Source organism: Schistocerca americana, chromosome 5, assembly GCF_021461395.2.
Source record: "Schistocerca americana isolate TAMUIC-IGC-003095 chromosome 5, iqSchAmer2.1, whole genome shotgun sequence".
In the NCBI taxonomy this organism is placed as follows: domain Eukaryota; kingdom Metazoa; phylum Arthropoda; class Insecta; order Orthoptera; family Acrididae; genus Schistocerca; species Schistocerca americana.
This window is the reverse complement of record NC_060123.1, coordinates 332,487,895-332,548,228: the sequence shown is the minus strand read 5'-3', so window position 1 is coordinate 332,548,228 and position 60,334 is coordinate 332,487,895. Positions and strand designations below refer to the sequence as shown.

The 60,334-nt window shown below is 43.4% G+C and overlaps 1 protein-coding gene across 1 annotated transcript; it reads right to left on the bottom strand.

Moving 5' to 3' along the window:
- Positions 1-20,555: 20,555 nt before the first annotated feature.
- Positions 20,556-51,941, bottom strand: LOC124615499 (cytochrome P450 6k1-like). Its single transcript, XM_047143449.1, has 4 exons — positions 51,046-51,941; positions 36,629-36,865; positions 34,916-35,167; positions 20,556-21,214 (listed from the first exon to the last, which is right to left on the bottom strand). The coding sequence occupies exons 1-4, from the start codon at positions 51,935-51,937 to the stop codon at positions 21,036-21,038; spliced, it is 1,560 nt and encodes a 519-aa protein (XP_046999405.1). The 5' UTR covers positions 51,938-51,941; the 3' UTR covers positions 20,556-21,035.
- Between the last annotated feature and the right edge of the window lie 8,393 nt (positions 51,942-60,334).

The window sequence follows — 60,334 nt, the reverse complement described above, 5'->3', positions numbered from 1 at the left end:
AAAAGATTCAAATACACGCCCGTAAGCTAGCGCCAAAGTGGAACTTTGTAGTCTTTAAGGTTGAACTTTGTTGGTGCTACAGGTTTATGAAGCGTCATGGATTTCGCATGTAAACCAAAACCAAAGTTCTTCGGAAAACTCCAGAAGAGTATAAAGAGAAAATAATATCTTTCCACCGCTTTGCTATTCAGCATCGAAAGAAAACCAGAGTGGAACCAAACCAAATAGCTAATATGGACTAAACTCCTCTGACATTTGATGTGACAAGTAACAGAACTGTTGCCATGATAAATTCTAAAACCGTGACTATAAAAACATGTGGACATGGAAAAATGTAGTACCTTATTGTCCTTTCACGTTGTACTGACAGTACTAAATTTAAAATAATGATCATCTTCAAGCGGAAACTAATGTCAGGTGTTGGTGTTCGTCGCACGACAAAGGTTGATTGCACGAGGCTGGTAGGAAACTATGGATTAACAGAGTTTGAGAGAGAAGGTAAGATGATTTATTGAAGAAGAGTTCTTTTCTTGTCCTGAATCAGTTTAGTCATCATTTGAAAATTTCTGTGAAAGAGAAACTGAGACAGGAAAATACAGAGCTTGCTGTTGTTCCGGGAGGACTTACTTCACGTTTGCAATCTCTTGACGCTCGGTAAATAAGCCATTTAAAGTGTACAGTGAGAGGAATGGAACACATGTGTGGTGGATGAAAGTCAACATGAATTCACGCTGAAGGGAGCCTTAAAACCATCTACAATCAAACAGGTGTGTCAGTGGATAAAACATTCATGGTCTGGAGTGAGAGAACACATTCTTCTTAAATCTTACAAGAAGTGTGGCGTAAGTAATGGTCTCAACGGCAGTGGAGACCATCTTATATATCAAGAGGACAACGATGAGGATGAAGAGAAAGAAGAAGAAGGAGAAGAAGTAGAAGAAGAAGAAAGTTCAGATAACGATATTCAAGGATTTTAAAGATAAATTCGGTTTTATAAACTAAGAATGTTTTTAGTTTATCTTTGCAATCTAACAAAAAAATGGTAAAAATGTTATTTTTTAAAAAATTACTTAAAAATAAAGTTGTGTCTTGTAGTCCATATGTGACGGTACGTCTTATAAATGGACATTTGGGAAAAAGGGGACAGGAAATTTTTGTTATGACACATGAACTATGTGTGACTTATATAATTGTATATACACTCCTCGAAATGGAAAAAAGAACACATTGACACCGGTGTGGCAGACCCACCATACTTGCTCCGGACACTGCGAGAGGGCTGTACAAGCAATGATCACACGCACGGCACAGCGGACACACCAGGAACCGCGGTGTTGGCCGTCGAATGGCGCTAGCTGCGCAGCATTTGTGCACCGCCGCCGTCAGTGTCAGCCAGTTTGCCGTGGCATACGGAGCTCCATCGCAGTCTTTAACACTGGTAGCATGCCGCGACAGCGTGGACGTGAAGCGTATGTGCAGTTGACGGACTTTGAGCGAGGGCGTATAGTGGGCATGCGGGAGGCCGGGTGGACGTACCGCCGAATTGCTCAACACGTGGGGCGTGAGGTCTCCACAGTACATCGATGTTGTCGCCAGTGGTCGGCGGGAGGTGCACGTGCCCGTCGACCTGGGACCGGACCGCAGCGACGCACGGATGCACGCCAAGACCGTAGGATCCTACGCAGTGCCGTAGGGGACCGCACCGCCACTTCCCAGCAAATTAGGGACACTGTTGCTCCTGGGGTATCGGCGAGGACCATTCGCAGCCGTCTCCATGAAGCTGGGCTACGGTCCCGCACACCGTTAGGCCGTCTTCCGCTCACGCCCCAACATCGTGCAGCCCGCCTCCAGTGGTGTCGCGACAGGCGTGAATGGAGGGCCGAATGGAGACGTGTCGTCTTCAGCGATGAGAGTCGCTTCTGCCTTGGTGCCAATGATGGTCGTATGCGTGTTTGGGGCCGTGCAGGTGAGCGCCACAATCAGGACTGCATACGACCGAGGCACACAGGGCCAACACCCGGCATCATGGTGTGGGGAGCGATCTCCTACACTGGCCGTACACCACTGGTGATCGTCGAGCGGACACTGAATAGTGCACGGTACATCCAAACCGTCATCGAACCCATCGTTCTACCATTCCTAGACTGGCAAGGGAACTTGCTGTTCCAACAGGACAATGCACGTCCGCATGTATCCCGTGCCACCCAACGTGCTCTAGAAGGTGTAAGTCAACTACCCTGGCCAGCAAGATCGCCGGATCTGTCCCCCATTGAGCATGTTTAGAACTGGATGAAGCGTCGTCTCACGCGGTCTGCACGTCCAGCACGAACGCTGGTCCAACTGAGGCGCCAGGTGGAAATGGCATGGCAAGCCGTTCCACAGGACTACATCCAGCATCTCTACGATCGTCTCCATGGGAGAATAGCAGCCTGCATTGCTGCGAAAGGTGGATATACACTGTACTAGTGCCGACATTGTGCATGCTCTGTTGCCTGTGTCTATGTGCCTGTGGTTCTGTCAGTGTGATCATGTAATGTATCTGACCCCAGGAATGTGTCAATAAAGTTTCCCCTTCCTGGGACAATGAATTCACGGTGTTCTTATTTCAATTTCCAGGAGTGTATAACTGTGTATTGAATTGAATGTACCTATCTTAAACATGTAAACATGAACACTTAAAATGATGTAAGACAGTAGTGAGTCTGTGCATAAAGTAGTAAACCACGCTCACTAGGGGGCCCATGTGACGGTACGTCACATAAATGGACATTTGCAGAAAGGGAAAGGAACTTTTTGTTATGTGAATTATAAATTATTTCAAGACTGTGTACGTGTGAGCAATGTGTAACAAATAGTACAGACCGTAAGCTATTATTATCAAAACACAAATATCGATGTAATCAACAAAACACAGTTCTTTTGGTATAATCTCTGGGTAACATAGGCCATGAAGATCAGAGACAATGCTTTGACTGAACTATCTCTCCTGTTTTGTTTCGTCTAGCGGTAGGCCGCCATTGTAGTGCTGTCTGATAACTAACGTAAGTTTTATCTATATTTTTGAAAAATATAATAGAAATTGTTATTAGAGAGTGTGTATTATTGACTTAGTCGTCACCTCTCATGATCGAAACCGTTAATTATAATTAACAAAGTTTTTACAGGACTTCGTAGTGCAGGGAGCTCATCTCCCGTAGCAGGATTTAGTCAGCCATTACGCTGTCGATTCATGTTATTAAATTTAAATGCGAGAGACTTCTCAATTTTGATCTTTCATTAATTTCGAAGTTAAAATTAATTTCACTTACCAAAATTCACACCACTGAATGAGTTCAGTATGTTTCATTTTGGTCGCCTAACGGCAGACGAGATTCCCTCCAGTTTTACCTTGCAAATAAGGAACAATAAATATTGAAAATCACTACATTCCGAAAATATCTCAGTTAAACTTTGTGTAGTTTGGTACATAAATAACCAGTAGCTCCTGAGACCTATATTAATAATTAATAAAATGGTTCAAATGGCTCTGAGCACTATGGGACTTAACATCTGTGGTCATCAGTCCTATAGAACTTAGAACTAGTTAAACCTAACTAACCTAAGGACATCACACACATCCATGCCCGAGGCAGGATTCGAACCTTCGACCGTAGCGGTCAGCGGTTCCAGACTGAAACGCCTAGAACCGCACGGCCACACCGGCCGGCTAATAATTACAGTTTGCGTACGTATACGCAAATTTTCTTTTCTAAATAGCAGCGCTCACGCAAACTATTTATTAGAAGGCGGTGAGTCGCGTGTTGTGTTTAAAAAATATATCGTACGTACTTCGGGGCAACCGATGTCTGTACGAGTGTTACCGCGGTATAAGTTAACAAAAAGTCTCATGCTAGCCCACAATATTTAAAGCCACCCCATCCAAAATCATAAAATATATAATTATAAAAATAAAAAATATACACGTATACCGTGATACGTAGCGTCTTATATTCCGTGAAAAACGGTATTTAATACGTATGGCCTGTAACATGCAGAGTCCTAGCCGATAGGAAAAGCACTTAGTTTCGTAAGCTCGAGGTCGTTGGATCGAACCTCGCCGCCGTTATACTTTTTTCGTGAGCTATGTGCACCAATATTCGATGATATGCTTTGAAATGTGTGCTACGTCTCTAACCTGTTTGACGACCGAGAGCCGTTTGTAAATATCAACAAAGTTCACTTTGCAATAGGCATGTTGAAAAAACACCATGCACATGAAAAATTCGGCGGTCATTGCATTTTCTGTGTGTCGCAATAATTGTTGTTTTGCATGTTTCTACTATCGGTATCATCCTGTATCCTCCTTAGGTTACACGCTATAGTTGTCAAAAATGTAGACACATTTCCAGCCTCCTTTTTTCATGATAAAGCTTAGGAAAATAATGGAGTGTACAACCGGAGCGCAGCATTGTGGCGAAGAGAATCATGGACTACGAGAAAAACAGAAAAGAAAAGAATCGAAGCGTTCGAGATGTAGTGTCATGGAACGATGTTGAAAGATAATTTGACAGATAAGGTAAGAAATGCGGAGTCCTTCGCAGAACTGGTGACTAATCGAATGTGTGGGAAACACACCCGTGAAGGACAGAATGACTGCACCTATGTTCATAGTTCTACAAACAGCTGGAGAAGCGTAAGTGTCAAAGAATGTATGTGAAGACAGAGAGTGGAATACATCCAACAAATAATCGAGGAAGTTGAATGCAAGTGCTACTCTGAGATGAAGAGGTGGGCACCGTACACAACGTCTTGGCGGGCCACATAAAACCAGTCAAAAACCAATTAAAAAAAAAAGGATCACAAGGCTGATCACAACACCCCACGCCATAATTTGCAGCCCTACTCTTTGGATGATAATATCGATTAATGTTTTCAGCTATGCACTGATTCTCATTTGATGTACAGATTGGTATGTGGTTTGTGTATACGTGTGTGTTCGCTACAAGACACAGAAAACTGGCAGGTTTAGAGGGGAGGCGGTTACAGAATGAAAAATGCGTGCTGTGAAGACCGGACAGCGCAGTACTTGCCTGCTGATGACGCATCTGGTGTGTGGAATACTGCGTGATATGTTCTGCAAGCCGCTTAAATACGCAACGTGAGTTCGGAATTTCTGCAACTCACCCGTCCGCACGTGGCTGCAAATGATATATGGAAGCAGCACACGCAGTGGGCGCCTAGCCACTGGAGATAAACAAAACCGTTCTTGAAACTTCCTGGCAGATTAAAACTGTGTGTCCAACCGAGACTCGAACTCGGGACCTTTGCCTATCGCGGGCAAGTGCTCTACCATCTGAGCTACCGAAGCACGACTCACGCCTGGTCCTCACAGCTTTACTTCTGCCAGTATCTCGTCTCCTACCTTCCAAACTTTACAGAAGCTCTCCTGCGAACCTTGCAGAACTAGCACTCCTGAAAGAAAGGATACTGCGGAAACATGGCTTAGCCACAGCCTGGGGGACGTTTCCAGAATGAGATTTTCACTCTGCAGCGGAGTGTGCGCTGATATGAAACTTCCTGGCAGATTAAAACTGTGTGCCCGACCGAGACACCCCCTGCGGGTTCGGGGGTAGGAATAGGCCCGCGGTATTCCTGCCTGTCGTAAGAGGCGACTAAAAGGAGTCTCAAACGTTTTGGCCTTCTGTGATGGTCCCCTCTTGGGTTTGACCTCCTTTTTTCCAAATTTCCGTTGTTAGTGCGTGCCATTTGGGGAAGGACACCTTACATGGTGTTTTTCTATTGGTCCATCATGCACCACCATCTTGTATGTTACCTATTGTCGTGTGGGGGGGACTACACCCAACATCTTCTGGGTTGTCTCCTTCTCGTCTTGTGTGCAATCCTCTTCTTAGCGCCCACGACAACTGTGGACCCTTTCAACACCTAAAATCCAGCACAGTAGCCAGTCCGTTGTGGTGGGGTCGTCATGTACCCTCTTGGTGGTAGCCCCCTGACTACGCAGGGATCGCACTGCAGATGCCAGAGCTGTTTCCTCCCCATGCATGCCAAGGAGTATGTGCCCATCTTGTCTGGGGCACGGGGACTCCGGGCAACGGGATATCGGCCAGGTACCCGTTGCTTTGGCTGGGTGGCGCCCTTGGGGAGAGCCCTCGTTCGGAGTAGGTGGCATCTGGGCGGATGTGGCGCAATGAAGCGCAATAAATCACACCAAGCTGGTGGTCACACGGCCACCAGCGTCTCTAAGCGAGGTAGAGTAGACTTTGATGCTGCGCAATATGACCCTCAGTCGTTCCCCTCGTTGGCTGCGCCATGGGAGGGACGCCGATCTAGTGCCAAGCGGGAGCCTTACGTACCGCAATACCTTGTCTGCAGCAGGACTGATGGTGACTCCTTTCTTATGACGAAGCCTCTGTTTTTTGTGGAACACCTGGAGGATAAGTTTGGGGAAGTGGCGGGGTTGTCTAAAATGAGGAATGGGTCCATCCTCCTCAAGACGTCCTCCCCAGCCCAGTCACGAGCGTTGCTCTTGTGTGATAAGCTGGGTGACGTCCCTGTTATGGTCACTCCCCATAGTAGCTTAAATATGGTCCAGGGGATTATTTGCCATTCTGACCTCTTGTTACAATCCGATGACGAGCTGAGAGCCGACTTGGAACGACGTGGTGTACATTTTGTCCGTCGTTTACATAGAGGACCCAAGACTAACAGGGTGACCACCGGTGCCTTTATCTTGGCCTTCGAGGGTGATGTCTTGCCCGAGAAGGTCAAGGTGATGGTTTACCGTTGCGACGTCAAGCCATACGTCCCTCCCCCGACGCCGTGCTTCCAGTGCTGGAAGTTTGGCATATGTCCTCCCGTTGCCCGTCCAGCGCTACATGTCGAGATTGCAGACGCCCCTCTCATCCCAATTCTCCATGTGCGCCTCCGCCTGTATGTGTCGACTGTGGAGAGTACCACTCTCCATGCTCGCCGGATTGCCCCGTTCTTCATAAGGAGCGGAAGATCATGGAGTTTAAGACCCTGGACCGGCTTACTTATCGAGAGGCAAAACTGAAATATGAAAGGTTGTATCCTGCTTCCATTCGAACATCTTATGCTGCAGCCACGTTATCGTCGCCCACGCGAGCGACGGTGGTCGCCTCATCTGTGCCGCCTTCAGTGGGCCCTCGGGGCCATGCATCTCTGTCTGCCCCGCTCGTGCCTGGGGGCAAGCCTTCCTCTGTTGCCCCCTTAGCAGTGGGGGGCAAACCCTCTTCTGTCGCTCCCCCCACGCTTACTTCGGGAGTGATATCTCCTCCAAAACCGGGGGGCTCGATCCCTCCCCCTCCTTCTCCGCCGGCGTTGCCTCTGCCAGTTCCTCTCTCGCGGAAGGGGTCCCTCGGGGCTCTCCCTTCCTCCGCTACTTCTCCTACCCAGCCGGATGTCAGCCAGTGGCTGAAGGTTCCGCCACCTGCTGGTCGTAGGGCTTCTGCGTCGTCGTCAGCCTCTGACGCTCCTTCAGAGAAGCTCTCCCAGCCCTCTCACCCTAAGAGCCGACGTGAGAAGAAGGAACGGAATGTGTCCAAGAAGAAGGACGTTCTGGCGGTTTCAGTACCGCCTGCTGTACATAGTCCTGGCTCCGGGGATGAGGTGGAGATCCTCGCCTCTGCCGCGGATCTCGCCCTCATGGAGCCCTTGTGGGCCTTTCCTATGGACTCAGCTGACTCTCCCCCGGTGGCGGCAGTTGGCTCTGAGGCGCCGTCTGCCTCTTAGTCGCATTCACGCCCTCCCAGTCCCTTCCTGGTTCCATTCTCCAGTGGAACTGTGGCGGTTATTTCCGCCACCTGCCTGAGCTCCAGCTGCTTCTGAGTGTTTCCCCTGTTCTCTGCATTGCTCTGCAGGAAACTTGGTTTCCGGCAATGCGGACCCCCGCCCTTCGTGGTTATTGGGGATACTATCAGAACCCCGCTGCCTGTCAACGAGCGTCAGGTGGGGTTTGCCTTTTTTGTTCACCACTCTGTCTGTAGCTCGCCAGTACCCCTTCTGACGCCTTTAGAGGCAGTGAGGCAGTCGCTGCCAGGGTTGAGCTCTCGCTGGCTATTACTGTTTGCTCTGTTTACGTTCCTCCAGATGGGGAGCTCCCCCAACATGTCTTGGCTGCGCTGCTGGCTCAACTCCCGCCACCTTTGCTGCTTCTGGGCGATTTCAATGCCCACAACCCTCTATGGGGTGGGACTGTCTCCGATGACCGCGGTGGGGCCGTGGAGCATGTGTTGGCTCAGCTCGACCTTAGCCTCTTGAATACCGGTGCTCCCACGCATTTCAGTGTGGCCCATGGCTCTTTCTCGGCCATCGATCTCTCTCTTTGCAACCCCGGGCTTGTCCCATCCCCCACTGGAGAGTGCATCCTGATCTGTGTGGTAGTGACCATTTTCCCATCTATTTATCACTGCCCCAGTGTCATTCTTCTGGGCGCTTGCCCCGCTGGGCTCTCCACAGGGCTGACTGTCTGGTTTTTACTTCTGCTGCAGCAATTGAGTCTCCCCCACAGCGTGACATTGACGAGGTGGTCCGTGTCTTAACCACATCCATCATTTCGGCGGCCGAGGCTTCCATCCCCCGCTCTTCTGGACTCCCTCCCTGGTGGTCGCCAGAGATTGCTGAGGCTATTCGCGACCGTAGGTGGGCTCTCCAGGGTCATAGGCGGCACCCGTCTCTGGAGACCCTCATCACCTTTAAGAGGCTCCGTGCCTTGGCCCGTCGTCTTATTGCCCGGCGTAAGCAGGAGTGCTGGGAGAGGTATGTCTCATCCTTGGGCTCCCGTGTCTCCCCCTCGCTGGTGTGGTCCCGGATCCGGCGGATTTATGGATACCAGACCCCTATGGGTGTACCTGGGCTCTCCTTGGACGGGGCTGTCTGCACGGACGCTGCCGCCATTGCTGAACTGCTTGCCGCGCACTTTGCTAAGAGCTCTGCGACTGCATCTTATCCCCCCGCCTTTCGCTCTCTAAAGGAGCGAGCCGAGCGGACGCCCTTCTCATTCCACATGCGTCGTTCTGCAAATACAATACTCCTTTCAGCGAGAGGGAATTCCTCGCTGCCCTCGCCGATTGCCCTAATACAGCACCAGGACCAGACTGCATCCACGGGCAGATGCGAAGCATCTCTCCAGGGACTGCCAGAGACGCATTCTCGCGATATTTAACCGCATTTGGAGCGAAGGCGTGCTCCCGTCGCCATGGCGAGAGGATGTTATTGTCCCCATCTTGAAGCCCAGTGCGGACCCACTGGCGGTGGACAGCTATCGTCCCATTACCCTCACCAACGTTTTGTGCAAATTGCTCGAACGTATGGTGGGGCGGCGTTTGTGTTGGGTCCTTGAGTCGCGCGGTCTCCTCGCTCCATCCCAGGGTGGCTTCCGTCGGGGCCGGTCTGCAGCGGACAATTTGGTGCAGCTGGAATCTGCTGCCCGTACGGCCTTTGCCCGACGTCAGCATCTCTTTGCTGTATTTTTTGATCTGCGGAAGGCGATGACACCACATGGAAGCATCACATCCTTGCTAAGTTACATGACTGGGGTCTTCGTGGTCAGCTCCCGGCTTTTGTTCAAACCTTTTTATTGCGTCACTCTTTCCGGGTGCAAGTGGGTGCCACCTCTACTTCATCTTATATGCAGGAAAATGGGGTCCCGCAGGGCTCGGTGTTGAGCGTCTCCTTATTTCTCGTGGCCATTAATGGTCTGGCTGCAGCCATGGGGTCGTCGGTGTCTCCTTCTTTGTATGCCGACGACTTCTGCGTCTCCTTTACCTCCACGACTACAGGAGTCGCCGAACGCAGGCTGCAAGTAGCCGTTCGCAAGGCAGCATCATGGGCTCTGACTCACGGTTTTCAGTTCTCTGCAGCCAAGACTCGAGTTATGCACTTCTGCAGGCGTCGGATGGTCCAACCTCATTCTGAACTTTACCTCGACGGCCACCTGCTTGAAGTGGTGGAGACTTGCCGCTTCTTAGGACTCGTGTTTGATGCCCGGCTCACGTGGGTTCCTCATCTTACTCAGCTGAAGCAAAAATGCTGGCGGCACCTCAACGCCCTCCACTGCCTTAGCCACACGTCTTGGGGTGCAGATCGCTGCACGCTGCTGCGATTGTATGGAGCCCTTGTGCAGTGCCGGCTTGATTATGGGAGCCTGGCCTATGGGTCTGCACCACCCTCAGTGTTGAAGTTGTTAGACCCCATACACCACTGTGGTGTTCGGCTTGCACCTGGCGCTTTCCGTATGAGCCCCATGGATAGTCTACTGGTGGAGGCCGGGGTTCCCCCACTGCGGATTCGCCACCATCGACTGCTCGCCGACTATGCTGTCCACGTGCATTGCTCGCCCGGCCATCCCAATCATCGCCTGCTTTTCCCTGCCGTGGTCCTCCATCTGCCCGAACGGCGACCTAGGTCTGGGCTTTCCATAGCTGTCTGCATCCAGTCCCTGCTGTCCGAGCCGGCCGAAGTGGCCGTGCGGTTAAAGGCGCTGCAGTCTGGAACCGCAAGACTGCTACGGTCGCAGGTTCGAATCCTGCCTCGGGCACGGATGTTTGTGATGTCCTTAGGTTAGTTAGGTTTAACTAGTTCTAAGTTCTAGGGGACTAATGACCTCAGCAGTTGAGTCCCATAGTGCTCAGAGCCATTTTTGAACCTGCTGTCCGAACTGGGGTCATTCCCTCTTCTGCCTCCCTTCCGGGTCTGTGCACCTACACCTCCCTGGTGTTTGCGCCGGCCGTCCGTCCGTCTGGACTTGGCACAGGGACCCAAGGACTCGGTTCTGCCTGTGGCCCTCCGTCGCCATTTTCTTGCGCTCCTCGCCTCATTTTCGAGCTGTGAGACTGTCTACACTGATGGTTCCCTGGTTGATGGTCGCACTGCCTACGCTTTTGCTCATGCTGCCCATGTTGAACAGCGCTCCTTGCTGGCTGGCTGCAGTATTTTTACTGCAGAGCTGGTGGCCATATTGCGCGCTCTTGAGCATATGCGTTCCTGCTCAGGTACGTCCATCGTCATCTGCAGACTCCCTGACAGCCTCCAGGCCATCGACCTCTGCTATACCTCTTCTCCTCTGGTGTCCTCTATTCAGGAGTCTGTTTCTGCCATTACCCGCTCTGGTCGTTCGGTGGTCTTTATTTGGACGCCAGGTCACGTTGGCATCCCGGGGAACGAACGTGTCGACAGGCTGGCCAAAGGGGTGATCGACGCCCCAGCTTTGGAAATCGGACTCACGGCTCGCGATCAGCAGCTGGTGTTGCGCCGTAAGGTGCTTGGGATGTGGACTGCTGAGTGGTGTGGCATGACATCCCCGAATAAACGGGCCATCTTTTGCATCAGGAGGATCCCCCCCTGTGTCGGTGTGGGTCCCGGCTGACGGTCGCCCACATTTTATTGGAGTGTCCCCGACTGCGCACCCTCCGGCAGTCTTTTAATCTCCCGGGCACTTTGCCTTTGGTTTTAAGCGACAATGCCTCCATGGCTGATGACGTTTTAAATTTTATCCGTGGTAGTCCTTTTTATGGTTCCATTTAGAGAGGTCCTGCTCCTTTCCCTTTGTGTGTCTCTTGTCCTCGAGTCTCTCATATTTGGTTGCAGATTTTAGTGTGTAGTTGGTTGGTTGACTCTTTCCCTTTTTTGTTGTCATGGTCAGTCAACCAGTCTCCGGCCATCTTCTTTTCTTCTGTTTCCTTTTGTCTGGTGTTCATCTGTACTCTTCGTGTCTGTAGTGTTCGTTACCGCATTTGTGTTCTTTTAGGGCCTGGGGGGGAGTCTCCTTCCCCTTGGGGTTTTACCTGCTTCGTGCATTTATGTCTCGCCTGTTTTTGGAATGGGGGACTGATGACCTTAGCTGTTTAGTCCCCCTTAAACATCCCAACAACCACCACCACCACCCGACCGAGACTCGAACTCGGGACCTTTGCGTTTCGCGGGCAAGTGCACTACCATCTGAGCTACCAAAGCACGACTCACGCCCGGTCCTCACAGCTTTACTTCCGCCAGTATCTCGTCTCCTACCTTCCAAACTTTACAGAAGCTCTCCTGTCTCTGCAGTATCCTTTCTGACCTTTGACCCAGAAGGGACAACCTAACCAGTTATTTAACTGAAAGTGTTTCATGGGACTTAGTCTGTAGCTTGGGACTCCAGAAGAAGGATACATTTTTTGATAAAAGTTGTTTGTGGTGGGAATTGTTGAATGTAGACACATTTGAGTCTTACAAGAGCTTTGGAGAGGAGTTAAGTCTCAATTTTGTTCAGAGAGTGCACAGAAGAGAATAAAGCTGCAGTTGCTGTTAGATGAAGGTATTTACAAACCACTCTTAATTGAAGTACTTATCAGTAGGTTATCCACAGTCACTAAACAAAAATTGATAGAAAGAACTTGGGTCAGTGTGTGCCAATTTTTACAATTTCTTGATCTATTTGATTACTTAAATTTGTCAAGAAATAATTGTAATAATAAGCGACAAGAAAGTGGTCATAAAATGAATACCTGGTCAAAATTGAGAGTAGCTAGGAGGTGCATACCTATCAAGACAGTTGTGGATGGATGGTGCACAACCAGCAAAGTACTAACAACAGTAGGAATCAGTAGGTTTTATCATAATAGAAATGATGAATACCAAAGCCAGAACTGTAATAACAATCAAAGTAATAGGAATAAAGAGAGGAGGTATGGCAGAACCAGTCAGTCAGTCCACCCCAGGGAATGAACGACTATACCAAGTGCCAAGAGACACTAATAGGCCTTGGAGGGAACCAGCTGCCACCGAAGGTGTGGGAATTAGTGAGTGTCCCCTTGATACAGGAACCAGCTCTGTTGACAACCCAATACCTGTTTCAGTAGTATATGTCAGATTTTATAAGGTGTCGAGAAGGACTAGAGGTAAAAGAATTATTATTAGAGGAACAATTAAAGGAGCAGTCTGACTTGCAGAAACCGTTGATAAGTGGATGTGTTATTAAAACACAGTTGACATTAATAATCGACACCAAAAGTAACGTATGTTTAATTAACAGAACATGTTGGGAGGTGATTCAGAAACACGGAAAGACAGTTACTTTACTCGTAGAAGGTGTGATTTTGGTTGGAGTGATTGGAGTTTTCAGTAGGCCTGTGAAGCCAAAAATTAACGTAAAACTTTGTATATAAGGAATGAAGTTGCAGCACACATTGTTTATAGTAGCGTGATTAGGAGTGAAAATTTTGTTGGAAGTGTCAAGATAAAGAAGGAAGTATTAGCGGAATTGTGTATTAAAAATACGTGATTTATTAAATCTGTGTTGGCTGTTGCTAGCATAGGCCTGCAGATTATATTAGGAATGGACTGATTAGTAAAAAATTGAGTAGATTTATACATTGCTGAAGAAGAAACAAGACCATAATACCAAGAAGAGATGAGAGAGTAGTCCTTCTGAAATATATGAAGAGACATGTAACTATAAAGTAAAAGTAAGAAATTGGGTATAGCGTGGGTACGAAGTGTTTGTAAATTTAGTATCTTACAGTGTACTGTTTAGTTTTCATACTGAATTGCTTCTAATTTTTGTGTACTGGACAGCAGTAAAGAAGATATTCTGAACATTTACATAGAGTAAATTCTATCTGCCAGGCATATTGCAGATGAAGAAATGTAAATAAATAAAGAGTAATTGTGGTACTGAAGAACTGTATTTAAATGAGTAAACCAGAGAATTTTAAGGAGAAGGATTTTTAAGTGACATTCAGGTTACTGAAAGCTAAGAAATTTCATGAAAGGAAGAGAGGAGGAAGAAAAGACATTTTATTGACGTGTGACAACATTAGTAAGTAAGTGAGGGCCATAAGTATTTTAATACGAAAGTACTGCTTACATAAGGGCCTGGATCACCATGAACTGTGACTGTTGTTTGTAAGAGTTGTTAAAAGAGAAATGAGTAAATGCTATTCAGAAGACAATTGTTGCATGTTGATGTGAATTTCATTAAGTGGAGAAATAGTCACTAACAGACGTAAGAATTCACAGCCTTCCCTTTGACATGTGCCCAACACGAAAATGGTAATACATGAAAGTGCCAACTAATGTCTTGAAACTGTTATAAAATGATACATACCTTTTCTTGGTTTACTGGAGTAATAACATATTTTAGGCAGAAATGGTATTTCCACTTACCTAGCGGATTGATAAAAATAGCAGGTGTCCAACACGAATGTTTAACGTAATAAATGCTGTTTGCATTACTTGTTCCATGTGTGCTGAAGAAACTATGTACATTTGGGGAGGCAAGTGTAAAGGAACGCCTTCTGGAATACACTTTTCTTGCGAATTAGTTCACATACTGCGTGCTTGTCTACAGAGAAATGCAAATAATTTCTCACACCAAATGTAATATAATTAAAATGTTTTTAAAAGGTACTGCAACAGATCTGAAAGCGGGAGGAATGAACCCTTCTGTGAGAATATGACAAAACTTGAAACAGATGTAGAGCATCCCCCAAAAGAGGAAATTTGGTGCTATTGACAACATAAAATCCACATTTAATGGGGCAAGAGGCCGCCGTTCTGTCAAGGGGGCTAAAGGTAGCATGACAGATACTGAACTGGACTCTGCAGAACGAGAGGAATTCAATTACGAGTTATTCTTGTCTGTGCAGTGACTACGAGTCAACAAAAGCAGCAGCAAAGGTTTTGGTTCAGCAGTTCGAGAACTCCTTTCCCGCTATGGTCAGTTCATCACTGCCTAGATTTTGTGAGTAGTTACCGGAACAGTGACACCTTGGAATGAACACTACCTGCAACTCGGTATGGTCAATAATATGCAGAAACTAGGAAGGAGTTTCTGACTGTATAATGGCCAGAGAGAGATTATATAGAGCTTCTAGTTTTTCTGGAGACGTCACCGCTACGCTTGCGTCTTTACATTATCTAGAGAACCTCATAGTATAAAACATTTTGATTTTAGTGGATTGTATAATCTTACTCCAACAAATGTGAACACCAGCCATTCTCAAGAACACTTACCAGGTAGTAATGGATGTTCTTAAGCCGCCATGAAAAATAAAAGTTTAGTTAAGATGATAAATTTTGTTTGGATCAAGAGATGCACTAACATTAAGACAATGAAATATTCGATGACTTAGCGTTCACCGCCGCTACCAACAGCAAATCTAAAAACATCTTATTCCACCATCAGACCTGAAGACGTTATACAGGTGGTTCGAAAATTCTCATTGCAAAATTCTAGGGATTGTAGAGGGGAGTGTGTATACAATATTTTGAATAGGATAAATGGTTCTGAGCACTATTGGACTTAACATCTGTGGTCATCAGTCCCCTAAAACTTAGAACTACTTAAGACTAACTAACCTAAGGACATCACACACATCGATGCCCGAGGCAGGATTCGAACCTGCGACGGTAGCAGTCGCGCGGTTCCGGACTGCGCACCTAGAACCGCTAAACCACCGCGGCCGGCTTTGAATAGGAACCCATGACTGGAAATGCACCGTTTACGTTCTACGACGGTTCGAATTCACATGTTATCTCGTTCAATTCTGCTTGAGGAACTCAACTAGTAGGGACGGAAGACCTTTATCAGGTAACAATACGAAAGGATGCCTAACGAAGCATCCATTTATCTTTTAAACATTTCTGATGATTTATGAGACTCCTGTACAGACAGAACAATTCTGGCCGCTGCTCCAGAAACTGAATAAATACCAAATGGAATGGATTGTGCGCACCAGAACATGCTTCGTAGGTTCGATGTCTATAACAACGTTAGTGGTCGCCACATCGAGCCACTGTTGTGATGTGTCAGTATTGTTCTGTATGTATGGTATGATGGGTTCTTCTTTGTTTTGGCTGTACTCTTGAGGAATATTGTGGTAAATTCTGCCCAACTGCCCCATTAGGTCACCGGAATCCCGACCTAGTTTGAGAGCCCTGCCCATAATGCTAGTAAAGAGGCCGTAGAGTATCGCTGATAAAACGCTCTGTTGCAAGGATGCCGCAAATGACATCCAAAGGAGTCCTGCTATGAAAACAAATGACACTCCAGATCAGCGACCACTGTTGTTGTATCGTATGGAGGATGACAGTGAGGTTGGTACCCCACCGCTGTCCGAGGCGTCTCCAGACATGTCTTCGGCTTGGCGTCTCATTCGAGTAGTCTTCAGTGATGAGTTCTTCTTCGAACAGCCCCTATGACCAGCGAAGACGGGTCTGAAGACGTCCCAGACAGTGGTTTAATACCAATTTGTATGTTGCCCGCTATACTGCCTGACAACTGGCAGTCAGTGAAGGTCTAATTTGCCACTTCTTTTCAAAGTATAGCTCTTTTGGTTGTCATCCACGGCACCCTTAAAGACCAGCTGTACGTTGACGATATTCTACGTCTTGTTTTGTTGTCCTTCATCGGAAGCTATCGTCGATTTACATTTCAGTAAGATAATGGCCACCCATACACGGTGGGAGGTTCTACTGCTTGTCTTCATGCTTGTCAAATCCTAGGATGGCCAGCAAGGTCGTCGGATCTCTTTCCACTTGAGAACGTTTCGGCCATTGTGGGCTGGAACCTCCAACCAGCTTGAAATTTTGACGATATAAAGCGGCAGTTGGACAGAATTTGGTACGATATCTCTTAGGACTTCCAAAACCTCCATCAACTAACACCAAGCCAAATAACTTCATGCATAAGGGCAAGAGGTGGACCAAAGCGTTATTAACTTGCTCAATCTGTGAAGCTCCTTCTCTTGAACCAATCATTCAATTTTTCTGAACTCGTAATCGTTTGTTTTTCCCTACATCATATCTACGAATTTCTGTCCCAATCATACACTGCTGGCTATAAAAAATGCTACACTAAGAAGAAATGCAGATGATAAACGGGTATTCATTGGACAAATATATTATACTAGAACTGACAGGTGATCATATTCTAACGCAATTTGGGTGCATAGATCCTGAGAAATCAGTACCCCGAACAACCAAACTCTGGCCGTAATAACGGCCTTGATACAACTGGCAATTCAGTCAAACAGAGCTTGGATGGCGTGTGCAGGTACAGCTGACCATGCAGCTTCAACACGATACCACAGTTCATCAAGAGTAGTGACTGGCGTATTGTGACGAGCCAGTTGCTCGGCCACCATTGAACAGACGTTTTCAGTTTGTGAGAGATCTGGAGAATGTGTTGGCCAGGACAGCAGTCGAAAATTTTCTGTATCCAGAAAGGCCTGCAACATGCGGTCGTGCATTATCCTGCTGAAATGTAGGGTTTCGCAGGGATCGAATGAAGGGTACAGCCACGGGTCGTAACACATCTGAAATGTAACGTCCACTGTTCAAAGTGCCGTCAATGCGAACAAGAGGTGACCGAGACGTGTAACTAATGGCACCCGATACCATCACGCCGAGTGGTATGCCAGTATGGCGATGACGAATAGACGTTTCCAATGTGCGTTCACCGCGATGTCGCCAAACACGGATGCGACCAACATGATGCTGTAAACAGAACCCGGATTCATCCGAGAAAATGACGTTTTGCCATTCGTGCACCCAGGTTCGCTGTTGAATACACCATCGCAGGCACTCCTGTCTGTGATGCAGCGTTAAGGGTAACGGCAGCCATGGTCTCCGAGCTGATATTCCATGCTGCTGCAAACGTAGTCGAACTGTTCGTGCAGATGGTTGTTGTCCTGCAAACGTCCGCATCAGTTGACTGAGGGATCGAGACGTGGCTGCAAGATGCGTTACAGTCATGCGGATAAGATGCCTGTCATCTCGACTGCTAGTGCTACGAGGCTGTTGGGATCCAGCACGGCGTTCCGTATTACCCTCCTGAACCCATAGAGTCCATATTCTGCTAACAGTCATTGGGTCTCGGCCAACGCGAGCAGCAATGTCGGGATACGATAAACCGCAATCGCGATAGGCTACAATCCGACCTTTAGCAAAGTCGGAAACGTGATGGTACGCATTCCCCCTCCTTACACGAGGCATTACAACAACGTTTCACCAGGCAACGCCGGTCAGCTGCTGTTTGTGTATGAGAAATTAGCTGGAAACTTTCCTCATGTCAGCACGTTGTAAGTGTCGCCACCGACGCCAACCTTGTGCGACTGCTCTGAAAATCTAATCATTTGCATACCACAGCATCTTCTTCCTATCGGTTAAATTTCGCGTCTGTAACACTTTGTCTTCGTGGTGTAGCAATTTTAATGTCCAGTAGTGTATAATTCCTGTGTGGTGTGTGATTTTTTTTTTTTCAAAGAAATGTTAATAAATGAAAGTTTGTCTGCATCTCACTCCATCTCTTCTTCTCATTATCACTACATTAACTTCAATGTGTGTAATGCAGACGAAGGAAGCAGTTCTTGCAACTTCGACATGCCAACAATGCGCGCTCAGCGAAGTGTTTCGGGCGGACTGTAGTAGACGAGTTTTGGGCAGAATTAAGTGAACGTGTCCTGTTTGAACGGCTGTACAACACGGTGCGTCGGCGGTAGGCCACATATTTAACGTGTTCTTTGCGCGCCGTCTGTGCAATTCTCTGTGATCAATGGCGAGCAGAGAGTGTACATAAGAAGTTTACTTTCGCATATTATGGTTAGTTGTATAAAGTCTCCTGTGAACAAAGGTCATCACTGTTAAGTATCTGAGCTCTGTAATGTGTCTCACTGTAGACGAACATTTAGCAGTTTGTGGCTTTGTCTACTACGTGATTGATGCCTTCATTGAAAGTTACTACCACCCTTATTTAAATTTGACTTCTCATTTAGTAGCATTAATCAACACGATAGTAAGTTTCTCTCAGCCTCACATAAAGAAACACAGGTCAATGGGCTACGTATGCTGCATTCTTGCAGGTACGACTGCAGAAGACACCAGGGCGTGGACAACGTTAGAATCCGTGTGTTCTGCCGTGACGCAGAAGAACAAAACCAGGGCCCCTCGCATGGTCTATACTCCCAGTACAAAATATGTTGACAGATGCGCGTTATCTGCAGTAATACAGAGGAGGGAATACACAGGGTGCTACTTGCACTTATTTTCATTTGGTTGCAAAGGTTAATTGGTTTTGAAAGAATCGGCTATCTCTGTCGTATTGGTACCGCTGCAGTAGCATCTTCCTTTTAAGTGTCCTTTCTGGCCAGCCTGATATAGCGTTGCGTAGTGCTCTACACCGCACCCAGCGCTCAGAATAGTGTGGCTGGAGGATGCGCAATAGGCAGAGCACTCGTGCGGAGAGCGATATTGGTGGCCGTTGCAGGCAGGCACTGTAGGGGAAATGCTGAGTACTGGAGGGGAGGAGCCATTCTAAACCGAAGCCTTTGCTCCTATGCTCTCATGTTTTCGTAAATATCAAGTGTAGCCCCTTCAGGCCCACACTTTCCTCGTGACCCTTAGAAAATGTCTACTGTCACCTCTGACTTGGTTAGTTACCTGGAAGTATTCCGCTGAAAATGCAAAAAAAAAATGCATCGATTTATTTTCTCATGGCTTATTAAACAACTGCAAGTTTTATGCATGTGCCACAAATGGTGAATTTTGAATGAAACCTATTTTTCTCTTGCTACTTTGTTGAAGTTTGCTTCTTTTGCCAAAACACGGCAGAGCTTACACAATGTCACCTCACTTACAAGCTGTGCAGATGCAATTGACAGAGAATTCTGAAACCGTAGTCTATTAAGTTTGCCAAGTGGGGAACAGAGGGAAAGCAAGGTCGACAGATTATGAAAAACACATCTTCGGTACAAAAATAAACGCGTAATGGCTTCACTTATGCTGCACAAAAACCCATAGCATGCCTCGTTTCACCAGCTATCCATGACCCTTCAAAATTACAATCTTTCATCGAAAAAGTCTGTAGTTAGTGTTATAACATGCAGATAATAAAGTTTGCATAGTAACCGTATGGCAATATACTCTCCTGCTTGCAGGTTATCGTTTGCCCAGATCCCATTTCAGTATCTCAACCACTTATGCAATATCAGGAATGTTGTCGATTATTCATTTGACTTTATTGTTAGCGCGTGCGATCGCAAATAAGTGTGCTACATCAGATCGGTTTTCTTGGCGTTGGTGTCAGAGGCCCTCTCCCAAGTGTAGACAACAGTTCAATATGTTAGCTAAATTTAATATGCAGCAACACATTATGTAATACTATGCACCAAATTCAAAATCATAGGACCTCTATTTTTTATTACAAACTTCTTCGAATTTCGCTCAGTGTCTCACCTGAATGCAAACATCGCAATACCTATGGCGATTAACGAAATGATAGGCAGGTAAATATTTTGCTGTGACAGTTTCACAGTTACATGTAATTTATTATAGATGTGACTGTGAAACTATATATATATATATATATATATATATATATATATATATATATATATATGTGTGTGTGTGTGTGTGTGTGTGTGTGTGTGTGTGTGTTTTATTTTTAGTAGATTTTAACCATATCCTTGTCTTGTTGAACGGCAGATCCCTTAGGTATGTTCGTATACGCTGAATTGGGCCTTGGTTTATTAAATCCGCCTAACATAAAAAGTTGTCGATTTTCTCTTGAGGTTCATTTTAATCAGTTGTAGAAGCACAACATGGTCAGAGCTATAACACAGGCAATATTAATGTCCACAGCTGTACACAACAGAAAACGTATCCAACGGGTTTAGTTCCAAACAACAGAAAGAAGAGACAGCAGGTATGCAAATAAACTACGTTTCGACTTGAACTCTTCTTCCTGACATACAGAAACAACAAGGTAAGGAAGCGATAGGCATTGCTATACAAGAGTTTCTATAAATAGATACTTATCCAACTTGACAGTGATATCAGTCTTGATGAACACCATGCACAGTACAGAAACGGTGGCATCTGTTGTGAGACCAACTGTATCAGTAGGAAATTTGTCATTATCAACAATCTGAAGTATCACAGTGTAATTGATGTAGTGGTGTCGATGTTCCATGAGTCTTTTCATGTGAACACAGTGTTTGTGAGATTTCTGCAGAGTTGTTCACAGCAGCTGGAGAACTTCAGCACGCAGTCACTTTTCGCTGCTCCAACCTCAGGTGGATTCCTCCGATCGGTGTCAGCACCACAGTGTTGGGAGCCATGCGTAGCTTAGACTGCTTGTCTCCGGCGGGCAGAATGTCAAATTTTGACACCAGATGTACTATCGCTGTCTTCACTTGCATTAACCCGAAACGCATGCCTGCAACAAATCAAACAAGTTATCACTCTGTTGTACCTGGGAATGATAATGCTACATGCTTGAAATCTGGCACTGTGTCACAAAATCCATTTCGTTCAATTTCTCACATAAACTATAATAAATTTCGAAATAATTCTCTCCGCAGAACCAGTGCTATTTCGCCCCATCCCCAGAGAGGTATCAGGACTATAAACACGAAGACGTCCTGTAGCAAAAGTGTTTTAATCGCTATACGGGTGCAAACTCACCACTAGTTGTTTGGTTTTATCATTTGTTGTTATCGAGTCAGCTTTATTCGTACCTACTATGGCCGCTTAGCTGTCCCATTTCTTAATAGTTTTGAAGGTTATAGCTTCAAGCTACCTGCCTCTGCTTGCTATGAACAGTGACAACAGGGTGTCTCTCCAGCTATGTCAGAATTAATTAAATAAATAATATTAATTAACTTTCATCACCCAGATTAATTGAAAGAATGCACAGTGATAATATAGCTTGACACTGTGATAAGCCAGTGCAATGAATATAGAGGGGTAGAGTTTTGTTTTTGTCCATAAACTGTTTTCCCTCGACTTATGATCCTTTAGCATTCTGAACTTAATTTCCTTCAGGAGCTTAATTACCCTCTTAAATCAATCAATTATTGGGAATTTACTTTGACTGGGAATGAACGAAGGTTTCCTTCACATCAAGAGCAACACAAGGATGTTACTGTCCAGAATTTGTTTCTCAAATTGACTATCACTTAATAGTTTCATCTCCTATTCAGATCGGGACTTCTGCATCAGCAAGACTGCCAGCAATAATTCCCAGTTTGGGTTAATCTTGGTCTCTAGGGCCATTGTAATGTCGTAATACTGTTAGGTAGCGGAAGGCTTCATATAATGGAAACTATCTCGTCTCACGACATACAATTCTTACTGGCGCGCTGCATACTCTCTCTCTGAACTACTACGACCTGAATATCACTGGCAGTGGGAAGACTAAGTATCGGAGACCAACAAACTACTTTTCTTACTATTAGGTTTCGTAACAACATAATTGTACTTGAAAGCTTGTTATGATGCATCATATAAGGAGGTGAAATGCGTACCATCACGTTACCGACTTTGATAAAGGTCGGATTGTAGCCTATCGCGATTGCTGTTTATCGTATCGCGACATTGCTACTCGCGTTGGTCGAGGCAATGACTGTTAGCAGAATACAGAATATGGAATCGGTGGGTTCAGGAGGATCCCAACGGCCTCATATCACTAGCAGTCGAGATGACAGACATCTTATCCGCGTGGCTGTAACGGATCCTGCAGCCAAGTCTCGATCCCTGAGTATCCAGGTGGGGACGTTTACAAGACAACAACCATCTCCACGAACAGTTCGACGACGTTTGCAGCAGCGTGGAACCTGGGTGCACGAATGGCAAAACGTAATTATTTCGGATGAATCCAGGTTCTGTTAACAGCTTCATTATGGTCGCATCCGTGTTTGGCGACATCGCGGTGAAAGTACATTGAAAACGTGTTTCGTCATTGCCATACTGGCGTATCACCAGGCGTGATGGTATGGGGTGCCATTGGTTAGACGTCTCGGTCACCTCTTGTTCACATTGACGGCACTTGGAACAGTGGACCTTACATTTCAGATGTGTTACGACCCGTGGCTCTACCCTTCATTCGATCCCTGCGAAACCCTACATTTCAGCAGCATAATGCACGACCGCATGTTGCAGGCCTTTCTGGATACAGAAAATGTTCGACTGCTGCCCTGGCCACATTATCCAGATCCTTCAGCAAATGAAAACGTCTGGTCAATGGTCGGCGAGCAACTGGCTCGTCACAATACGTCAGTCATTACTCTTGATGGACTGTGGTATCGTGTTGAAGCTGCATGGTCAGGTGCACCTGTACACGCCATCCAAGCTCTGTTTGACTGAATGGCCAGGCGTATCAAGGCTGTTAATGCGGCCAGAGGTGGTTGTTCTGGGTACTGATTTCTCAGGATCTATGCACCCAAATGCCGTGAAAATGTAATCACATGTCAGTTCTAGTGTAATATATTTGTCCAATGAATACACGTTTATCATTTGCATTTCTTCTTGGTGTAGCAATTTTAATGGCCAGGAGTGTATTATATCACTTGCAATCTAGATCGTTTCTAGAGAGAGACTACCTTCCTTTTCCTACGTATGGCGATCTTTGTGTTCTTGTAGTTTAATGCGAAGAAGCATACAACTTTTTTATGTAAAACACTACCATTCTTTAATTTGCAACATAATGCTTCCTTGTTCGTTACCGTCTTTCCTCACATCGGCTATTACCCGTAAGGACACTAACAGCCTCGGCCATTTCGATACAAACCGTTTAAACTTTTTTAATTTTCTAACCAGTATGGTGGCAGTTGTACAGCGCTGTGGCGTCTGTAGAGGCAGCTGTTACAACACAATTAGCAGCAATCGTATTGCGATAGAGGCAAATAAATAACTCGCGAATCGTTAATAAATTCTAGGAAATCGTTTTGCTAAAATATGTTCTCCTTTTTTTGTAAATAAAAGTGATGGTATGACAATCTTTTATGTTTTTATTGCTGTACAGAAGATGAGTCCGGAAATAGCAAGTGCTTCAAAAAGGACGGAAAGTATGTTAAAGCAGCTAGAAATAAAACAAAAAAATTGTGGTAAGCTTCTATGGGTCCAAACTGATAAGGTCACCGGTCCCTAGACTTACGCACTACTTAATGCACTTAGGACAACACAAACACCCATGCCTGAGGGACGACTCAAACCTCCGACGCCGGCCGAGTGGCCGAGTAGTCCTAGGCGCTACAGTCTGGAACCGCTCGATCGCTACGGTCGCAGGTTCGAATACTGCCTCGGGCATGGATGTATGTGATGTCCTTAGGTTAGTTATATTTTAGTAGTTCTATGTTCTAGGGGACTGATGACCTCAGAAGTTAAGTCCCACAGTGCTCAGAGCAATTTGGACCATTTGAACCTCCGACGGTGGGAACTGCGCGAACGGTGAGAGGACGCCTTTGACCGCACGGCATAGAACAAGAACTAACGGCTGGTGAGTACAGAATGATGGAACCTGATCCAACTCTCAGAACTTCAATTTGGTCAGTGCTTAATTCTATAGTAGATGGTGATGGCAACAGTGTTAACTACCTTTGGTGTGTCGAGTACAATGAACTTTACTTGCATACTTAACAGTCAGTGTCTAACAAACAAGTGTCATGCATTGACTGAATACGCCTTCTCAAATCTGCTCAGGGCAAATTTATTGAGAAATGCGTGACTTTGTGTCCAGGAGAAGCTACTGGGGGTGAAGCAGTTTCAGATCTGACTCAGAGATTGATCAATACTGCAGCGACTTATAGAAAAGTATCCGCAAAACCTACTATGTCTCATCCCATAACTGTCTCAAAACAAATCACTCAAAATGCGAAAAACCTTTGAAAGGAAACCGAACCTGAATAATTTATTACGAGGATGGAGGTGAATTCCAGGCGACCAGAGATACGTGACACGTAGCACAAGGAGAGATAATTACCTGACTCGTACAGTTTCTTATTTTGTTAATTGGGACCTCAGAACTTACTTCTTGCGTATGACACGGTTTCAAGACGAGACTACGGCGCTTCAAAACATTAGAAAGGAATTGCTGAGACGATTTATCTCGCTTGGTATTCACGAGAATAGTCTCAAAAATGTATCTTTTACAACTGACCAAGATGCCAACATTACCGCTGTTCTCCGTAGATATTCTGCACTGAATTTTCCCTTTCACATGCTGAACACAATGCTAAGAAATGCGTTTAGTGTGCGGTATATGCCATTCAACTACCCAAAACTTTATTTTGTTCTGACTACAGTGGAGTAACTTGTGACATTTGCAAAAATGGCATTGTTCATAGCCTGGAGAGAAGAATGGAGCAGTCGAACGATACTCACTGGAACACAGGATTGGCCATGCTTGAATCGGAGAAAAGGCAGTTCAAATGGTTCAGATGGCTCTGAGCACTATAAGACTCAACGTCAGTGGTCATCAGTCCCCTGGAACTTAGAACTAGTTAAACCTAACTAATCTAAGGACATCATACACATCCATGCCCGAGGCAGGATTCGAACCTGCGACTGTAGCGGTCACGCGGTTCCAAACCGACTCGCCTAGAACCGCAAGGCTACACCGGCCGGCTGAAAAGGCAGTATTCTATACTATGTAAAAAGCTCCCTGAGAAATGAGAAACAAAGAGAACAGAAGGAACTGACATCACGTTGATGGACAAACTGATTTCTGTTCTGACGGAATGTACGCTGTGGCTTTTTTATATTAAACTGGTATAGATTAGCCCGTAAATTATTCCAAGAGTTGTAAAGTAAGGATTTTTTTTACATCCCTTCAAGGAAACATCAAAAGAAATGGAAGCGGAAAATCCCCTCACTGAATCTTCTTTTGCCATTGAAAGTGACCCTCCGAAACACTGAAGTGAAGAAACTTAGGATGAAGAAGCCTCTGAAATAAATCTTGCGAGTCCGCCTGGAAAATTATCTAGAGGAAGCAGCACCACGAATAGGTAATTTCCTGTGGGCACAATTTCGACATCTGAAAAAATGTTCAAATATGTGTGAAATCTTATGGGACTTAACTGCTAAGGTCATCAGTCCCTAAGCTTCCACACTACTTAACCTAAATTATCCTAAGGACAAACACACACACCCATGCCCGAGGGAGGACCAGCCGCACAGTCCTTTACTGCAGCGCATAAGACCGCTCGGATTCGACATCTGAAAATGATGTGTGAAGTCACGGGAGAGGCAAATAATACCATTCACTAGCTACAACATCAATAATTTGGAATGACCAATCACGAAAGTCAGTCTTACTTAATCATTGTTTCTACCCAGTAGCAGAATCTTTGCAACATGTGAATTACGAAGCATAAAAGAAAAAGGAGCAAAATATCTTTACACAAGTAGCGCAAGCTGGCCTGTACATTAAGCCAATCGAACAAAGTCACCCCTCAAAAAAAGGTGAACTTATATTTATATAACATCAAATATAATAGGATATACTTATATTAAACAAATAATACGGTATCAGAACCTAATAAAAACGTGAATGTTAGGAAATAAAATTTAGTAATGTCAAGACGCGAACCTCCCCCCAAACTACCAAATCGATACAAGACAGTGATGCCACTCATTACGCTTTTTTTTTTAAATCTCATTTTGTTCGTTTTCGTTCGTTGTATCTGCTCTAGACAGACGTCGAAAGACACCCGTTTAATTCGTTGTCGATCCATTAACTCACTTTTTTTTATTACAGAGGGCAGCTGGCCCTCTGACCGAACACACTCAGCTACCATGCCGGCACCGCTAAACCATCAACACACACATTGTAAGTAATCGAAGTATGTTACCATTTCAGAAAACCTTATGGTAGATATGTTACTAACTGAAATTTAATTATAACAAATGGTACTAAGAACAATGCGTTTTAGTGGATCTTCCGTGTGTCGCTGCCTTCAAATAGCCTACTCTCATAACACGCAAGTTACAATAACTCTTTTTGCCATGAATATGATGTTTCTCGTTATTTTATTGGAACGAATCACACAGTTAACAACGGGTTTTCGAGTGATTCTGAAATTGCTGGTGCTCAGAAACAGCATATATACAGGGTGTTTCAAAAATGACCGGTATATTTGAAACGGCAATAAAAACTAAACGAGCAGCGATAGAAATACACCATTTGTTGCAATATGCTTGGGACAACAGTACATTTTCAGGCGGACAAACTTTCGAAATTACAGTAGTTACAATTTTCAACAACAGATGGCGCTGCAAGTGATGTGAAAGATATAGAAGACAACGCAGTCTGTGGGTGCGCCATTCTGTACGTCATCTTTCTGCTGTAAGCGTGTGCTGTTCACAACGTGCAAGTGTGCTGTAGACAACATGGTTTATTCTTTAGAACAGAGGATTTTTCTGGTGTTGGAATTCCACCACCTAGAACACAGTGTTGTTGCAACACAACAAGACGAAGTTTTCAACGGAGGTTTAATGTAACCAAAGGAACGAAAAGCGATACAATAAAGGATCTGTTTGAAAAATTTCAACGGACTGGGAACGTGACGGATGAACGTGCTGGAAAGGTAGGGCGACCGCGTACGGCAACCACAGAGGGCAACGCGCAGCTAGTGCAGCAGGTGATCCAACAGCGGCCTCGGGTTTCCGTTCGCCGAGTTGCAGCTGCGGTCCAAATGACGCCAACGTCCACGTATCGTCTCATGCGCCAGAGTTTACACCTCTATCCATACAAAATTCAAACGCAGCAACCCCTCAGTGCCGCTACCATTGCTGTACGAGAGACATTCGCTAACGATATAGTGCACAGGATTGATGACGGCGATATGCATGTGGGCAGCATTTGGTTTACTGACGAAGCTTATTTTTACTTGGACGGCTTCGTCAATAAACAGAACTGGCGCATATGGGGAACCGAAAAGCCCCATGTTGCAGTCCCATCGTCCATGCATCCTCAAAAAGTACTGGTCTGGGCCGCCATTTCTTCCACAGGAATCACTGGCCCATTTTTCAGATCCGAAACGATCACTGCATCACGCAATCTGGACATTCTTCGTGAATTTGTGGCGGTACAAACTGCCTTAGACGACACTGCGAACACCTCGTGGTTTATGCAAGATGGTGCCCGGCCACATCGCACGGCCGACGTCTTTAATTTCCTGAATGAATATTTCGATGATCGTGTGATTGCTTTGGGCTATCCGAAACATACAGGAGGCGGCGTGGATTGGCCTCCCTATTCGCCAGACATGAACCCCTGTGACTTCTTTCTGTGGGGACACTTGAAAGACCAGGTCTACCGCCAGAATCCAGAAACAATTGAACAGCTGAAGCAGTACATCTCATCTGCATGTGAAGCCATTCCGCCAGACACGTTGTCAAAGGTTTCGGGTAATTTTATTCAGAGACTACGCCATATTATTGCTACGCAGGATGGATATGTGGAAAATATCGTACTATAGAGTTTCCCAGACCACAGCGCCATCTGTTGTTGAAAATTGTAACTACTGTAATTTCGAAAGTTTGTCTGCCTCAAAATGTACTGTTGTCCCAAGGATATTGGAACAAACGGTGTATTTCTATCGCTGCTCGTTTAGTTTTTATTGCCGTTTCAAATATACCGGTCATTTTTGAAACACCCTGTACATATAAGCTTGAAATGAATGCCAATATGGCACACCAAGCATGCCCGCGGGTGGGCAGTGGTATGCGGTGGGCAGCCGTGCAGGGCTCTGCCCAACAGCCCCAACCTCACTCCTTCCGACTTCCATCTGCCCGCCCAATCAAGTATTCACTCTGCGGTAATCAGAATGTGGATGATGGGGCGCTTACTGATGCAGGAAGACGTTGGTTTCTAAGTTGGCTTCGTAAGGTGGCGTGAGGCAGTCGCATTGACCGTAGATTATGTTGAAAAAAAGCGTTTGTAGCCAAAAGAGTAGGAAGTAATATGCTGTATTGTAATTCTAAATAAAACCAACCTGCTTCCAGAAAAATAGTGTTGCGTAAGTTATACCAGGGTCACTCCGAAAGAAATGCACACTATTTTTGTAAAAATGCAGTTTTCATACTACATGTGTGAAAGTTTTACAGTGTGTAGATACATCCTTCCTACTTGTTTTCAAACTTAGTTCAACCTGTTCCCGTGAGTGGCGCCGTCACAGCATGTCTTCAAGATGGCTGCTACACTTGACGTTCGTCAGAGGCAACGTGATGTCATAGAATTCCTGTGCTGTGAAAACGAGACAGTGGCAAACATCCACAAGAGGTTGAAAATGGTGTATGGAGATGCTGCTGTCGATCGCAGTACAGTTAGTCGGTGGGTGAGCAGGTTACGTGATGAAAGCGGGCACGGCAATATTGAGGATTGTCCTCACAGCGGCAGATCTCGTACTGCACACACTCCAGACAATGTGCAGAGAGTTAACGAATTGGTGACTGCTGACAGACGCATCACAGTGAACGAATTGTCACGCTACGCTGGGGTAGGGGAAGGAAGTGTTTGCAGAATACTGAAAGTGTTGGCGTTAAAAAAGGTTTGTGCCATGTGGGTTCTCAGGATGTTGACAGTGGCTCACAAAGAAACAAGAAAAACGGTATGCAGCGAACTTTTGGAACAGTACGAGAATGGTGGAGATGTATTTCTTGGTATAACTGTGACAGGTGATGAACCATGGCTCAATCAATGGAGTGACATCATGCAAATTCACTCAAGAAAAAAAAATTCAAAACCACCCCTCCTGCTGCAAAAGTTATGGCTACGGTGTTTTTCGATTCCGAACAACTCTTGCTTGTGGACACCATGTCAGGTGTAACCACCATAAATTCTGACGCATATGTGGCGACACTGAGGAAACTTCAAGCTCGACTGAATCGTGTTCGACCACATCGGCAAAAACAGGAAGTTTTGCTGTTGCAAGACAATGCACGGCTGCGTGTCAGTCAAAAAACCATGGAAGCGATCACAAAACTTGGATAGACAACACTGAAACACCCGCCTTACAGTCCTGACCTGGCTCCATGTGACTATCATCTCTCTTGGAAACTGAAAAACTCTCTTCGTGGAACAAAGTTTGAAGATGATGACACCCTTGTGCACTGCCAAACAGTGACTGCAACAGGTTGGCCCAGAATTTTACCGTGCGGGTATACAGGTGCTGGTTCCAAAACGGTGTAAGGGAGTTGAGGGGGATGGAAATTATGTGGAGAAATGAAAATATTGTTACTAAAGGATGTATCTACACACTGTAAAACTTTCAAACATGTAGAATAAAAGATGGATTTAAAAAAAATAGTGTCCATTTCTTATGGAGAGACTCTCGTACAACACCTCTATTAGATATACAGATTTTTCAGAATTGAAATTGGTGGCTTCTTGTTGATTAGCTTACAAAGGACAAAAAAGCAATTGATGACTGTTACTCAAGTCTCTGAAGCAACTGTTTAAAAAAAGAATAGAATCCAGGATTGTTAAAGAAGGAATGCATCTCATATCAGAGCTGTAATTGGATGGTGGTGCAAATCCATATTAACTGCGAGGATGGTCGTATTTTAAGTCAGGATGCAGGACGATGGGTTACCTAACTCGGCTGTCGAGGAATCGGTACAGCTCGCGTGGAAATATATTTTTTTCACCAAGATTCTCGGACGGTTGATGAAAGCGGCCAATCGAATGCGTCCACTGATCCCGGACAGTAGAGTCTGCCTCAGCGGAACAAAAGGCGGCGTGTTTGGCTGCACCAGCGCGTGGTCGCCGGCCAACCAGGCGGCCGCGAGCAGGTCGCCGTGTCAGCGCCCTCGCTGGCCAGAGGATGGCGTCAGGCGTATCTGCCGCAGTCAGCAGCTCTGGCAGTGGGTCAGGTGCGAGGCGCGCTGGAGCGTACGTTTCGAACCTAAGGCCCGTAAGACCCGCTGGAGACGCCCAGATATTGGAGGTGGTCTCCTCGTGATGACTCCGGCTCGAGCCCCAGAATCATCGAGTGTAGCAGCGGTACGTAGACCAGCGTCTAGTAAACATAGCGAATTCATGTGAACGAAGCTTTTTGGCCCAAACCGGACCGTCGGCTGGAGTATGGCATATCTTGGCATGTATATATAGTAGATTTGTCCGGCTTTTTTGTGACCATTGGCCCGCATTCAGTCAGTCAGGGCACCAAGGTAGCGTAGCATCAGGCCACGGCATGAGGTAATCCAGCTCACCACTGCAACAGATGCGTGTTTTACACCATGGGGTCTCGGCAACAGTCTGATCCTCGAAAAAGAATTTCACAGCTCGTGAAATCTTCTCGGAGGGCAGTTTCCCCAATATGGGTGGCAAAACTGAGATATTCCATTGTGAAAAGTAGATTCAGTCTGAAGTACCAGACTCCACAAGTATTCATACATACATACCGAGCGAGGTACTGCTAAAATACTAGATTAGTATTCACGAGAGCAGTGGTTCATATCACCCTCGTATCCCGCAGACTTATGGTTTCCGCAGTATCGCTTAATTGCTTAAGGCAAATGCATGGATGGTTCAATTGAAAAGGATATTGGCGATTTCAATATCTTTTCCTTCCTTTCCCCAATCTCACCATGCCATCTGATGATCTTATCTTCGACGGTACGTTAAATTCTAATCTACCTTCCTTACTCCATTCCATTATGGCAGCGTGCTACAATAGCCGGTTTCGATTTATTTCAGAATAAACACAATTCTGATTGCAGAAGTATATAATGTCAAAGAATCATGCCATTAACATTAAATAATTCCGCAACGAAAACAGTTTTAATTCTGAAGTTTTTCCTTCTTTCTTCTTTCCCACATCCAAAAAAAACGTTTTTTATAATTCGATGGAGAGCTCACACCAGCTGTAGATAAGTGTTTGAAAAACTGCCAATTTCGCACTTAAAGAGTCATAGTTCTTTAGTGGAAAATGTTAGATTAAGTCATTTACCTGGAAGTGTACATCGAAACCTGGAGCCGGCCGGTGTGGCCGAGCGTATCTAGGCACTTCAGTTGGGAACCACGCGATCACTACGGTCGCAGGTTCGAAATCTGCCCCGGGCATGGATGTGTGTGATGTCCTTAGGTTAGTTAGGTTTAAGTAGTTCTAAGTTCTAGGGGACTGATGACCTCAGATGTTAAGTCCCATAGTGCTCATAACCATTTTGAAAAACTGGACACTTTCGACCTAAAACACAAGTGGGCTTTCTCTGCCAAGCAAGGCAGTGTGCACGGTTAATGCGATTTGCACTTACTGTAGAAGTACAATAAATAAATATTTCCCGGAGTGGCCTACTCGATGCGTGATCCGGTCTTAATGGAGCAGGCCGCGAATTCGTGTGTGATGCATCGCATCGTGGCCTGAATCCTCGCTTTCAGAATTGTCTTAATGAGTACTCAGCTGCCCCAAAATGCAAACCCTCTTCGGTTGGACCTGTGGCCAAACCCTGTGCACGTTTCTGTTATCAGTTATCAGTCACTTGCAATGTACTACCATGTTTTGGGTCCTGCGATATTTTAGCATGAAACCTCAGTACGTTTTAACTACTGAAGTATGAGGATTGGAACTTTAACAGCGGCATCTATTAAGTTTCAACTGATAAGGAATACTTAAATACGGGATTTACTATCTCCAAACAATTACTGGTCATTTTGGAACGAAACGGAGACAATTTCAGCAGAACCCGTCCGTCAGTTTGCAGGGAAATGCCCTGGTACATACATGACTGATTTTTTTCAACTGACGGAACTGCCAAGTAATGTACTATCCACCATATCCCTTCTTAAGATGGAAGCAATTCGTGGTGTTCGATTCCGAACTGTTACAGGGAGAAATTCGTTGGGCAATAGACCGCTCCATTCCAACTATCAACACATCTGGTTCTGCTATTCCTGTCGTTAGGGTCATAGTTATTTTTTCCAAATACTGATTTAGCCAAGTTTATAGGCTGTCAAGTAGTTCTTCTTTCACTAAGAATCCTATCACAATTAAATCTTCATATTGAGGAGGAAAAAAATTAAAGGCATTGATACCAGACAGATGAAACCTATCCAAAGATTTGCCACTATTTCGCGGTTGCAACAGTTAACTAAATAAAGTAGTAAATATAGAAATTTTGGGATACCTCGAGGAAATGAAAGATATCAGGCCACTAAAACAAACATTCCTATAGTTCTCGAAGATGAAGCCAACGATAGTACAAATAACAGAAATAGAAAACCAAATGGAACGAAATAACGTCAAGGTATCACATACAACAGATAGAAACTTTTTTAATAGTAACATCTTCAATTTATGTTCGCATGGGAGGAACAACGAAGGCACAACATCCAAAAAAAAAAGGAAAACGTCAACATGGGCGAAGCCAACAATATTATGAATCACAAAGTAAGAAACTAAATGGAAAAAACATCATAAATGTATCAGAGTGAGCAAGGAAAAATTGTTTTAGAGATAAGATCCGCATATTGGAAGGCTAACAAGGAAGGAAAGGCGAAGAACAACGCTCACAGAGAGATGAAAATGTCAGCTTGGAGGAGAAGATTAAGGAGCACTCTCAACGAAGAAATAAAAGTTATTAAGTTGTTATGTGATCCCACTTGATCATTGTGGAAATAATAAAACAAATGAAGACATTCCCAAACTTTGACATTTTAATCAGACTGATCACTTTCTAACTGTCTCTGATACTTTTTTTCTCATAGTAACGTTTACGTTCTTGTATCAATAACTTCAAGTGTTTCGGATAATCTCTTTTACATTAGTATACGGTGTTTACAGGTACACTAATTGTCACTGAGAGACAATACACCTTCCTGAGAGATTACTAGACCACAATCGTTATTGTTATTTAGCAAACAACACACAAATGTGAGTGATGTTACCCACAGCTATGTGTTTCGGGAGTCAAGCTTCCATCATCTGGCTAGCTGCGTCCAGTCTTTCAAATACACACACTTAAAGCACAAAGCAGCCATGAAATAAAATAAAATACAGATATTTGAACGTAAAATCCTCGTCTTACTTAAAAATCTGTAGCAGCTAAACATGTATACAAGACAGGAAACAACCTAAAAGACATTGAAGAGGCTCTGGAAGTGGTGCACGAAGGGAAGAAAGGATTCACGGAGAAAGATTTGATAATGTACTTAATGCACAAACGGGAGAGAGCGATAACGGACTCCTCAACGAGGTCATAGATTTTTTTTTTTTAATTTGACAGTAACAGATATACATGAGCAGTTTGCCAAGAGAACTATTGGAAAGCTTTTTTCCCATGTCCCCTATGATATCTCTGGAACAATGAAAAGGTTCGTGACTCGCTGCATTCGTTTGAAACCGTCTACTTGTTCACAGAAGAGGCCAGTATATGGGAAGGCTGCTGGTGTGACGTTGAGTAGTTGCTATCGGTGTTACCCCTACAGAAGAATGATGAAGAAAAGCAGAGATAAAAATGTTGCCAACTTCAAAGCAAGACATGGACTTCTTTTATTGTATTTCGTGACTAGTTTGTGCTTTGAGTGCGTGTCTTTAGAGGGTTGAACGCAAGCAGCCAGATGATGGGACCTAGACTCAAAAAATGCTTGTCTGTGGAAAACATTCCTCGCATTAGTGGGTTATATGCTAACGATAACTATTGTACTCACAACCGCTACCTCCCAACCTTCATGTGGATAATATTCGACTAAAATGTTGCTTGTTGATCAGCTGATGACAGTTTGATGTTGTTGGAGCTAGTTTGTGAATATACGTGATTCTACCAGGAAACAAACTTTTTAACAAATAAATGAAAGGAACTGTAGTGTACTATAAGATGAATAAACGTCATTAACTATATTATTTTTTTACAGAAATCCGGAAGAAATGAATGACATATATCAACATATACTGATGTGATTCAATTTTGGTCACTACACAGTCTACATTTCCGGTTTAGAATTTCTGAATGGATTTCTCTGATACTATGTCACGTCATTCCATTTGACATAGTTTATCACCATTGATTTTCTCATAGTACGTGACTCAATTTTATTTAGTTAATCAGTATGAATTGTTTATTTTTATTTTAACATAAGATATTTTCATACATTTTTTGTGAAAAACTGATAATGAATATAAGCGGAGGAGTGACTCACCAATGCATATGCGTGGCCCTTCGCCAAAAGGCAGATAGCTGTAGGGATGTCTGGATGCCTTCTGCTCCTCGGAAAAGTGCTCCGGGTCGAATTCCTCGGGGTTTCGAAAGTACTTCCTGTCATAATGGAGTCCCATGACTGGAATAATCACCTTAGTTCCTTTCTCCAAGACACAGTCATATCCTGCCAGATTATAGTCCTGCGCCACCTCACGATTCAGAACTGTAGCGGGTGGATACATACGAAGGGTTTCTGAAAAAAAAAATGGGGTCAGATGTTAATGGAAGTGTTTTAATAAGTATTCTACAGTGGCGCTCTGTGTGAAGTTTTAATTCTCCCCTTATCGATCATAGTTAATTAGCATTCTGAAAATAAGTCATAGAAAATGTATGAACGTAATGGTCCTAATAGAGCAAAAGATGATGTGTCATTCACTAATTCCTAAGCTACCTGGTCTATGGCCAGCATGCTCATACAGGCGTTTGCATCGGTATGAACAGCAATGTACGTAACAGAGTATGATTTTCTGATCGATACAATGTCCGAATTATTCTTTATGAAAAAAAAAAGGCCAACACCAACCGTGTTGGTTCTCACGTCCGCATCACTAGCCTATGATGGGTAAATAGGGTGAATATATGTGAAACAATGGAACCGATAAAATACATGAACAGGATGAAAGTTTGATAGCCCTAGGTGATTAGGGCACTATTACATGAAAGAGAATGGAACGTAAGATTACGGGAGAATAGAATACTACTCATCACCAGTTTTCAGCGTGTTTGTAATGGACGTGAAATCCGTTATGCTTGTGAGAGGAACTAAAACTGGTGCTCCTCATAACATATCTACATAGACTTTAACCTTGTTCTGTTAGCGTCTACTGCATCTATACAGTATTGATGCCAGGAGTTTTTTAATCAGAAATAGTTTATCTGTATACCGAAACAAACTCAGCTATTTCTAAGGTACATAGTGACGCCTGCGTTTGCATAATTAATAAAAAAGCGGTGTATAAAATTTCATATTAAATTTTCCAGTAATTATAACAAATGATTGAGATCCATAATGTTGTGGTTAATTCTTAAGGAGCTGTTAAAACAGACCTTGCTGTCCTCAGTGGCTGATAACATGAGTGCAATACAGTTTTGAATAAATGAAAGAATAAATTATATATATAGTTTAGGGGACTGATGACCGCAGATGTTAAGTCCCATAGTGCTTAGAGCCATTTGAACCATTTATGTGTGTGTGTGTAACTTGTGTTATTACAGGATCTGGTAATAGTAATTAGGGATGTACCAGTAGTCTTCTTGCTTCTATAACGACAGAGGCATTGTTTCTAAGGGTGCCACTGGACGTTCTTTCAAGATAGAGTATGTGGAGTTTTGGCTTCTTTATTTCTGAGAATATTTATGTTTTTATCTGTTCCACAATTTTTCATAGGTCCTATGAATTGCCTTGATTTTTGCCTGCGGTGTATACAGTTTATATTGTAAATATTATATGTTCATTAAAGTATGAAGAAACACTATTGCACGCAGATATCATTCAATAACAATTTTATGACGGATGATGTCATAATAATGAAACGAATATGTGTTTGACCTAGTGTTTAGTAATTAGTGTTCTCTTCATGGCTTTTAATTTGTGCGCGACCACACTTTCATGATTGAGATGTATGAACAAAAGAATCAAAACCGTCCATCGTACCGTTTACCACCTTCTCCATGTATGGCATCTTGGTCATTATATCATCATACGTCACATCACCGTTGGTCTTTCTCATTACGTCATCAACTTCTTCTTGCAGTTTCTTCTGGATATCTGGACGTCTAGAGAGCTCATACAGGCAGAAGCTTACGGTGGTGGAAGAGGTCTCGAACCCCCCGAGGAAGAACACCCACGCCTGTGCTGCCATCTCCTTGGTCGTCAGAGTCTTATTTCCATCTGCCAGGAATAAAATATGTTCGTAAACATGCTGTTACTTACTCTATCAAGTAAATAATCTTAATGTTATGAACTATCACAGTAGCTTTGGGAAAATGGCTTCTAAGATTTCCCCAAACTTTATACTTAATTAGGGAAATGTGCCCTTAAAAACGCAGTTGCATTATCAAGAGCTGTAATAGTCACAATAATTATAGAAAACGTGCCTGTAACTGCAATATCTTATACAGAGTGCTAGTTTCACGATAATGCTCTTAATTGTGTATTTTTAATTTGACAACTAAAGTAACTTCAACTTTGATAGTTCAACTGTAATGAAGATAAAACTACAAGAGCCATAATTTGCACTAATGTTCTCTTGAATGCCTTGGCAAAAGTAATTTTCCTCTCTGTTGCTATTTCATGTATGTTCTTTGTAGGAGTTTAAAATTGTAGTGATCATTCTAATAATACACAGAAGCTACTTTTTATAGTGAGGAAAGATATTTCGTACTGACACAATACTTGCATCTACATATGCGAGTACATCTACGCTCCACCGTGTGTGGCGAAGGATACTGGCTATAGCAGCGTCACTGATCCCGTTCCCTGTTAGAGTTGCGGATGGTTCAAGGGAAGAACAATTGATGGTAATCCACTTAGTGGGCTGGAAACTCTAATTTTATCTTCATGGTCTTTTCGCGAGGGAGGGAGCAATATATTGGCTGGTTCTTCTAGTAATGCAAATTCTCAGATCTTTAGTTCAGTGCAGAGCACGTCTCTTCCAGCGTCTGCCTCTGGAGGTGGCCGATGTAACGTTCCCTGGCAAACTCATGTTATTAAAGAACAAGAGTTTATTTGTACCATATACGCCGCTCTGAGCAAGTTGTATATATCGAAATTATTGAACAAAAACATTACTGAATGTGGTGTAAAAGACATTTGTTATTCTCCTTATATTTTTTGTTGTAATATTTCTCTGTATTTAGGATAGGAATTTTTCTGTATTTATTATGTGATTGTAAAATGTGTCAGTATTTACGGTATCAGAGATATAAAATGTTGCCAGAAGAGAATAATATCGTCAATTTGCAAAGAAATGTTAATAGTCAGCAATACTATTTAAGCACAATGCATTATGTATTCTTTGGTCTTCTCTGTTCAGAAGTCATTGCGGTAGGACACTGTGAAAGAGTTTTTTACGAATGTGTAGACTTCTTTTATCTCTGTCTGGACTTAGCCGCCATTAGACGATGCGTTACGAATTAATGTGAGTTGTACTACTGTTTGATCTAAATATATCAGAATTTATCAAATGTGTGAATTATTTATGTAAATTAGCTTGCCCACGTCATCTATAAAATTTCTTTAAGAATTTTTCAGCATTTTTTAGCGGTGTTGCTGGGCTGTGCCGCGACCAACAATAGCAGCGGCGGCATATTTAAAAAAAATTATCAAACCCGTAAATCGGGAACAGATGCATGAAAATCAATAGTGAATTAAGAAATTGTTCTTCTTTTTCAGAGATCCTGTGGCTGATAAAATTTGAATTAATTATACGTTTGTGCGTTCGTAGGCGGATAGTTAATGTTAGTTAACATTGAAATTTAAACAGTTTGGTTCTTTCAAAATATCTTAGATGTGTAATGAAGTAGGTTTGATCAGTGATAAATGTCGGCTTGGCAATAATTAAAACATTTTCTGCTAATAGAGGTAATCTTGTGTTCTATGGCTAGTGCCGGGATAAAATTCAGTAAAAATATTTAACAAAAAACCCACTGCATCTGGAAGGTGTATGCCAAGGCCGAATGATTTAAAGGACTCAATTCTCAACCTAATATTCTTAACCAGTTCGTATGAGTTCATGTAAATATTATTTTTTCTTTAAATGTGCGTAATTCTTAAGAAAGTAAAAATTTTTATTACCACACGAAAATAAGAGAGTGGTTCTACAACAAAGTTCGCACGAAAGAAAATTAACTTAAAAGCAAAAGATAAAATTTATTATTCTTCTTTAACGAAATTTCAAATCAATTCCATTCATTTCGATGATTTCGTTAAATTGGCGCCCAACGTGGGGCTCGAATATGCAGTGGCCACTAAATACCCGTGAGATAACTAGGGAATTAATATAGTCGAACTTTGTTGCAGAACATTTAATAATTTTTCTATGTATTGTATGTATTGCATAACCAATATTGTGTGGTAATACCTGTGTATGATTTTTTGCATGAGAACACTATGTACCCAGAGGCAAGCTGAAGAAGAGAGCTCAATATTTCGAAAAATTAATTACCTACCACAATATCAGGGGGCAGCTGCACCCAAGATAGATCACCAAAAGGTAAAGCTACAGTGTAGTTGTCCTGTGGGTAGTAAAGTAGCTTCAGTGCAGTGTTCTCGGATCATTAGTGGTGTGCTTGTTGTTAGTACTTTGTTTTAAAATAACAGGACATTTAGGTAGTTAGTCATTGTAGTATATAGTAAGTGTGTATTAGTTAATGTCCATTTCTTGTGTGATTATGTCAGTGAAACCTGAGTGTTAGGATATTTAGTTCAGATTTTATTTCTTTTGTTTACTATGGTTAGATTGCGTAGTCAGAAAGATATCAACATGGATAATGAGCAACAGTCAGTAAGTAGTGATACCGAGTTGGAAAGTGGGACACAAAGTAATGTTAGTGACGTAGTTCAGGAAGTACAATGTGAGAATCTGGGGGCAGAAGGACAAGAAATGTTGCCACTGCCACCCAGTGATTCAGTTGATAGCGGAAATACTGTGCCATCCGCAAGCACTGGACACGGGCCAGAGAGTGGTGTGATGTCAGAAGTGCAATCATTAAGAGTTATGTTCGAGCGCATGCTCAATTTCCAAGCTGAATTTGTACGTATGCAAGCAGAGCGTGATAGAGAACGTGATGCTAAACAAGCAGAGCGCGATAGAGAACGTGATGCTGAACAAGCAGAGCGTGACCAGAGATTGGTAGCTGAATTTGCATGTATGCAAGCAGAACGCGATAAGGAACGTGATGCTAAACAAGCAGAGCGCGATAAAGAACGTGATGCCAAACAAGCAGAGCGCGATAGAGAACGTGATGCTAAACAAGCAGAGCGTGACCGACGCCTGCATCAGAGGGACTTGCAGTTGATGCAAACTTTAGAAGTTATGCAAAGTGAGATTGTTAGTTTGAAACAAAAATATGAAACCATACCCAAAACGGTGCAAGAATTAAGCGAAAGAGTAGATAGTGTTCAAGTGGCTAACGCCAATATCGTAGAGGAAATCAGTGTCCTGACTAATAGGGTCGAACAACTAGAAATTGACACAACTCATGTAATTGAGAACAAAGTGATCGAACATGTGCACAAAGTAGAAAATGAAGTCATAAAAGAAATAGATCAGAAAGTGCACGCCGCAATTGAGGCCAGAGATGTGGGCTCAAGTGCGGATGTGCAGGATCTAAACAGGATAGTGCACAGAGACATTCCGCTGTGGCAGCGGAGTGTGTACCTTCGTCTTGCCGAAATGGAGCTTAGCTTGCGGCATGACGAGGCACAGGCGTATGTCACGCCAGCCAGGTCCAACAATGATAGGCACATAAATACTGCAGTAAAAAATTGCGACTGCGAGACAGAACAGGCAACCAATGTAAGCGAACCAAATAAATGTCATTCCAAAGTAGTGATTGAAGAAAGCTTGATTAGGAACCGACAGTTTCAGATCTTTACAACGGAGAAGAAATCTGTTCACCCTGTAGTGTTTATCAAGGGATTTAGAAACATTTTGCCTAGCGTTTGGAGTCATACCCAGAAAATACAGTTCGTTATGTCTTACATACAAGGAGATGCTGCATTATGGGCAACCGAAGCAGCTGATAGTTGCGATACATATGAGCAATTTGAAAAAGCATTCTTGGCCAAATATTGGTCAACATGTATCCAGGAGAGATTACGGAAGGAGGTATATAATCCAGAGCCGTATTCTCCACGACTAGGCAATTTGCGAAAACATTTCGAGAAGTACATTAATAAGACCCGTTACTGGGACGAACAGATTTCATCCCGGGATTTGATCAGACTTTTGAAATCACACTTGCCGATACATGTAAAGGAAAAACTTATACACGTGCCCGAAAATGATATGGAACATTTCTTGTCTGTTCTGGACTCAATTGACCTGATTCAGGAGGACGTTAAGGCAGCCTCTGTACAGGCTAGAAGTAACGGAAACGGTTATAGAAATGGTAGAAATAACACGCCTCCACCAAGTAATGGAAACGGCGGAGGTAATAATAGGAGACAAGATTATGCACAAAACGGAAATAGAGGTAGAGACCGGAACGGCAATAGTCCGCCGGTGAATAATGACCGGAAAAGGAGGTTCGATGACCGGTATGAGACAGGCCCACCAAGCAATAATACATGGAAAAATGCCAGGGGGCCGAGCAACACTAATACTTATAATGATGCAAACCGAACTTGGCCGCAGAACCAGAGGCCCAGTCCGGACCGGCAAAACAGTGATAGATATGACAATAACCGACCGCCACCACAAAATGCGCCAATTGCGCAACCGTGGCGGCCGACGCAACACAGCGTGCACATAGTGGAGGTCAGTGACACAGAGCAGCCACGCCCATCCACTAGCAATAATTCAACAAACTAGATGCAGCCGAGATACGCTCTCCACCGTCGGCTGAGGTTTGGAGTGAGAGCAGCCCGACACAGAACAAAACACCGAACAAAATCTGTATCCTTAGGTATAATGACGGGGTACAGATGGGAGATGAATTAATAACTGAACCATCCACGTGCATAAAGGAGCACAAAGATAAAGTACAAGCGATAATAAAGATCAAAATTAACAATATTGATGTGCAAGCGGTCGTAGATACAGGTGCTACTGTCAGTGTTATGAGTATGGACTTATTCAAAGTACTGGGGAAGGAAAGGCGTATGCTGACTTTTCCCGTGAATAATTGTAAAGTCACTGGAGCTATAAGTGCACAGCGACAAATAATTAAACTCCAAGTGCGGGTAGAGATGTATTTGGGGGATGAAGCCATAGCGTGCTCATTCCTGGTAGTAAAGAGTTTAAAAGTAGCCTGCATTTTGGGGGTAGATTTTTTAAGAGAAAGGGACGCAATAATCGACCTTTCTCGGGGAAAATTAAGCTTGATGAATGCTGGTAGGAGAATAGAATTGTCCATGCTCAGATCTGAAGAGGTACCTGTACCTAATTGTAATGTTATTAACATAAAGTGTAGGAATCAGTCGATACTACATTTAGACAATCATCGTCTAGGACAGAATCTCTATTATCCTGACGTACAAGGTGATCAATTAAAAGCAAATGTGGACGCACTTGTGAACAAAGTATCCCAGTCCGAAAATTTGAACTCTATGCAACAGCAGGATTTGGTACAGTTATTATCTAATTATGCAGACGTATTTTCAGAACGACCAGGAATTGTTAAGGGATATCAGTACAATATCGAGGTGAAGCCTCACAAAACTTACTGTCGAGCCTCATACTCCATTCCTTGGTCCAAGAAGAAAATAGTAGATAAGGAAATAAGAAAACTGATCGAGTGGGGAATAATAGAACCGTCTTTGTCCCCTTATAGTAGTCCTTTGGTGGCGGTAGCAAAAGCAGACGGACAGGTACGGTTAGTACTAGATGCGAGACACATAAATGAAATTATTGTACCCGTTAGGACTCACCCGGAAAATCTTGATGAGCAAATTCAAAAATTTCATGGAGTGCAATATTTGACATCTATTGATATGAGAAGTTCATTCTGGCAAATCCTGCTCACACCCGAGTCGAGGAAATATACTGCATTTATATTTGGGGGAAGGAGCTACCAATTTAGGGTACTACCTTTCGGCTTAAATGTAAGTGCAGGAGTTTTCATAACAGCCCTCGACGCGGTATTAGGTCCGGATTTGCTGCAAAGGGTAACAGTGTATGTAGACGATCTAGTGATTGCCACTGCCACCTGGGAGGAGCACGTAGAACTACTGAGTAAAGTCTTAGAAAGGTTTAAGCAAGCGGGAGTAACAGCGAATCTTGATAAATCCAAATTTGGACGTAATCAGATTAAATTTCTAGGTCACATAATAACACCACAAGGCATCAAGCCTGACAGCAAAAAACTTGATGTAATTCGTGGGTTTCCTAGTCCGAGAACTAAGAAACAGCTCAAAGCATTTATAGGTCTAGCATCTTTTTTTAGGCTTTTTGTTCCCAACCAATTAATGAATAACGAATCTTTATTGAGCCTGTTGCGTAAAAATGCGCACTGGGTGTGGACAGAAGAATGTCAACGCGCATTTGACGCTATCAAAAATGCCTTGGTGAACGCAAACATACAGCGACACCCAGACGTGACAAAAGATTTTTGTATAGCGACAGATTCGTGTTCATACGGTCTGGGCGCGTGTTTATTTCAGTGGGACAGGAGCAACGACCCCACAACAATCAATGTAATCGGATTTGCCAGCCGCACACTAAACAGCTGCGAGAGAGCATATTCCGCTACCGAATTAGAGGCTCTTGCAGTGGTTTGGGCGGTAAAGAAATTTAACTATTACATCTATGGTAAAGAAGTCAAAGTATTCAGTGACCACCAGGCTCTGAGCTATTTAATGACTTGCAAATTATACCATACCCGCTTGCTAAGATGGAGGTTAGCATTACAGGAATATAAAATTAAAATCATGTACCTAAAAGGACAAGATAATGTTGTAGCAGACGCCTTGTCGATGCTTCCACTAGGGCAATCCTCAATGTCAAATATTTTGGAACAATCGGAGGAATATCGAATACTATTAGTACAAGATAAGGTACATAGGAGGGACTTTTTACATATTTGTAAAAATATGTCTATATTGCAGGAAACTGATCCGATTAGGCGAGATATCATTAGTAAAATTAAAGAAGGAACCAATCTTAAAAGTGTTCAGAATTTCAAAGTAGTAGATAATATTCTGTATTATAAAACAGGTGTGTCAAATGACCATGGAGTCGTGTGTATACCACAACAGGCTATTCCAGCTGTAGTGTGGCACACGCATTTAGCATGGGGTCACGCTGGGATAGGCAAGACAATAAGGATTTTGTCCAAATTCTGTTATTTTAAGGGGATAAGCCAGCAGACTCGCACCATTATCAGGACTTGTCCTCTGTGCCAAAAAAGCTAAGTTTCAAAATAAGTCCACAAGGTTTGAACTGCATCCTATAGTGCCTCATCGACCACTTCAGTTAGTATCTATAGACATAGCAGGACCCTACCCACGAGCCAGGGGTGGATTGAAGTACATTTTAGCGGTGTATGACCTTTTCTCTAAATATTTAAAAATATACTGCCTTAAATCAGCCACTGCTCGTGGAATAGTTAAATGGTTAGGGAAGGAATATTTTACACAGGTGGGTAAGCCTGAAGCGATAATATCGGATAATGCTTCCTACTTTACAGGCCATACCGGGAAAAACTATTTACATGAACAAGATATAAAGCATATACTAATTTCCCGTTTTCACCCACAAGCAAGTTTAGTAGAGAGAACATTTGGAGAGTTAAATAAATTTTTCAGGTTATACATTGCATATAAACACACAAGATGGCCAGATCTGATACCTAAGTTTGTAGAAGTTCACAACGCAACCCCGCATGCTTCTACGGGGTATCCACCAAACGAGATTATAATGAATAATAATAGAGTTTTGAATGAGTGGCTGGCACCTTTGCCTAAGGTCCCAGTCATTCCTGAGCCTAAGGAAGAGAAGATAAGAAAAGCAGGGTGCAACCTTACCAGGTGCGCTCAGAAAAGGAAAGAAAAATATAATCGACACGTGACGAATAACCAAAAATTTAGTGTTGGGGACTTGGTACTCTTACGCAATCATCCTAAGTCCTCGGCATCCTTGAAACAGAATAGCAAGTGGCAATTGGTGTACAATGGACCTTTTAGAGTAGTAAGTGTGCCACATGAGTGTAGCTATCTCTTAGCAGATCCCCACTCAGGGAGAGTACAGGGACTGTATCCGCGTAAGGATGTAAAAGCATTCCTACAGTAAAAGACTAATAGTCCTATGTGGACACCATTCTTTTGTAAATAATGAACATTAATGATGTGTGATCTTTAGAGATAATGTACTAGTGTAGAAGTGTTTAGTTATAAGAATATGATTGACTTTCTGATGTGTATGGATATTTGTGTTATGTACTCTTTTAATTTGTGTTATCTAGAACATGCTCTAAATGTTTGCACAGATAATCTGATTAGTGCAATTATTTGTAGTGTTAAGCTGTGACAGAGTTCAATCAAAAAGAACATTTTAGTAATGATTTGTTAGTGTACTACATAATTTTCTATGTGCCCAAATTTGAAATATTTCTTGGCACAATCTTTTCTATTATGTGTATGTATGTATATATGTGTAGCTGTCAGATTGACAGATTCGAACCCAGAATAATATCAATAATATGAGGCCCTGAGAACTTTATTATCTCACCAATGTTATTAGAGAAAATAATGCACCCAGTAGTGACCCGAGGGCACCACGGGAGGCAAACTTGTTGCAAATTTATGTAATGCCAGGTTACGCACGAAGAAGCTTCAATTGAAGCATGTGCAGATTCAAACAGTAAAAAAGAGCTAGCCAGATACAGTCCAAGTCAATTTTTGCCTGCAGAGACTACACTGTAGTTACGTAGGAAGTTGATAATAAAGTGTGACATGCGTTCAAAGGAGTTATTGAACAATATGCCTGAATCCGGCTGGAATGCACAAATAAAATCTACTCGAACACTAATATACACTCCTGGAAATTGAAATAAGAACACCGTGAATTCATTGTCCCAGGAAGGGGAAACTTTATTGACACATTCCTGGGGTCAGATACATCACATGATCACACTGACAGAACCACAGGCACATAGACACAGGCAACAGAGCATGCACAATGTCGGCACTAGTACAGTGTATATCCACCTTTCGCAGCAATGCAGGCTGCTATTCTCCCATGGAGACGATCGTAGAGATGCTGGATGTAGTCCTGTGGAACGGCTTGCCATGCCATTTCCACCTGGCGCATCAGTTGGACCAGCGTTCGTGCTGGACGTGCAGACCGCGTGAGACGACGCTTCATCCAGTCCCAAACATGCTCAATGGGGGACAGATCCGGAGATCTTGCTGGCCAGGGTAGTTGACTTACACCTTCTAGAGCACGTTGGGTGGCACGGGATACATGCGGACGTGCATTGTCCTGTTGGAACAGCAAGTTCCCTTGCCGGTCTAGGAATGGTAGAACGATGGGTTCGATGACGGTTTGGATGTACCGTGCACTATTCAGTGTCCCCTCGACGATCACCAGTGGTGTACGGCCAGTGTAGGAGATCGCTCCCCACACCATGATGCCGGGTGTTGGCCCTGTGTGCCTCGGTCGTATGCAGTCCTGATTGTGGCGCTCACCTGCACGGCGCCAAACACGCATACGACCATCATTGGCACCAAGGCAGAAGCGACTCTCATCGCTGAAGACGACACGTCTCCATTCGCCCCTCCATTCACGCCTGTCGCGACACCACTGGAGGCGGGCTGCACGATGTTGGGGCGTGAGCGGAAGACGGCCTAACGGTGTGCGGGACCGTAGCCCAGCTTCATGGAGACGGTTGCGAATGGTCCTCGCCGATACCCCAGGAGCAACAGTGTCCCTAATTTGCTGGGAAGTGGCGGTGCAGTCCCCTACGGCACTGCGTAGGATCCTGCGGTCTTGGCGTGCATCCGTGCGTCGCTGCGGTCCGGTCCCAGGTCGACGGGCACGTGCACCTTCCGCCGACCACTGGCGACAACATCGATGTACTGTGGAGACCTCACGCCCCACGCGTTGAGCAATTCGGCGGTACGTCCACCCGGCCTCCCGCATGCCCACTATACGCCCTCGCTCAAAGTCCGTCAACTGCACATACGGTTCACGTCCACGCTGTCGCGGCATGCTACCAGTGTTAAAGACTGCGATGGAGCTCCGTTTGCCACGGCAAACTGGCTGACACTGACGGCGGTGGTGCACAAATGCTGCGCAGCTAGCGCCATTCGACGGCCAACACCGCGGTTCCTGGTGTGTCCGCTGTGCCGTGCGTGTGATCATTGCTTGTACAGCCCTCTCGCAGTGTCCGGAGCAAGTATGGTGGGTCTGACACACCGGTGTCAATGTGTTCTTTTTTCCATTTCCAGGAGTGTAGATGACTTTTGGGCAAACTAATACCAAATTTTGAATATTTGTTACCATGTACGCAAATATTACACCTTGGTAAAGAGTTACGAATGTGCTATTACAAAAAAAAAAAAATTGCACAGCGGACATTGTAAATAAAAATAAAGGAACTTAAACAAAAGTGCAGTATTGTGCGGCAGAGACAGACAGTGACTGTTAAACCTGCAGCAATACGTCACGGAGTAGTTGTGTATAAGTGATAAAAAACTGTATCATCGCCGTGTGTGCAAATGGACAAGGAACTAGCACGACACGAACAGTGAACCGATAACGGACGGTGGATCAAGCTAGTGTCAAACTTTAACTCTTTGTGTGTCAAGGGACGCTAGGAAAGCGCATTGACTACAGAGATACATTTTGTCCTAAGGTGAAAACTTGCGTGTGACTAATGACAAGTCATGACATGGTGAAAAATATTGTATGCCCATAAAACGTGTTACTGTGACAACGAAACATTGTGCAAACCAGACTAGTGAAGGCCTACTGAGTAATAACTGCCACTAACTGTGTGCGCTCTTTCCCACAGCAGGAAAAGTGCCTATAAGGATAGTACACTGTTTCTGAACTTGTTGCATGTTTCCTGGAGCACTGCAAGAAGACGTCGCACGGGCGAGCGGATATCCAACGCGCATCCGGCTACATCAGCTATGCAGCGGCCGCAGCAGCCCGTAGCAGACCAGACAGACAGCCACGCCCCTCCGCGCCGTAGCTGTCAACGCCGGGGGCGGTGACCTAACGGAGTCAGCGCGCCGCGCCGAGCGCCGCTCAACAATCACTCCGCACCGCTCACCAAATACAGCATTATTGACTTTTTTTGAAATGTTCACATAAACTGAATAACATGTCAATGACTTCATTTCGATAAACATTGAACATTTACTATGTATGTCCGTAAGTGATATATCCTAGGACAAGTGACCTTGTAGTGTATCACAAGAATAATAGTATCACACACAAAAAACTTCCGTCGAACTGTATGTGACTGTGATATTGTGTAATTGTGTAACCGTTTGTGACGAACTGCTAATTTAATTAAAATGAATAACTGTTAAAGAGACAATATTGACCATGAACCAACTGGGATGGCTGGGCTCCGGCACAGTTTTGCCCAGGTTTCCTGTTTGCCTACGCCCAAATGGGGGAGCCATGAACTTATATAACCCTGGGACTAAATAAAAGAGCCATTCCGTAAAAAAATACAGAAGTGTAAAGAACGTTACTGGCACCATTGTGCCAAAGTGTAAAAACTCTTTGCCAAATGCTGCCAGGGGGCAATGTAACGTTCCCTGGCAAACTCATGTTATTAAAGAACAAGAGTTTATTTGTACCATATACGCCGCTCTGAGCAAGTTGTATATATCGAAATTATTGAACAAAAACATTACTGAATGTGGTGTAAAAGACATTTGTTATTCTCCTTATATTTTTTGTTGTAATATTTCTCTGTATTTAGGATAGGAATTTTTCTGTATTTATTATGTGATTGTAAAATGTGTCAGTATTTACAGTATCAGAGATATAAAATGTTGCCAGAAGAGAATAATATCGTCAATTTGCAAAGAAATGTTAATAGTCAGCAATACTATTTAAGCACAATGCATTATGTATTCTTTGGTCTTCTCTGTTCAGAAGTCATTGCGGTAAGACACTGTGAACGAGTTTTTTACGAATGTGTAGACTTCTTTTATCTCTGCCGCCATTAGACGATGCGTTACGAATTAATGTGAGTTGTACTACTGTTTGATCTAAATATATCAGAATTTATCAAATGTGTGAATTATTTATGTAAATTAGCTTGCCCACGTCATCTATAAAATTTCTTTAAGAATTTTTCAGCATTTTTTAGCGGTGTTGCTGGGCTGTGCCGCGACCAACAATAGCAGCGGCGGCATATTTAAAAAAAATTATCAAACCCGTAAATCGGGAACAGATGCATGAAAATCAATAGTGAATTAAGAAATTGTTCTTCTTTTTCAGAGATCCTGTGGCTGATAAAATTTGAATTAATTATACGTTTGTGCATTCGTAGGCGGATAGTTAATGTTAGTTAACATTGAAATTTAAACAGTTTGGTTCTTTCAAAATATCTTAGATGTGTAATGAAGTAGGTTTGATCAGTGATAAATGTCGACTTGGCAATAATTAAAACATTTTCTGCTAATAGAGGTAATCTTGTGTTCTATGGCTAGTGCCGGGATAAGATTCTGTAAAAATATTTAACAAAAAACCCACTGCATCTGGAAGGTGTATGCCAAGGCCGAATGATTTAAAGGACTCAATTCTCAACCTAATATTCTTAACCAGTTCATATGAGTTCACGTAAATATTATTTTTTCTTTAAATGTACGTAATTCTTAAGAAAGTAAAAGTTTTTATTACCACACGAAAATAAGAGAGTGGTTCTACAACAAAGTTCGCACGAAAGAAAATTAACTTAAAAGCAAAAGATAAAATTTATTATTCTTCTTTAACGAAATTTCAAATCAATTCCATTCATTTCGACGATTTCGTTAAACCGAACAAACCCGTGACACTTCCGCGCTTACTTAATGAACCTGTAACAAAATGTGCTGCTCTTCTTTGGATCTTCTCTATTTCCTCCATAGTTCTACATGGTATTGATGACATACTGATGAGCAAAATTCAAGGAAGCTACTGCTTTTTTTCGTGTCTTGGTCTTTTGTAAAGTAGTTACGTTAACGACAATACTGATGTCCCATTGGTTAAACCATAAAATGAATAACTGTCCTATGGGGACTGCCAAAACATTTTAATTGTAACAGAGTCACAAGAAGAACTTGTAGAGATGCGTTGTACTACTCCCTGCCTGAATTATAGTTACTGGCGCTACATCTTTTAGGAGAAGAATAGCAAATTGAAGTATTGTTCAAATAAACAGTGAAAATATAAATGCTAAAGCGATTCGGAAATGGACATTATCTATTACGTTCTTTGGAATTACGATATTCTTCGAAGTTACAAATGTATTTCTCAAGCCATCAATAGTTAGATACAACTCGTTACTTAAATAAACATCATTTTGAATTTGGATGTTGCAAGTGGGTACACTGAAAAATGGTGTGTCATGGTGGTTGCTATGTGTCTATATATATTTGAGCCCATTGACATTTTACACCTAACTTCATAGTATAAGCATATAATTAGTGGAACTGTGTATTTGATTGGGTTGCATAATTACCTTAAAACAACAAATTTTTCATAACTACAGCATTTACATTATGTCATGTTAAAAGATCTGATTTAAGCTCAAACATAAGAAACGATACCAAACATAATAAAGATAAAGACAGAACCTATGCCAACATGTAGAACATCTGCATTTAAAAAAGCAGAGAAGTATATGAAGGAAGCAACACTCTAAGTAGAATAAAATGTTGGGGAAAAAAATAGCAGTATCGCCTACTGATAGATCTCACATACCATAATTAATAATGAAGAGGTATTATAATGGAGATTTCGAGATGGATTTCTGCATCCAACTATTCATTCCTACTAAAACGAATGAAGGTATATCGATAATAATGCAACCAACAATATGAAGACATTCTACTTATGCTTGAGTTACAGGTCGATCATTAAAACTCATAAGCTATTACTCCCCAAAATTAGTGCCACTTTTCTGAAAGTTATATCCAGTAAAATTCATTCAACTGAAAATTTCTGAACTGGGTGCGAAAATATTCACAGCTGAAGAAATGGGGTGTCTATTGGTATCTTGGTAATCAACAATATTAATAGACATATCATCAAATGACAATCTTCTTGTAAATGATGAGGATGCGAGCAGAATAACGGTGTCGTGCTACAAACGTATTTAAGGTTTACAGCCTACAAAAGGTTCTAAATTTACATTTAAATATTATTTATAAAATCATATATATTGTGAACCATGACTTACGTTCAGCACCCTTCTTCCCTGTGATTGAGAAGCTGTCATCAACATATCCATTGTTCTTCAACTGAATCATCAATTGCATGAAGTCCTTCCTGATGATCCCCGTCTTCTCTCGGTGTTTGACTGTGTCGTCAACAACGCGCGTGAAATACTCTGTGATATCCTTCGGTGCGAAGGGTAAAGGCAGCAGGGTGCGCAGGTTGGGATTAGAGAATCCCAGAGACAGAGTCAGGTAAGAGCGCAGGGATGTCTGGAAGAAGCGCCGCCCCCACTGCCGAAACTCCGCCTCGGGATTGTGCTGACTGTCGACGTTGATGCCAAAGGCACAGGAAGCGATGACGTCAGTAGAGTAGCGGGCAATCAGCTCGCGGACTTCCACATCTCTGCCCGAGGGTATGACGTCAACCATAATACGAGCACAGTCGCGCACTATGCCGAACATGGCTCGCATTTTTCCCGACGTGAAGGTGGGCGTCAGCTGCTGGCGCAGAGACCGCCACTTCCGGCCTCCAAGGAAGAAGAGGTGCGCCGACAGGTGATCTGTCTCCTCGTCTACGTAGATACCCCGGTCAGGAAAGTAGTTGAAATCCCTCACCATGATCATTTTGATAAGTTCTGGATCCCGCACAACGAGAAGAGGATTATTTAATGAGTAAATACCGACGACTGCTTTGCCTTCTGCTTCAAAATAAACGTCTTTCATATCCTCGCCTGGGCTTTTCCTCATTAGTATTGCGTTCCAGCCATTTCCCAGTGGGAAAGACGGCTCCAGATATGGCAGACCTTTCTTCTTCCAGTAGGTGTAATTGATTTTAAATGTTACATACATTATCATGAAAAGCGTTGACAGGACGGCCAACATCTCAGTTGCCCATGAATCGAAGTAGAGGGCCATCTTGATTCCTAGGCGAGATAAACAAGGTACAGAGCATTAGTGTGGTAACTTATAACTAGTTACAAGCTTTGCTGCTTTGTTGAAGCCCTTGACTGCCACAATATAGTAACAAAAGTAAAGCTGAATGGAGCATACTAACAGATAGACAAGCGGTAGACAAGTGTTGGCTTCCGCCATCACTTGTCTATATGTTTTAGAACTGTAGAAGATATGTGAATCCACTGTAAATGTTGTGTTACAAACATCCAAACTGATTCTCTCTTCTATTGAACCTAATTCAACTTGGATAAAATGAACTGTTCTAATACTAGTCGAATGATAGGTGCTCAAGACAATTTGTTGAGGAGATACACTCATATGATGATACAGCAGGTGATGCAGATCCAGTGTGCTATTTTCAGTCTTAATTGTGGAAAGAAATCTGTAGGGAAATAATAGAAAATGTTACACAGGTGCACATGCCACATGAGACAGAACACAGTATTAGAAACAGTGCCAATTCTTCAGCAAAACTGCTTCGAACTGGTTGTTTGTACATCGCTCAACATAAATTTCAGATATTCATCTTATTTACTGCTATTTATGCTTCAGCAGTGTTTATTTCGACTATCCTCCATAAATATTATATGGTGATGTCTGATATCTGTTACACCTTAAACTGGGAGCAGATTGTTCTATCAAGAAAGGGGAATCGAACATTCTAAATAATGGAAAAAAATCCGTTTACTTATATAACTATATCAAGAGCTTGCAAAGACCAGAGAGACTTCAGTACTTTTTGAAATTGTTAAGCTGTAGCTGGCGCCGCGCGGCAGGTGACCTATTTAACCCTGAACACCAGCAGCTACTTGTTACTTGCTATTTATCGTTTCTGGAAGGTTCTTGAAATATCTTATACTTCTATTTCTGGAATACTGGTGCTTGTAAAAAAAAAAAATGTTCAAATGTGTGTGAAATCTTATGGGACTTAACTTTTAAGGTCATCAGTCCCTAAGCTTACACACGACTTAACCTAAATCATCCTAAGGACAAACACACACACCCATGCCCGAGGGAGGACTCGAACCTCCGTCGGGGCCAGCCGCACAGTCCATGACTGCAGCACCTTAGAACGCTCGGCGAATCCGCGCGGCGTTGTTTGTATAAATGGCTACACCCCTTTCCTGTAAATCCGATTCTTTTCTGACTGTATATTGCTCTAAGTAATAAATGTGCTTTCGGTGCAAAGTGATGTAGTTCACTACCGACCGTCCTTTCTGATTTGGACTTGATTATGGTTGCGAATGTAACGTTGGTGGATGTGCCGGAGTCACTGTGGTTCCAGCTAGACGATATAAAAGCTGTTGCCTATGCCGACAGGAACCAGACTATAAGCAGTATGCCGGCCGCTGTGGCCGAGCGGTTCTACGAACTTCAGTCCGGAACAGCGCTGCTGCTATGGTCGCAGGTTCGAATCCTGCCTCGGGCATGGATGTGTGTGGTGTCGTTAGATTAGTTAGGTTTAAGTAGTTCTAAGTCTAGGGGACTGATGACCTCAGATGCTAAGTCCCATAGTGTTTAGAGCCATTTGAACCATTGGAATAAGCAGTACATAATTCCTAAGATTGGTATATTTAAGAGAGAGATAAATCCCGAAACAGCAATACGTCAGCTGCACAGCAGGTATCCATCAGTCTTGCCGGTCGCCAGGGACTGCCAAAATGGCGAAAGGATTCGACGGAGCTTCCAAATATAACAGGTGGAGTGAGATGAATGTTTGCCAAATGTGTGAGTGTGCTTCTACTCGGATGACACAACCCAGCAATGATTCGAGAACAGCGAAGAGAAGTTCAGTTGCTGAGACTAACTCTAGATCGAACTGAAGCAATCGTCTTACGACAACTAGCAGTAAGTACACGTAGTGGAAGAACAATTGAGGAATGGGTTTCCAACATCATGGGGAGACGACACAGTCGAGAATGTTTTGATCCTATGCTACATCGTGTATCTGAATATGACAGAAACCGAGAAATTCTCACACCGGATGAAAAAATTCACAGAAAATATGTAATTGTCTCATCTGGTAAATAATGTCACGACACAGGAACTCATCTAGTGGAAATGCGACAGAAATGTGTCGCATGAGAGGTATGACTGGCGTCCGAACGTGATCCCTACGGAAGTTGTGGAAGAACATTATGAGTTTTTCTCTTTCGTACCGCACACAATAAGAGAAGAGATATAACAGTATTTGGCAAACAGAAATGTTGGGCCGAATACATAGGAGATAGCCATGAACGTCGATCCCATACGTCAGGGGGTAATAGGAAATGTGAAAGAAGAGTTGTGTCGATCTTTGACATCAGTGTTCGCCACTAGCCAAATGCACCACGAAGGAAGAACATGGCCTCCTCAGACTTGCCGCTACTATCATACAACCCAGCAGCTGACTAATGCTGGACCAACCAGCTTCTCTGGCAATCCATACATCTCCCGAAAATACGGATCTTAGGAATGATATAATGTCTGTATTCCGTTTCCTCTCCATGGAGGCGACTGCTTTTACATTGCTTAATTGGAGCCATGGTGAATCCACCACCTCCAGCAAACGTTGTCGCATCGGAACCACAATCAAGTCCAAATGCGATAGCAGGATCATCATTGAAGTACAACTGTTGCACTACATAATGATACCACTCCATGGGTGTCACGAAGTTGGTGACGGAATTGCAAGTTTCCGTCACATGTCGACAGTGGTCGAATGGAATCCATCGGCTACAGTGTATGCCCACTCCTCCAGTGGCTCTGATTTACGAGTGCTGTCTGCAGCCGCAATATATGAAGCTGGCCGCAGACGGACGCCCCACTTGGAGCCTTTTCGCTACGACACAAACATTCGTGCTCAGTAAACTGAGCCTCTACCTTATTGACACTGAGAGCTAGACTCTGTTCCTTGCGGCATTACTTGTACTGAGTCTTTGTATGCTTGGAGAAATACAGGTTACATAATTCTTCTGTTACTGTGCTAACTTCCTGCTCCTGTCCAGCTTTCCTACGACGAAAGTTACCGCACTGCTCTGTAGCTCACCTCACCCAACCATTGTGTACAAAGTCATACACAACAACACACTTAGCACTGTCAGCACGTTCATTACTGACGCCAGCGCCTCACGGAAAAACTGGCATTTGCAAGATGGAGAACGACACTCTAGTCTACTTTCACTACGGACACCGGGGAAACATTGTACGCCACTGAGGAGACAGGAGATGTGTATTCGACGATATTATGCCGCAAGACGTGAAACATCACAACATTCAGCTGCAGACGACTATAATCGACCTGCGGGACAAAGTCAACGCTGTACCCTGGACGTGGTCGCTCTCCAACTCGCCACATCTCTACCCCATCGCCGTACAGAGGTACCAGCCTCTCACCTAACCACCGAATTTAGGAAAAGTAAGGGAGACAATGATATATGTAGGTGAGGTCGCCGCAGATGGACGACAGTCATGTATAAGTCAGGAAATCTTAGTGAAATCGTGATCGACAGATAGCCTTTCCGAGCTCTAGTCGACTCAGGATCTTCCTTCTCTTTAATAGCGAATTATTATTGCCATCACCCAAAGAAGATTATGTTCTCTGATACGAAAGCGAGTGTACTGAGCGTGGCAAACGTTAAATCCATCGAGCATGTCGAATCCCAACACCTATCAGCTGTCTATATTTCAGATTATTATTTTATTAAGTGCGCCATTTTAATAAGTGCGCCATCTTCAGAGCTCCTGGCAGACGTGAAGGAAGATCCCCCCTTCTGGTCCAGTCAAAATAGGGGCCAGCATTCAATGACTGGTGTCTGTAGAAATAGGGGCAAGCATTTAACGACTGATATCCTTAGATTTTTGACACAGCGGTCTCAAGTCCCATAGTGCTCAGAGCCATTTGAACACAGCGGTCTCTTCGATCACCACTTTCGGCAAGCGTATTGACTGAAAGGAGCAAAATATTTATCGACCATGAACATGCAGCCAGCCTACTGGAAAACCAAGGTTGACAATGCGCTACCACATCGAGCAACTTGGGTAGAACAGCTGTTGGAACGAGAGGATGTTCCGCGAAAGTACTGACCTGCCCGTTACCCAGACTTAAATCCCTTCGAGCACATGTGGAGTGCGTTGGGAAAACGCGTTGCAGCTCGTCCACATACACCAACGGCCACCCGTCAGTCGTCGACAATGATGCTGGAAGAATGGAACGACCCACAAGAATAACTCTGAACTTCGTGGACAGCAAGGGAGCAAGTTGGGGAGTGTGTACTACCGTCGGTGGTGATTGTACACTATATTACGGGCCATGTTGCGCCTTTTATAATGCCCAGAAGACCATCATGAATCGCGGTGACCTCGCTGTACTTATTGTCTTTGAATAAAAATGTCATTTCTGTTAGACTCGCTACGGTCGAAGGTTCGAATCCTGCCTCGGGCATGGATGTGTGTGATGTCCTTAGGTTAGTTAGGTTTAAGTAGTTCTAAGTTCTAGGGGACTGATGTCCTCAGAAGTCAAGTCCCATAGCGCTCAGAGCCATATGAACCATATGTTCGACTCATAGCGTATTTATTTGTTACCTTCTGCACTTTAGTGTAAGAGTTAATTGTATTTCTAGTCGAAGTTTCATTGAGCTATGTTAGTTGGCAGTGACACATAAATCAGAAGTTACTTTCCTACTTCAAAAAAAAAAAAAAAGAAAAAAACCAAATATGGTTCAAATGGCTCTGAGCACTATGGGTCTTAACTTCTGAGGTCATCAGTCCCCTAGAACGTAGAACTACTTAAACCTAACTAACCTAAGGACATCACACAGATCCATGCCCGAGGCAGGATTCGAACCTGCGTCCGTAGCAGCCGCGCGGTTTCGGACTGCAGCGCCTAAAACCGCTCAGCCACCACGGTCGGTTTTCCTACTTCAATTTTGCACACCAACACACATGTACGACAGTACAATGAGTCTCAAGAACGGATTTTCGTTGTGCAGTAAAATGTGAATACCGACTAACACACGTCACCGTTCGTACGTAAATAAATACACTCGCCCAATAGCCGACAGACTTCACGGGAAAAACGTACGAGTTGTGCCAAAAAAGAAATCACTTCCGAACTGCGTTCCAACAGTATAGGAAAAGTAAGCTTGTGCGCATTCAGAACACCAGGCAAAAGAATAAGATGAGGTCTGAAAGAAACTTAATGTCCAACACGATAGCAAAATGCTTTTGTATTACATCAAAATTTCCAAAATTGTGCCTGAAATACTCAGGTACCAACACGTTTCACATGAAAACCCATTTAGTAGGGGAATGAGGAGAGAGTTCCATTGTACCACAAATATTACTATCTCCTGACGTCAGTTTTAGTGGAATATAATATTTACTACGTATTCTTCTTCTTCTGCTTTTACGGCCTCATTGGACCACTTCAGTCAATCATTTCTGGTCCTCTTCTTTGGTATTTTCCCCTTCCGAGTGGCCCAGTATCTCTTCATTCGTTCCGATGCTTTTCGTCGTTCCTTATCTGTAAATATCCTTTTCATTGTATGTCGTTTGTCAATTTTTGGTTTAAATCTTATTTCTGTGTCCCTCAACTTCTTTAAATTTGGCGTTTTGTTCTGCAAATCATCCAGAGTTATTTCCAGTTCTTCCATATCCTCTCTTATTTCCTTAAGCCATCCTCCTTGTTGTTTCAAATTCCAGAGTTTCTCAATAATTTTCCTTGATAATCTGGTTTCTGGTGTCCTCAGAATGTGACCACAAAAAGAGATCCTTTTCTTTCGTATAGTATCAGTGATGGGCTCCAGTTCTCTGTATACCACTTCATTTGGGACTATCCGCCATTGCCCAGCTTTTTGATATTTCTTATTTACGCATGTTCTAGCAATTCTTCTCTCTACTTTTAAAATGTTGTCAATTCTGTTTTTCTGGGTGACTTTAAAAAGAGTTTCACTTCCGTATGTAACCTCTGGTTGAACCACCGTCTTGTAATGTTTTAATTTTGTTTTAATTGATAGACATTTTTTATTGTACGTAGACCATGTTAGTTTTTGAGCTTTTATCATTTTATTAGTTCTTGCTCGCCATGCAGGTTTCTCGTCCAATTTATGTGTTATAATTTCACCCAGGTATTTAAATTGTTTCACTATACGTATTATAAATAAAGAAATCCACGGCACGAAATTTCCTACAAGTCTGGAATTTTTTCGGTTTGTGGTTGCATCTGGTAACCAGAAGAGAGATACGACTTCAGTCTAACTCTACAGCCTAATGCACACTTGTATTCTGTTGCTTGCAATGACTCAACGATGTACAAGAGTGCGTAATTGTCATTAGCGCTAAAGAGAACAAATTTATACCGGTAAAAAATAATAGGTAAATTAAATTAAATGGTAGGTTTCATGAGAAATTTTGTTTTTTGTATGATGGACGTCGAGACTGAAAGATACAAAATTCTACAGCATTTTTTAAAATTAGTGGAGCACTGACACTCTAATGATTATTCCAGTTAGAATGTAGAAAATGGTTCAAATGGCTCTGAGCACTGTGGGACTGAACATCTGAGGTCATCAGTCCCCTAGAACTTACAACTACTTAAACCTAACTAACCTAAGGACATCACACATCCATGCCCGAGGCAGGATTCGAACCTGCGACCGTAGCAGTCGCGCGGTTCCGGACTACAGCCTCTAGAACCGCATGGCCACCGCGGCCGGCTGGAGTGTAGAATCTGTAAGACCGTAGGCATACCGCAACGGCGTGAAAGAGTGAAAAATGCGAGGATTATATCAGACACCTTAACAGCTAATTGTATCCAAGTTCCTGACAAGAATAACAAACAAAGGAGTGGTAAATAAATTTGATGATCTTTTACATGATAATCAATATGACTTTGGAAAAAAGGATTCAGGGATGCAGTTCCGACGTTATGGTTGATAATAGAAGCAAGATTTAAGGAAAATGCAGACACTTTCACAGGATTTATCACCTTACAAAAAGTGTTCGACAACGAAAAACGATCACAAATATTTGAAATTCTTAGTCAAACTGGTATTAGCTCTTTGGAAAGACGGGTGGTAGAAGTAATTACAGGATGCAAGAGGGAGAATAACAACGGAAAACTAAGAGGGAAGCGTTCGTATTAGAAATGGGGTAAGACTAATGTGCAGACATTCTTCACTATTACTCAATACGTACGTCCTGGAAGCAACGTCAGAAACAAAATTTCTGGATGGAATTACTCCAACTGTGAAATTCGCTTTTGAAATTGCTATCACTAGTGAGGGAAAAATACAGGATGTGTTGAATGAACGGAATAGTCTAATCAGCGTAGAACGTGGATCGAGATAAACCAGGACGAAGGAGTAACAATTATGAGAATAACGATAAGCTGGAAATCAACGCTGGAAACAGTGTAGTAAACGTAGTGAAGGTATTCTGCTACCTTGAACACAAAATAACGCATGACGAACGAAGCAAGGAAGATGTAAAAAGGATACTACCACGGGAAACGAGAACATTCCTTGCTAATAAGGTGATAGTACGAATTTCCCCTCACCGATTTCATTCACGTTGACAAGGTGTGTAGGGCACGACCAGGACTTCAATATATGTAAACAGGAAGACGTAACTCTCAAAATTTAACGAGAAAGTCGACTTTGACAAATTATAGGCGCGCTTATCGTATTTTACAAGCTAGAAGTCGCTCTATTTTCTTCGAAAAATTTCCTGCAACATTCAGGTGCTTCATATACTCCAAATTAATATAAAAATCTCCAGTGTCTGGCTTAAAATTCCCGTCAGTCAATACTGATTTCAACTGGCAGCAGGCGTACACCGATGCTAAGAACATGAGTTGTGGGGATTCACAAGCGTGCAAATGCTTTCTTCTGCCCGCTCCGCCATCACACACCCAGAACACTGTCTAGCCTGCGGTGTGTCACTGCAGGAAACAGAGCAGCTGAGCGGCATTTCGGCCCTCCACCAACAGAAAAATTCATTCATGGTCGGTGGGACCGTAAAGACATGACAAAAATGAGGGAGACTAAATGTGCAAATAGAGGACTGAATTCAAAATGGCCAACACTAGCAGATGGCGTATTGAAAATGGATTCAAGACACCATTGAAATGGCACTGGAGTCAATACAAAAAATATTCAAATACACGCCCGTAAGCTAGCGTTACAGTGGAACTTAGTAGTCTTTAAGGTTGAACTTGGTTGGTGCTACAGGTTTACGAAGCGTCATGGATTTCGCATGCAAACCAAAACCAAATTTTTTCAGAAAACTACAGAAGAGTATAAAGATAAAATATTATCTTTCCATCGCTTTGCTATTGAGCATCGAAAGAAAACCAGAGTGGAACTAAACCAAATAGCT

Excerpts from the sequence above, each read along its gene's own strand:
- LOC124615499 (XM_047143449.1), bottom strand. The coding sequence starts at position 51,937 with ATGGCCCTCTACTTCGATTCATGGGCAACTGAGATGTTGGCCGTCCTG. Across the intron at positions 36,866-51,045 it reads AGGGAAGAAGGGTGCTGAAC|ATGGAAATAAGACTCTGACG; the intron begins GTAAGTCATGGT and ends TATTCCTGGCAG. Across the intron at positions 21,215-34,915 it reads AGGGCCACGCATATGCATTG|GCATGCGTTTCGGGTTAATG; the intron begins GTGAGTCACTCC and ends GATTTGTTGCAG.